The sequence below is a fragment of the Osmerus eperlanus genome, chromosome 3 (assembly GCF_963692335.1).
Source record: "Osmerus eperlanus chromosome 3, fOsmEpe2.1, whole genome shotgun sequence".
NCBI classification, from domain to species: domain Eukaryota; kingdom Metazoa; phylum Chordata; class Actinopteri; order Osmeriformes; family Osmeridae; genus Osmerus; species Osmerus eperlanus.
The window spans coordinates 13,248,286-13,320,374 of record NC_085020.1 but is presented as its reverse complement, the minus strand read 5'-3'; the positions used below and the strand labels follow the sequence as shown (position 1 = coordinate 13,320,374).

The window sequence follows — 72,089 nt, the reverse complement described above, 5'->3', positions numbered from 1 at the left end:
CTCCTAAATATACAAAATAGTATACAATATATTAGACCTCTAATACAGATAATGACCTATACTAACCTTAGACCTATACTAACCTAAGACAAGTGGGGTACAGTTAGTGTAATATTGCAACCAGTAGCTGAAAGTGACAGTGTGTAAAGTGACTAGTGAGAAATGCATCAATGTAAGGTGGCTAGTGAGAAAAGTCCATGTAAATGTTCATTCAGAAGCCTGCTGGCCCTTGGATAGAAACTGTTGTTCAGAAGGCAGCGGGGTAGAGACTGAAAGATGGGTGGTAGCAGTCTTTTAGGATCCTGCCCGCTTTCCTGAGGCATCGTGTGTGGTAGGTGTCCTGTAGGGCTGGGAACTTCCTGTCGATGATAAACTCAACAGACCTGACCACACTACGTAGGACCTTGCGTTTTTTTGGTCACGCCTCTCCAGACATCGCCCCACAGTCTTTCAATACGTTGATTATGAGTGCTCCCTCGGGTTGATCCTCGGAAGACATCCATGAAGAGACAAATGGCGTTGTTTTTCCCTCCATAGTCACATCTGACTCTGGATGGGACACCAAACTGGGCGACTGCTTCTGAAAACAGGTCCATTACAATGTCACTTCTGTTGTTGTTAGAAGCCTTCAGGAAAACCACCAGTCGGCTGAACCCATCGATTCCTCCATGGATTACAATCCTCCACCTAAGAGATGAAAATAAAAGATTTCACTTGCACATCTTAACAAAAAATATATAAATGGCTTGAATGCAGCTAAAATGATTTGTATACATTTCTGTGCAACATGTTTAATAGAAAGAAAAGTCCTAACCTCTATTGCATTCATGTGAAGCAGAACATCTCATTTTCAATTCAAAACTCATAAAATAATCAGCTTGTCATTGGCTAGGGACACAGTTAAGGGAAATGAACGAATCACAGTAAAATAAGTCACCTACTTACTGAGCTTGTGGTTGCCATCAAGATGCCACAGCGAAATTGACTGCCACTGTAATGGTGGAAATTCAAGCGGCACTGTGTAGATTTGAATAGTCAAGAGATGGCGGTTACAATACATTTATTTTGCTTATACAGATCATGATTTAACAAAGTACTTTGTGATCATTCATAACGAAGGAGGTGCTAGCCACAGGTCGTTCGCCAGAGTGATACAGAACAACCCCAAAACCCTGCCTTATATAAACTTTAGATCAAATGGTTTTTCTGAACTCTGTGATTGGTCAGCACTGCTCAGTGACAGTTAAGACAATATAACCCCCCAGGTCAAGTGACCAAAGTCTTTTGATGTCACGGCTCTTTCTCTAAATGAGGACAGTAAAGATACCCTTAATGAAACACAAACAGGACACAGGACACAATCTCCTTGGCCAAAAGGTCAGGGCTGCTAGATCAACTGAATCCATCTATCCATCTCCCTTTAGGCCACAGAACTCAAACATCCCCCAACCTCTGTGCCCCTAGCTTCTCAATCAGGCATCATAAACCAATACCATAAATACCTTAAGACCAACTGCAACATCCATTTGTTTAAACACAACCTCAGTCTATTAAAAATACATTCTTAGTAACTATATCAAAAAATGCCATTACACCACTCGATATGTTCTCCTCCGAAGGCTGGGGGACATACTCCGAATAGCAGCACCTTCAGATCAAGAGCATCATCTGTTAGATCTGTGTAGCGACCTCTAAAAGATAAATTTGTACTGTCTATGGAAGACAATGTATACATATTAGAACTTAGATACATTTTTTACATTCATCCCTAGTAGTAACTCTAAACAAAACAATGCGTTTAAGGAACAGTGACAAGGCAGCTACGTGGTACATGCGCATGACTTTTTTCTCCAAAGATATGGGATATGAAAGAGTTCTATCACAGTATATCGATTTTTTTATGATATGTATAGAAAGGTGTTGTGGAAATTTTGGAATACAGTTATAATGTGTGTGTTTTATATATGAGGAATGTGTTTAAAGTTGATTAAGAAGAATCAACTCCATTTGGTAAACATGCCATTTGCAGTTTATGACACCTGGGGAGGATGAGACGGCTGGTCTGGAGACAATGTGGATTCAACTGTATCGTTATTGTGATCTGCTGCTATGACCCTTCCTGTTGCATTGGGTGGGGTTAATCAAATACTTGTTTGATGTTGCCCACACAAAGGACAGTTGACCATTTGACTGGTGAACTCCTGTGGTTTTACCATCTACTGGTTTGGGGAGAGAGGCCACATTAAAGAACTGTGGGAACTTGATATGAAGTCAAACTGTCACTGAGCAGTGCTGACCAATCAACAGAGTTCAGAGGAATCATTTGATCTAAAGTTTATATAAGGCAGGGGTTTATGATTGTTCTTCATCACTCTGGCGAACGACCTGTGGTTAGCACCTCCTTCGTTATGACTGATCACAAAGTACTTTGTTAATTCATAATCTGTATAAGCAAAATAAATTTATTGTAACCGCCATCTCTTGACTATTCAAATCTACACAGTGCCGCTAGAATTTTTCCATAACAAAGGGTAATTCTGCAGTGTTTTTGTCTTTGTAAAGAAAAACAATTGTGTATGGCTCAGTGAGAAAGGGGTTACATTATTCAGATCTCTCCTGAACTAGTCCTTCAATTGACACATACCGTAACCGTCGGTTCACTGTTCTTCTTGAGACACCCAAGATCTCCGCAATCTGTTTAGCAGAGAAGTTAAAGGACAACAACATCTGCAACTGCTCTTGGGCGATTTGGTAAACCGGCCTTCCTCCAGTCTGTCCTCCCATTCGAGGTACGGTGAAACCAGGAGCAACTGCAGTTCAAGAGAAAAATGTTTCAGAGGCATCGTGTTTTGAATCTTGCTTCTTCAGATCATGTTTAAATATGACGAGTACATTACCAGGTTGTTGTTGCTGATCGTTGGCTTCCCGAATTAACTCGCTAATGAGCAAAAGCATTTCATCAACCACTTCAGATTGAAGCAGTCGCCCTCTGCTCCAGCGAACGCTCGTCGCCATGATCTCTAACCTGTTAGCATGACAAAATATATTAGTGGTAGCTCTAGGCTAACTACAACAACTACAACTTGTTAAACAACTCTTTGAGATTGCTGGCTTCAGTAACATAACCGCATTCAGTAACGCAATATTCAAAGCCTTATAAGGTCTAGTTTAGCGGCGTTAATTTGAGCTTGCTCGTTGGGTGTGCTTTGCCTTCGGCAAGGGCACAACCTTTGTTCTCTCACCTATATGTATTAGTGTGTTTAATGCAAGCAAAAACACTATTGTTATTCTGCATACTTATTATTGTTGGAATGCTGCTTCAGCATTTTTTTTTCAAATCCTCTCAATCCTCTTAAACCTCTTCAACTTTCAAATCCTTCTTACTCAATCCTTCAGCTACAGCCACCATTTAAACTTTAACATGTTGACAAAACCCTAAACAATTTTTTTTTCAATTCAGCTTTTTGATATCTATTCAACTTTTTTCAATATCACTGATTATGTTTCATGACTTTTTCAAGCCGTTTCTGAGATTTACAGTTATGTCCATAAATATTTGGACATTGACACCATTTTCATCATTTTGGCTCTGTATACCACCACAATGGATTTGAAATGAAACAATCAAGATGTGCTTTAAGTGCAGACTTTCAGCTTTAATTTCAGGGTATTTACATCCAAATCAGGTGAACGGTGTAGGAATTACAACACATTTTATATGTACCCCCCCTTTTTAAGGGACCAAAAATAATTGGACAAACTAACATAATCATAAATCTAATTGTCACTTTTAATACTTGGTTGCAAATCCTTTGCAGTCAATGACAGCCTGAAGTCTAGAACCCATAGACATCACCAGACGCTGGGTTTCATCCCTGGTGATGCTCTGCCAGGCCTCTACTGCAACTGTCTTCAGTTCCTGCTTGTTCTTGGGGCATTTTCCCTTCAGTTTTGTCTTTAGCAAGTGAAATGCATGCTCAATTGGATTTAGGTCAGGTGATTGACTTGGCCATTGCAGAACATTCCACTTCTTTGCCTTAAAAAACTCTTTGGTTGCTTTCGCAGTATGCTTCGGGTCATTGTCCATCTGCATTGTGAAGCGCCGTCCTATGAGTTCTGAAGCATTTGGCTGAATCTGAGCAGATAATATTGCCAGAAACACTTCAGAATTCATCCTACTGCTTTTGTCAGCAGTCACATCATCGATAAATACAAGGGAACCAGTTCCATTGGCAGCCATACATGCCCGCGCCATAACACTACCTCCACCATGCTTCACTGATGAGGTGGTATGCTTTGGATCATGAGCAGTTCCTTCCCTTCTCCATACTCTTCTCTTCCCATCATTCTGGTACAAGTTGATCTCGGTCTCATCTGTCCATAGGATGTTGTTCCAGAACTGTACAGGGTCTTTTAGATGTTTTTTGGCAAACTCTAATCTGGTCTTCCTGTTTTTGAGACTCACCAATGGTTTACATCTTGTGGTGAACCCTCTGTATTTACTCTGGTGAAGTCTTCTCTTAATTTTTGACTTTAACACAAATACGCCTACCTCCTGGAGAGTGTTCTTGATCTGGCCAACTGTTGTGAAGGGGTTTTTCTTCACCAGGGAAAGAATTATTCTGTCATCCACCACAGTTGTTTTCTGTGGTCTTCCGGGTCTTTTGGTGTTGCTGAGCTCACCAGTGCGTTCTTTCTTTTTAAGAATGTACCAAACAGTTGATTTGGCCACACCTAATGTTTTTGCTATCTCTCTGATAGGTTTGTTTTGATTTTTCAGCCTAACGATGGCTTGCTTCACTGATGGTGACAGCTCTTTGGACTTCATATTGAGAGTTGACAGCAACAGATTCCAAACACAAATACCATACTTGAAATTAACTCTAGACCTTTTATCTGCTCCTTGTCAATGAAATAACGAACTCCCATGAGGGAATAACATACACCTGGCCATGGAACAGCTGAGCAGCCAATTGTCCAATTACTTTTGGTCCCTTAAAAAGGGGGGGGCCACATATAAAATGTATTGTAATTCCTACACCGTTCACCTGATTTGGATGTAAATACCCTGAAATTAAAGCTGAAAGTCTGCACTTAAAGCACATCTTGATTGTTTCATTTCAAATCCATTGTGGTGGTATACAGAGCCAAAATGATGAAAATTGTTTCATTTCAAATCCATTGTGGTGGTATACAGAGCCAAAATGATGAAAATTGTGTCAATGTCCAAATATTTATGGACCTAACTGTACATGGGTGTGTACGTGAAACCCTAGAGTGCAGACTGAAACGCTTAGTGGAAGCCTGAGCTTCGGATGTCGTTGAAAAAATATTTCTAGTTTGCCAGCATTGCCACAATTTTCTCTCTTCATGCTTCATTTTGGATCAATAGATAGCTAATTTTGTGCTGGTCGTAGACAGTTGTCTGTTGAATCCAACAGACGTACACATTTGTTCAGAGCCCCACGAAAGCGAGACAAAGTCCAACTCTCGCCCCATAGAGACCAATGCAAATCTGGTGACAAAATCGTCAGAGAAAGCAAAAAGAACAAGATTTTGAAACTGCCGGTAGAGTCGTATTTCTGACCACACAGACATATAAAGGACATCTCTCGTTTCGGCAGAGTCTTGGGTCACGGAAAATATCATTATTTTTTGTATTGGACGTACAGTTTTGCGTCTAGGTTAACACCTCAAACAAGTTATTTACCTAGCATCCACACCGTGTGGATGCTAGGTAAATTGGTCGACCATTGACGCGTGGTCTGTTGTCTTGACATGTCATCTGGCATTTATTCATACACTTACATTACACAATGAAACGAAACAACATTCTTCCAGGACCTAGACATAACCTAAACAACTACAACAACTAAGTAGAATTAGGTAAATAAAATTGGTCCAACAAGACGAGATGAAATTTGTGACAAATTCCCCAAGACACAAAGAGGATGGGATACTTCAAGTTCAAGTGTTTTATTGTCAGGTGCACAGAACACCACAAGGTCAGACTGGGCACTGAAATTGGGCACTGAAGACAAGACAACGCAAGACAACCTGGCATAACATATAAGTACACAGAACATAGATTACATCTATGATAAGCTAAAATATAGGGAACCTCCTAAATATACAGATAATATACAATATGTGAATGTAAACATAATATACTAATACCATATGTGAACATCAGTTATTGAGGTAGCATCCATATGCAAAAATATTGATGATGTACAGGTGCATGTGGGGTGCATGGGTTTGTCCACAATGCGTGTGGCTTTGCGGATGCACCGTTAAGTATGTTTGTGAGGGAGGGAAGAGAGACCCCGACTATCTTCTTGGCTGTCCTGACTATCCTCTGCAGAATTGCGGTTCGAAGCGGTGCAGCTCCCAAACCAGGCTGTGATGCAGCTCCTCGGGATGCTCTCTATAGTCCCTCTATGCAGTGTGGTGAAGATGTGGGATGGGAGATGGGCTTTTAGCCACTGCTGGTACACCAAGGAATTAGGTGCTCAACGGTTTAGTTGATGTTCAGCAGGGATGGGTTGCTTTGTGCTGACCTTACTTGCTCTGCACACCTGAGAGATGGCAATGTAGTACTATACATGGACAATTTGTACAGCAGTGCAACCCTCTTTAAACATTTTCTGTGTCTTGGAACGGGGCCTGTGTGGGCCAACATTGACCTGTAAAATTAGAAAGGGAGATGTTCAATATATAGAAAACGGTCAACAGCAGGCAGTCAAGTGGTATGACAAGAGGTGTGTTCATAACCCTATGAAACATTAGTCATACATTACTGTCTTGTCATTTCAATAAGTTGTTATTTTGAATAAGCATAAAGTCTGGTTTATTCTATGTCTTCCATCAAGTAGCTCTAGCCTAGATTTTCCAAACAAATTACACTTGCCTCATTTTTGCAATACTTGAACTGTGGCCTGACAATAAATGAGGAATAATAAATGTTCCAACAACACGGAAATGAATGGCAGTAGATGGTAGCAAGAGATCACAAAACCTAGCCATCAATTTAGAATGGATGTCTGCATTATTGTGTTTGCTCTAATTAGACTAAACATAGCAAGTTACAAGCTAGCTAGCAAAAACATCAGATCGTGCAAAACAACAAGTCATGCTTTCATCTCAATATCATGCCACAGGTATGTGTATGTAATTTGTGGTTATAAATAATCTACTCACCAGAAAGGTTTTCCCAGAAAAGTAGAAGCCAACCAAAAAGGTTTGAAGGTATCCAAGCTGCATGAGCTTGCTTGATCGCCTTTCGTCAAGGGGTCTGGGAATCATTCTACAGTCTCGCCTATGGCTCACATGGTTGACAATCAGCAGTTGTTGCTAATTTACTAGGCTATGTTACGTTGTTTTGTGTGGTCGGATTATAATGAGTACAAAATAATGCAGGTGCATCCAGTCAGACTAATGTGCTATGATTGTAATGCATCGTTTAATTTTTGTTTTGCTGGTTTCCAGTAACTTATTTTGAGAACACGGTCTGGTTGCCAACTCCGTAGGTTTACGAGATGGAAGAGAGAACACAATTATGTATAGCAATCAAGTTAGACTGACTGGGTGTATCTGAATTATGTTGTATTCGTTATAATCCGACCACACAAACAACGTAACATAGCCTAGGAAATTAGCAACAGCTAACTTGTTGATTGACACTTCACTACACTACGAGCTAGCTAGTTTGGCAAAAACATCACCTTGTGAAATACAACAGTTGCTTTCATCTCAGTATCGTGCAAAATATATGGGTGGTATAATTAGAATTATACAAGTACTTCTGGCATCAGAATCATAGCCAAAACTTTGAAGGTCTCGCCAATCCCCTGAAGCGGAAGAAATACGTAACGAGAAGGTCGGATAAACAAAATAACCAATGTAGTCGTCACTAATACGGGGTGCAAACTAGGTCACTTTCAAATGCGAATCGAGAAATTGTGAAATTGTATAGAAATTCGATTTTAATGCGTCATAATCAATTTCTGGAACGTTGAGACTCACGCGCAAAAAGAACTCACTCTGGGGGGACAGTCGAGAAATTTAGAACGTACTCCTCAAAGGGTTAATCATTTAGCTCCAGGTCCTCTCTAAAATACATTTCAGACCTTTTGAAACCTGAGCAAATGACTTTCTACTAAATTTTCAAATTCTTCTGAATTATTTCTCTTTTCTGTAGTTTTATGCCTTCATCCAGCTCCTGCCCCTTTCAAAAAATACCTTTCGGTCGCTTTGAAGCTTCAGCTTATAACTTTCTACTAAATTTTCACTATTTTCAGCTTTTTTAGCATGGTCAGCTATCCCCATTCAGGTTTTCAGCATTCTCACTGCTGTTTCGCAGGAACAGCTTTTTCTAGTTGTGAGAATGCATTCTCACAATTGTTTTTCAACTTCTTAGTTCTTCCGCCGTTTTTTGGCCTTTAACTAGGTCTGCATACTTTAACCGATTCCTACAACTTTTGTATCAAAACGTTCAGCTCCTTCAGGAGATGATGGCTATGACTTTTGGTATTTCTCACTTTTATACTTTTTAAGACATTAAGGTTTTTGTGCAAATTATTCTCCCATTAAAAGTAATGGTAAATCCTTTCAAATCATTAAAAAGCTTCCTCCTCTTTCAAACGTAACTACTTCAGCTTACTTTCAGCTAGAGACACCATTCAACCTTTAAAATGTTCACAAGACATTCAGCTATTCCCAAATGATTCAGCTTTTTCAAATGTTCAGCCAATTTTGAATTATGACAGTTTGAAATACATTAAAATGTTTGCTCCTTCTTGATTTTTATGAATGAGCAGCAAGCAGAGTCTGCTTGCTGCTCTTTTTCTGATATTCTTTTTCTGATATTTAACTAATTTGTCAAACAAATTCCTCTAACGTTCATATAGTTTAACTTACAGAAACAAGTTATACCTTAAAATGTAGGAAAAATTGTCCTCTTTCAGCCAATGTAACTACTAAAGAGCTCACATTTACAGATTTTCAGCTATGAGCCTTGAAGCGAGAGCAGCCTTTCAAATTCTCTCACTAACTTCAATGGAGAGGTGAGTAAAATCAGTCAGAGAAAGCAAGAAGGAACAAGATTTTGAAACTGCCGATAGAGTCGTATTTCTGACCGCACAGACATATAAAGGACATCTCTGGTTTCGGCAGAGTCTTGGGTCTCGGAAAATATCCTTATATTTTGGATTGGACGTATAGTTTTGCGTCTAGGTCAACTTGTTTGAGGTGTGGATGCTAGGTAAATGTTCGTTTTTCTCTCTGCCTAGCTCGTTAGCTATCACAGCTGCGCCATCACCGTGGCAACCAAACAAACAAGCGCCAGGAAAGCAAAAGGAACACGTTTTTGAAACTGCAGGTAGAGTTGTATTTCTGACTGCACAGACATATAAAGAATATCTCTGGTTTCGGCAGAGTCTTGGGTCTCGGAAAATATCCTTATATTTTGGATTGGACGTACAGTTGCGTCTAGGTTATCTTGTTTGAGGTGTGGATTCTAGCTACATTTCTCTTATTCTCTGCCCTCAGCGCGTTAGCAATCATAGCTGCACCATCACCGTAACGACAGACACGCACCACTCAGTCTCTCACACAGGTGATTGGTACGTTTACTTGACCATGAGAAACACGATTACTAGCGATTGTCGGTTTATGCCAATAATACGATTACTCCGTTTACATGTGTAATTAGTTATGCGATTACTCAATAAACGCGTCTACATGATTCTTTTTTATTAATCGTTGTATGCTCCAAGGACAAAACTTGCACCATCATCCTTCTGCAACAAAGTGTCGCCGTGTCTTCCTGTATCGGCTCTACTGCTGTATGTTTCATTCCATCAACACATTGAATCCTACTAAGAAAGCCGAGTAAACGCACTCAATGGTAGGCTACATCTGCTACTGCTATTACTATCCCAACTATAATTTCAGCTGTTAAAACGATAATATTCTTGTTCCGACTAGCTAGCCTACTTCTTCTGTTTAACAGTTCAGCTTTCAGCTTCTTCCGCATTGTAGGCTATTTTAGCTCTTAGCTTTGTTAAGATGATGCAGATGATGCAGTTCAGCTTCCACACTGCCTCTTTTGTGTCACTCACACATTTTTGAAATTCATTTCAGCTTGCGGGTATTTTCTCATTTCTCACTTTTATACTTTTTAAAATATTAAGGTTTTTGTGCAAATTGTTCTCCCTTTAAAAGTAATGGTAAATCCTTTCAAATCATTGTTGGAATGCTGCTCCAGCCCCTTTCAAAAATACCTTTCGGTTGCTTTGAAGCTTCAGCTTATAACTTTCTACTAAATTTTCACTTTTCAGCTTTTTTAGCATGGTCAGCTATCCCCATTCAGGTTTTCAGCATTCTCACTGCTGTTTCGCAGGAACAGCCGTTTCTAGTTTATTATTATTGTTTATATTCGCCCCCCTAAGGATCAGTCAATATTTGGACTACATACACAACGGGGGTGTCAAAAGGTTCGTCTTGGTAGCGATTGCGTTGGTTGTATTTTTATTTACGTTCCGTTGGATGGTTTAAGTTCAAATTACGTTCATTACAAATTACATTTTGTGGCGAAAAGTGAAGCTAACGGTGGCTAACTTGCTAGCCACAGTCACTGACGTTACTTACGTCACTAACGTCACGAAAACACGCGTGACTACCTGTAGCAGAACATTCGTTTCGCATCTGTTAACTTGGGGGATAGCTAGGCTAACTATAGCTTTACTGCAAGGCAGCTGCAGAAACGCCACAAGCAAAGAGGCCAGGGTGATAACTATTTACTCATTTTACTTTGTGATGTGAAACACAATTGTGAAATGTAATGTACAATATTAGCTGATATTATTAAGGAAGTAGGCCCACATCTACTTTCGGAAACGGTAGTCTACTATTTCACTGAAGCATTAGCATGACATTAGCCTCTGTTGCCCGGGCAACACATACTACAGTGGTCTATGATGCATCTGTTTTCAATCGTTAAAATAAACATTCCTCACAAATACATTTTCGTTGTAGGATTTATTATGACATTACATTACAAGTAAACGATTTGTGGGTGAAATGATCATTACCTGTGGTTTCAAACCAGTGTTGCTCACTGCAACGCTGTAGCCTACGCGAGACACTACAAAAACATCTACACAGCTGTAGGAAGTCAAACGGCGACAGAACATGTTCGGCACTCCCCTTACTTAAATCACTCAATCTGTTCATGAAAATAATTAATTTCAGCCTAAACCGTACAACGGAACGTTAAATCCAATTCAACCAACGCAATCGCTACCAAGACGAACACAGCAGTACTGTAGTCTAGTACTGTACTGTAGTAGTAGAATTTACCGGGGCAGCTTCTCCACACAGGGCTATATCACACTTTGCGTTGTTACTGACAATGATCGCTACCAGTGAGCTTTTTATGAAAGCGATTTCCCACTAAATAAATGTCAAGTTTATTTACGTTTTTGGGGGCATATTTTCAGTTAGCAGATGGTACTGTTTGAATCGCGATTCCATCTTCTACTGGCGGTAACGTCGTAGAATAATCTTCAAAGGGGCTTCTTTATTAATGAATGAATGCAATATGAGTAGGCTAAATGCCTGAAAATATCACGAGAAGGGAAAAACTTAAGGACGTTTAAGTCATAGAGATTAGGTCAATTTTTACACCGGTCTGCCAAAGGTATTCGTTTTGATTCAACTATGAGGCTGCCTCTTGCAGGGGAAATGAGAAGACATCTATTTCATTCTACACTTCACTCGTATTTTGAGTTGTAAATGAGCAGCAAAAAAATATGCTTTTAAATATATGTAATCTTTATAAATAATAAGTATGCATTTTTATATAAAATATACAGAAATATCAGTTGTAAAAATGTCATTTCCCAGCACATTTGCAATGTAATGCAATGCAGATGTGCACACCGCCCCCTACCGAACAAGATGGATAGCTCGGTCAGCAGGGAGCTGAAGAAGAGCGGCTACTGACGTCACTCTGCTGCGCCGCTCAGAATGCTTTTTGTTTAATTTTGCATTTCTGCAAATGCATTTGAATTTGAATTGTGGTCACGATTTTGCAGCCACATTCTTAAAATGAAAATGCATTTCTGGAAATGCATTTGAATTTGAATTGTGGTCAGGATTTTGCAGCCACGTTCTTGAAAATGAAAATGCATTTCTGGAAATGCATTTTAATTTGAATTGTGGTCAGGATTTTGCAGCCACGTTCTTAAAATGAAAATGCATTTCTGGAAATTAATTTTCAAATTTTACATTTCAAATTGAATTTTGGTATCTATTTGCTGGGGCATGTTTTGAAAATTAAATCTCAAATGTCTATCTCTTTTTCATTTTAATTAAGTGAAAGATTGAGCACTCTTGAAGAAAATTAAAATGCAAATAGGATGATTGATTACTAATTTCATTTATGAGTCAAATAATGCAGCCACATTCTTAAAATGCAAATGCATTTCTGGAAATGCATTTGCATTTGAATTTTGGTAACGATTTGCTTCCATATTGCAGGGGAAATAAGACATTTCATTCTACACTTCACTCTATTTTGAGTTGTAAATGAGCAGCAAAAAAAAAGATGATTTTAAATCTATGTAATCTTTATAAATAATAAGTAGGCCCTATGCATTTTTATATAAAATATACAGAAATATCAGTTGTAAAAATGTCATTAAAAACGGACCCCTGTGCAAACGACGCAAGCAAGCACACCCTACAATTTCCCCAGAAATTGTACCCTCTCTAGTTATTAAAGAGTTAGCACTACAGGTGTGATGACGAGAAGTCAGGAGCCCAGGAGGACAGGACTAGCCAAACAGCTATACAAAACAAGTGACTTGGCTTAATCAGAATCAAAATCAGAATGGGTTTTATTCGCCATGAAAGTTTGCACAGACAAGGTATTTGCTTTGGTAGGAAGGGGCATACATTAAACATATAGGAATCTTAAATTTAAACATGAGGACAAACTATACTAAGGGTACATAACTAGCAATACTAAGTGGAATTAGAATTAAAGTAAAATATACAATAAAATATAAGTTGCCGTAATTTACAATATAAAACGTTGCTAATTGATAGCTTACCTGGTTCGAATCTGTATAGAATCCTGGTCATCTGAAGACAAAAGTCGGGTACATTCTGCAAAAGTCTGGGCAGAAAGTTTGTGGTCTCATTTTCTGCTATTTGCCTCCACCAGAATTCGAAATCACACACAACGTGTTCGTCTTCTTCTTTGGTTCTTTTAATGGCGGTTAGCAAACAAGGTATAGGTGCATCATCGCCACCTACTGGACTGGAGTGTGATACAGGATAAACCGCACAAGTTGTTCTTCCCCACACAAATGGACTGTCCCAAATACTAAATGATAGCTACGTAAGAGCCCACATGATCACAGCAGGACTACGTACAGCCTAGCGCATACACTAGGTCAAAATGGGGGGTGGCTATGTTGGTCCCAACCAATAGCATGCAAGCATAGATGGTCCAAACGTGTACAGACGTTAAAAACGGCCGTGTACAGACGTCAAAACGTGTACAGACGTCAAAAATTTGACGTCTGTACGTTTTTTGGCGTTTTTTGGCGTTTTTTATCTTAGCCTGAAAATTAGCTCGCTAAACCGCTTAGCGAGCTACGACGAATGACTGACGCTTAACTAAGCAGTGTGTGTTTGTTTATCTAATGTCAGTCTTACATTTAAATATGAATATCCTGATCCAGAATATGTCTCATGGATTGGTACAATGACACGGCAAGCCATATACAATAGCTCCACTTGATTGAGTAAAAACAATGAAAAAACTGCTGTTGTTTCGAAGAGCCTTTTATTCACTTGAACACTTGAATCCTTGAATCAACATTTAGATTTTTTGGAAGCAACTGAGAAACATTTCTTGAGACCACCATCATTGCTGTAGTGTTACCTGTACTGAAGTTGTTTATCCAAGTCGAAAAGTGATACAACATAAAAGTGAATTTAATAGACGGGTTGATTCATTGTTATTTATTTGGATTTGTTAATCTACAGGTGAGCCTTAGAGGAGATATTTCCCCTAACCATTTTCCTCTCCCCTACATAGCCGTTACTTCCTGTGTTATTTTCCGGATCCCGAAACTATCCCATGTTGCTACAGTGGACTGATTCTCTCATCTATTCTGGTAAATCATAGTGGCACGTCACAGTTAAGGTGGCAGCAGTTCCTGAACTCCGTTCCTGGCTCCAATAATTCCCTTGTCCAGCAGAGCTTCCGGAGTGTCCTCTCAGGGGGTCAGGCGCTTGGGGTCACGGGGGAACATGGAAGTCTGACGTACGTTGTGCAGCCCAAGGTACAGCATGCACACTCTTTCCAAACCTGGGGGCAGCACACATCACATAGGTTAGCGCTGCGCCATGGCAAGACAAAGGGTGTGTTCGACATTGGCTGCGGCTGGATGGACCGATCGACGAGAGTTGCTGCTTGCAATCGGCAGAGGAGTTGAAAACGGAGCTGTCAAGTCAGACGTTTTCTGCTTCCTGTGGTGTGCTGCATTTACGTCAGTCATTTAAGATTAACTGTCATATATAATGTATTTAAATGATTTAATGTCCTTGGAATCAATTGATCAAGCGCTTGTACTTTTTTAAATGAATTGATTTGTGTTTTGTATCAATCAATATAAGATGCATTGTTTTTTAGGGTGACTTGTCATCTGTCAAGGGTTTACAGATGAAAAATAGCTATTTTGGACACATTTACAGTCATGTTCATTAATGTGCACTGCCCCTATAAATAAATACAATTCAAATTCATCATGGACGATCAACTGTTTGGTCCGGATTTGAGCATTAGCAAATCTGAAGGGGTCAGAATAAACACAAAACACACGTCGTGCAGGGCTCGACAATAACGATGGCCCGGGGCCAGTAAAAAAGTAACGACAGTTAAACTAGCAACTCACTGGCCCGATCGGGCCACTGCAAATTATTGATTGGAAAAAATTTTCGCATTGTAAAAGTTAACATCCTTCATATGTTTTGCTAAATGCATAAATAACTCCAGCTCGTGGGGCGCACAGTTGGCAAATCAAGAGTTGAGTAGTGAGTGACGAGTGGTTGTCAAATTTTAATTCTCTAATCTCTACATTTTTTTAACAACTGGCGCCAGACAATAAAGTGAAGATGGCAGCAAAGTAGACACACGAGCTCAAACGGAAGCAATTTTTTTTATGGAACGAAGATGCACTGTGTCGTCTGTCGTATGTTCCCGTCTAAAGCAGACAAAAGTGGATCTTTTGGCACAGGCACCGACAACTTTCGAAAACAATCCCTGACCAGCCATGCTAGCAGACAGCACCTGGTTTGCGTGACAGCTAAGCGGATGGTTGACAATCCATCTTCCAGGCCGTTGACCATGCTGGTCAGGAATTTAACTGAGATGCCCATCAAGTTATTGCACGACTTATAACAACGGCATATCACGTAATTAAGACGGGCCAGCCGTTCCCCCAGGCTATTGAACTGCAGCCGAAGAATGGTGTCGACTTGGGTACTTAGTATCATACTGATGAAATGCTATGGAAGCTTTTATATATTAGCATTGAGGGACCAGAGGTTTCAGTTTCAGCCTGACAGAGTTGTGCAGAGATGGCTGTCAGCAGGGAAGAGAGCACGTCATGTTTGAGGTTAAAAGTCAGTTGTTTTGCTGACTATTACCTTTTTATTTTTTATCACTAGAAACGTGATTTCATTTTTGTTCTTTTTATATCCATGATGTGTTTAATAAATGGTTAAACATGTTAACAGAATAACACAACTTATAAGTCTTTGGTTTTGTTGTAACAATTATAAATTACAACTTTTAGAGGGGGGGGCCAGTAAATATTGTCTTGGGCCCAGTAAGTTTCAAACCCACTAGCCCGGTGGGGCCAGTGCCAAAAAATAATAATGTTGAGTCCTGCACGTCAAGGTTGACGTGTGAGTCTGGCCAATAGTGAAATAATTGTGTTGTCATCAAAGCTTGTGCAGTTGCTCTGGAGAAGATGCACTGGCTGACCCAGCCAGCTGCTCTCGAATCACTCTTGTGGTAGGGGGTTAGGGAGTCAGGTGGCTGAGCGGTGAGGGAATCGGGCTGGTAATCCGAAGGTTGCCAGTTCGATTCCTGGTCGTGCCAACTGACGTCACCCTGTACGTCACCCTACTTGCCTCGGGGGAATGTCCCTGTACTTACTGTAAGTCGCTCTGGATAAGAGCGTCTGCTAAATGTAAATGGTACTTTGATGACATATGTCACAGTGACGTAGTGATTGCGCCGTCTCAAGTCAGACAAAAATTCTAACCGGCATGCACTGCTTCAAGTCAGCCACCTATCAGCACTGCCGGTACTGCATGAAGTCGAACACACCTAAAAAGTACAACGTCCGTTTGAAAGTTTCTCGCTTTTGCAGACATGCACTTTTCAGTACTGTGATGCAGGGCTCTAGAGTGCGACCAAAATGTGTACGGGTGCGACTAAATTTTTTCCTAGGTCGCACCGGTGCACCTAACCTCCTCGCATCCGCTGTCTCTCCACAAACGAAGCGTTTGTTATCGTAAGACGGAACTGACACTCATGGTTGGATCATATCGTGGTCTAAACCAATCAGAGACAGAGATGGGGCGGGTCTTTGCCTCTGATTGGCTGTGGTCCAGATATTCCTGTAGCTCCGTGCTGTTTGATTGAAATTACGACCTGAGCACCAGAGAGTCAGTTTAGCAGACCGGCCAGTCTGTCTCAATCCGGCCCGCGTGAGGTAAATCAAAAATTTAAAATAAATAAATGTGTTGAGCGGTAGTAAATATGTAGTCCTGAAAGACTACAGTGATCAGGCGATTTACATATGTGCGCTTGCGCAACCTCACCGACAGGAGAGTTAGCTGTTGGTTAGCCCTCGAAAATGAAAAACTTTGCCACTGATGAACTTTTAACAAGACATGGACTTCTAAGTATCTGTTTACTGAGGTCAAAGTGAAAGCTGTGAAGAAAAAAAACTAACGCCGACATAATAAGAACTTGACTGATTCAGTGGGCGCGGGCTTGCTAGTTGAACTGCAGACCCTGATCATTACCTGTCAGCTGTCCTTCGCATATCCACCTCAGACATTCAGACAGATTTCGATGCACTTGTTCAAGCCCACTGGATTTCTCTCACAGAAGAAAATGAACTGAAAAAACGTATTGCTTTTTGTATAAAGTTGATCAATTCCACATCTTTAACATACTGCAAAACAACTTTTCAGTGTTTGTGAAGATTAACTGGTTACAAATAAAATGAAACACTGTTGTTGCTGTTTATACTGTTTATTACTTCTATAATCTTTCCTATTTGACCTACACCAAAATCTAAAATATTTATATAAATATTTACAGAATATCCTTATTCTTCTGATAACCAGTAGCAGCTAATCAAAATATATACTTTACTGCTTTTTACAATGGGAGAAAATGAATAGTGAGCAAATTGATGAGGCCCTCCAACACATTTCAGGTTTCTCATGTGGCCCCTTGTAAAAATGAATTGCGGACCCCTGAGTTACGAAGCTGGGCCATGGAGCTAACCCATGGAGCTAGGATTTTGATGCTAGGGAGAGTGTGGAAAGATGATTTAGCCAAGGCCATAGGGCAAGAAGGCCAAATTACAGGTGTTGGCCATCTGAAGGGCATGCGACAGCAAGGTGGGACCTGCTATAAGACTTTGAGCCATGAAATGTTAGGTCTCAGTTCAGGGAAGCACTTTTAAACAGTAGCACTTTCTATTTTGAAATGTTTTATTTTGCTTAAAATGTTTTAGTTTGGTAGCTCAGTGAAGCACTTAAAATATTTATATATATATATATATATATATATATATATATATATATATATATATATATAGGCTACAGTATGATTGTGCTTCAAATAAAAAATAGGCCTATATTTACCTACACCTTATTCTTGTTTAAGATCATTTACATTATATATGAATGTATATGGAGCGTGATAAAAAGGTGACCTTGAAATTGTGGCGACGCAAGGAAAAATTTGGGTGCACCTAAATTTTGTGCTGGTGCACCTAAATAAAAAAGTTAGGCGCACCAGTGCAACCAAGGCAACAAGTTAGTCTGGAGCCCTGTGATGTCATAATGCTAAGACCAAATCTGCTTCAGTACTGTGAGGTCATATCGATAAGACCACATCTGCTTCAGTACTGTCAGGTCAATTTGGTGAGACCACATCTGCTTCAGTACTGTGAGGTAATAATCGTGAGACCACATCTGCTTCAGCACTGTGTGGTCATATTGGTGAGACTACATCTGCTTCAGTACTAATGATGTCATTATGCTGAGACCACATCAGAGGAATGGGTGTGGTTTCCTACCAATGCCACCTCCTGCATGCGGGGGAGCGCCGTAGCGGAACGAGTCAATGTACGCCTTAATCTTCTCCAGATCTGCAAGATACAATGGAAAAAAAACTATTAATGAGAAGTAATTTAAAAAAAAAGTATCACAGTCTCTCCACAGCAGGTTTGTGCGTGTGTGTGTGGGAGGAGGTTGTGATTTGTGGGATTTGGTTTGTATGTATGGGTGGGGTTGTCTGCATGTCGGTGATGGAGTGAGTGGGTGAGAGAGAGAGAGGGGGTGTGTGTGTGTGCTGGTATGTGGTTACCAATGCTGTGGTGCGTAGCTCTCTCAGTGAGCAGAGAAGCGTCGTGGATTCTTTGAGCGCCAGATAGGATCTCTTCTCCTCTCATGAACATGTCGTAAGAGTTGGAGTATTTCTGGAGGACGAAAAAACGGTCATGTCACTGCAGTCAAACACTAGTGGGTATGTCTGAAAGAGTAAGTTTGCGTGAGTGAAAGAGTTTGAGTCAGTGAATGTGTGTGTGTGAGTGAATGCGTGAGTGAGTAGGTGTGAGTGAGTGAATCAGTGTGCGTGTTGACTTACACTGTCACTGGGGTCAGGCATGGTGTAGAAGGGCCTCACAGCCAGGGGGTACTTGTCCAGGACATAGAAGTCAGTGTCATACTAACAGAGGAGAGAGAGAGGACAGTCATATCTCTGTATCCCTGATGCTCCCATCCGCAGCCCTGGTCCCGACTGACTGAGACACACACAGGGCTGTAAAACACATAGAAAGGAGGAAGGACGTGTGGAAGGTCTACCTTCTCCTTAACCAGACGGCCCAACAACTTCTCATTGGGGGTGCTGTGGAGCAATAGACAAACAGAGGACAGAAGTCAGTCAGAGACCACATCACAGTTAACAGGTTCAGGTGCTTCACTAGCACCCGAAGAATGGTTCTGCTCCTCTAGAGGTTGTATATGGTGGGCTTGTTATGAGGAGGTTAGTGCCATCTGACCTGAGGTCCTCTTCGTCACCCATCTCCACACCAGCCTCCCTCAGCATGGCTAGCCCCTCCCTGTACTCCAGCTTCAGAGTGGGCTCCAGGAACCTGAAGGGCTCGCTGGGGTACTGCCTGTTCACCGTCTGGATCTCCGTCTGGAAGCTGACACACACGCATAGATGCGCACACACACGTATACAGACACACACACACAAAAGGTATTGGTTGGGCTGCAAGTAGCTCACTCCCAAGTAGATGTTGCTGGGGAAGCACGGAACACTTTGAGAGACATAATACCCAGCATTTTTCCACCTACAGACTCGTCCATACGATGTATACACGATACAAAACAATGCCCCTGTCACAAAAGTAATCTTACTTGTCTCTCAAGCCTTTGAAGATCTGAACCATGGTGTTGGTTATGGACTCAATCACCTCATGGTAGTGGTAGTTGAAGGCCATCTCAATATCCAGACCCACAAACTCCGTCAGGTGACGGTGTGTATTAGAGTCTTCTGCTCTGAACACTGGGAAACACAACAACCACCATTAAATTCAAAAGAACAACTGGAAAATGTTAGTTACTTTTGGTAGACATTTTCTTTCTATAACTGGATCAGACCACACAGTGGCGATGTGGAGCTGCTTGATCAGTAAGAAATTATGTAACTTCAACCATAGCCCACATTTTGGTCAATATCTGCAACTGTCATGTGAAAACATTCAGTGTTGACATCTGGGTCTGTCAACCAGGCCCAGTTCTACCTCATTTTTAGTAGGGGGGGGGCAATGATAATTTCTGCAGTTTTAGCAGTTTAAAGCTTCAATTTGGTGCAATATCAGAGAAACTTTGTTTCGCTAAAACCAGCAAGGTGCTGCAGCTGTGTGCGTTAGCCAGATGATACAGAAGCAAATTGCTCCTCACGTGCCACAGCCTACAATCCAACAACACTAACCACCCTCTCCTAAAAGCAAAACAAAAACACTAAAACAAATGTAGGAATGCAAATACATTTGAAAACTAAAAATGTCAATGTCACAAAGGTGAGAAAGTTCTGAGTATTTCCCTCCACGATCTGAAGCAGTTGATCCCAGACGCCTGGGCTGCTAACCAACACAGTTCTCTGTGCTGGTCAGGGACATCAGCAGGCTCAGGGCGTGGCTTGAACAAAACACAGTAGGTTTCCAAGGTCCTGCCCTGGTCTTTGACACCTCACCTCAGCACTCACTGAATGGATGGAACATTTGGGGAAGGGTGGTGGTGGTGGTGGTGGTGGTGGGGGGGGGGGGGGGGGGGGGAGTCCTCCAGCGGCATCATACCTGGGCCCACACAGAAGACCTTGTCAAAGTCAGCACAGATGCACATCTGCTTGTAGAGCTGGGGGGACTGGGCCAGGTAGGCGCTGGTCTTGAAGTAGGACACAGTAAACACGTTGGCCCCGCCCTCACTGGCCGCTGGAAGGGACACACACACACCTGTTAATGCCACCGTCTCAGGAGAAGAAGACACGTATAAACACACACACATAATCTCACTCACACACACCTGTTTTGGCACCGTTTCAGGAGCACAAGACACACAACAAATTTACAAATAATTTCACACACACACTTGCACTTTAATACCACACACACACAAACACCACCAGTATTTGGCAAGTGACTGATAAGTTACTTTTTACTATATAATATTCATATTTCTTTACTTATTACTTGGAATCTAAAGTAAATACTTACGTTACTGGTTTAGCCAGAGTGCATGCATCACTGGTTGCACAGGCTTTCCTGTCAGCACAGTGATTTTTATGGTTGAAAGCATTTTTCTGCTCTCACAAAGTTTACAACAAATTAAAGTGTTCCCTGCATCTTTGGCTGAGACAAACTCCATACTGGGAGAGAGGCATACTTCCAGCTGCTGAAAGTATGCCTCTATTCCTCTTCCTCCATCCTTGGTTTAGCTGTTTGGGTGGTAGTGTGTACATGTGAACATGTTGTTCTCTTCAAATGTCTCACACTGACACCTCTGACTGAGGTCTGGGTGGATCCTCTGATAAGTTAAGGGGTTACGTGAGGACGGGCACAGAGGACCACATGTACAGAACACATGAGCTGGGCGTAGGCAGGGTGAAACGTGGTTCTCAGAAGTGAGAACCATGTTGACTCACAGCTCCGGATGCAACAGCGCAACGTGGTTCAAAAGGCGGCATTTTCAAACTGACAACATGCTGGGCCACCTTGTCATTGGCTCCTGGCTGTAAAGAGGAAGTGAGACAGACACTCCTGCAACCACCGACATTGGAGGCTGGGGGGGTGCTGGAGGAGAGGCTTGAGTCGTTGGGCTTATGAAAAGGCTGGGGGAGAGGCTGGGGGTAGCTGGGGGGTGAGGCTGGGATATGTCTGGCAGCTCAGACAACCACATACTTGTAGAGGTATACTAATAGTGGTTGAGTGGTTTCTAGATAGACGATAGAAGAAAAGGTTCTTTATTCATCCCCTTGGGGAAACTGCAGAATTCTAATGAACTAGTTCTGATTGTAGCATGTCTGTGTATAGAACTATGCATTTAGCATGTCTTTGTGTAGAACTATGCATGTAATATGTAAACGTATGCGTGTGTAGAACTACAGTATGCATGTTGCACGAATATGTGAGTGTAGAATCCGTCCGTCACAGTTACAGACAGAACCTTGCTTGACCTTCAGGACTCTTCCTCATCTAATAACCCAGAGAAAATATGTGTTTATGTCTGCAAAAGTACAACAGTTAACTATTACAGGCTTAGCTTCATGTCAATGCCTCACTGTCTGGAGAGATTCATTTGGTGATTAGGGTGGCAGACACACCCAGCAAGTTAGAACCGTCACACTTTCAGTCAGTTTTTTGTGTTGTGTTTTTGTGTTGTTTTCTGCAAAACTTTGCAGTTTTGCACAACAGCTACTTAGGAGCTGATTCACCACGGTGGATCAACCTACTTGTCACCCAGTGTGGTAGTAGCACTATAACAACACCAAATGATGGTGCTTCTACACTGCATCTCATTTACATGGACTCACTTAGCAGATAATTTTATCCAAAGCGACTTCCAAATATCACATATAGTCAAGGACTAGAAGAGCACAGTTCGACTTTGGGTATAGCTCAGTGATTAGAGCATTTGAGAGTGACGGCGAATACCTGATATGATTTTGGGGGTCTGGATCTCCACAAAGCCCTTGGTGGTCAGAGTATCTCTGAAGAGCTTGCACACTCCTGACTGCAGGCGGAACACAGCCTGGCTGGTTGTGGTCTGTGGAGGGACAACACACACACACACATTAAAGAGTATTCATGCACAAACACATTAAGACACACAAAAGCACACACACAAAAGCACACACACAACCATGCATGGTGTGCACAAGGAAAGCCAAGGGTTTGATCTATCATCACAAGATCACTGGTGCTACACAAGCATTAGCAGAAATAGACAACCAAACTGCTGATAAAGGATTTCAGCACACGGGAGATAAATGCAACTCTCATTGGTTGGCAAATGTGTGGGTAGGATGCAATCTCACTTTAATGCCACGGTACATAAACTCCTTAGCCTTGAACTAGTGTGACTGATGCCTAGAGATGGAGCAGAGACCAGACAGCTCCTCTTTTACAGGACAGTTGGCTGGCTTCAACACGTGTGTGAGGGGACCAGCCCAAATCCTTCTACACACACACACATTTTTATACATACAGAAAAGTCCATCACCAATACACACAACCCCATCCACACACACAAAGCAAGAAAAGAAGCCATCAGCCTGTTATGAATAAAGGCTGATATATCTGTCTACCTTCACACAATGGACCTTCACTGACAAACTTTTGTTAATTTGAGTTTGGCACGTGTGTGTGTTTGTGTGTGTGTTGAGGGGGTTGTGATAAAGAACAATACTATCCCAATCTATGACTTGGTTTCCTCCAGTCGGATGGTAGCTTAGCCAGACCCACGCTCATTAAACACAATATCACGGGGACTCATTGACAGCATGAAAATGTTGCCTTTCTATTTGAAGTTGACAAATAGAAGGTCAGGCAGAGCCAGAATATTCTTTAAAATCTCCTCAAGACTCCATTTAAATTCTTAATGTGAAAGTGAAGGTAACAGGAGCAGGGAATGTCTTCTGGCTCCATGCAGGCTGGGCAGACACACTCTGCTGGTATCTAACTGTCCGGTCTGGACGACACACGAGAACCGTGGCAAGAAAACACCCAGGGTGCCAAGAAAACTGCCATGGCAGGGACAGTGGAGGAGCTTCACTCAACGTGTGATGCATATCTAGAGACGTTCCGGTTCAAAACACACTGGCCTCGTTTGTGTGTGTGAGTACTCATTTGTGCATATGATAGTGTGTGTATGCATGTGAGAGACAGCTGTCCTTGTTTGACTAACCTTAGTTAAATTGAGGGTGTGCTACGTGTGAGTGTGTGTGGAGGGGGTTATAATCCAGAACAATACTATCCCAGTCTACAGACAGTGACTTGGTTTCCTCCAGTTGGGCGGTATCTTAACCAGAGCCAAGCTAAAACCAACATCAGAGGGACCGAAAGCATGAAAACATTGAAAATAAAAGTGAGATGGAGTTTGGTTCTGTAAGGACCATGTTTTGTCTTAGGGTCTTTATAGTTATCTGACCCCCTGCCTGTCTGTCCCCCCTATCTGCCTGCCACATCGGGGTTTTGAACCCGTTCAACTATCAAGGTTTAGAACCTGCTCCAGATATAAAACAGGGTTTTGAACCTGCTCTTGATATCAAACATGGTTTTGAACTCATTCTAGCTATCAAACAGGGGCTGGAACCTGCCCAGCAGGGTTTAGAACCTGTCAGTCTATTCAGCATAGTCAATCAAACTGAACCAACCAATACACAACATCACACAATGGCAGTATTTTAATAACGGGGGATGTAGGAACCTACTCTGAGGTCAATGACTCTGTTGTCCAGCTTGGTGTCCTGGTTGACCGTCGCTCTCCCATCCTGAGGAAAGAGAATAAACACAACTGAAACATTAACCAGCTTATTCACCTGTGTGGATGTGAAGGGTTAATGGCTGAGAGACCTGTAAACCATGATCTTCCACATATATTCAATGTGACAACACAGGACTGTGATGGGCTCTGATAGTAGGGCTGTCCCTGACTAAGATTTTCTTTGGTCGACCAAGACTCGACTAAACACTTCTGAACATCGACTAATCTAAATTTGAAAAGGTTTTCTATAAATATTATATTTCTATACATTTCTATAAATGTCATAATGTTTTTCATCAAACCATTTTGTGTGATGTTTTACCTCACTGTTTTAAAAGATAATCTGAAAGAAATACATACGTAAGAAGGGAGATTGACAACTAGACAAACATAGGAAATGTACAAACATTTTCCCGATCTGACTCAATGTAGCTGCTGGACATTCCAGATATTCAGCCCCTATCAAATTTACTTTAAGGCTAATAATAAGCCTCGTGTCACCAGTCCTGATGTTATGAATGCCGATATCATAAAAAATGCCTGATTGTAAGAGATAATAAATATAACCAATGTACCACATAATAAAAATATTGTTAGTTTAACATGCAAATCATCAGAGCACATGGATCACTGCCTGAAAGAGCAGCATGCAAATTTACGTAGAAGACGAGTGGGGAACAGACCATAGACTTATATATTAATAGACACAGCTAGATTTTTCTTCCAAGATGGCGTCCCCATTCATTCCTATGAAAAGTGCTCAGTGGCGCAGTGAGGCAAGCGAGAGCGCGAAATGGACCGCGCCATCTTTCCAGACCAACTCGTCCGGTCTTGCGCAGAAGCTTGTTCCTAGCTCCGGAACTCGTGCATGCTTGCAACTAGCTGCACACGTCATATTTTGCGACAACCAGTCGCAAGCTTGTGTCAGAATAGAATGTGGTAGGCCTACAAGTCCGATCAAGAAGCAGATACATGTGAACTTTACGAAATTCAATACTATTAGTACTGTAGTATTATACGTGCTGGGCCTATACGTTGTTCTTTTTGCTTCGTGTTTTTAGTTTGACTGATTAAGTATTGTGTCGGATTAAAGAAACTGTAAACTTGAATATCTGGCTCTGTCGTTGTTCTAGCTCGGCAAAGCAAGCTTAATTAAGCCTATAGGCTACCTATGTTACTATTATAATGATGACGGTTCGACACGTGATCGTTCTACACCAATAAGGTAGCTGCTTTTTGTTAACATGGATGTATATGGTTGGCAAATAGAGGATGGGACCTTGCACGTCACCTGGATGACCAGAAATTCGTCCCCTGACAGGGTTTTGCATGTGATACACTGCGGCTGCAAAAGTGCATGTGAGACAGGCTGATGTTCCTGTTTTTCGCTAGGACTGTGTTGCACAGTCCATATCCATGTTGACAAAAAGCAGCTACCTTATTGGTGTAGAACGATCACGTGTCAAACCGTGCCATCAAAATCCTATTACGCTCTGAAGAAACTAGTTCTGCATAAAACATAGACGCATCGACAATCGACTGGAATTTTAGCGACAAACTTTTTTTTTGGTAGCTAAGCACGACTCGTTCTTTTTTATGAGCTAAAGATTGTGTAGATGCCAGACTGTGGAGCAGGATGAAATGATAACAGGGTTCACCTTACGGCCTATTTTGTGCTCGTCCCCTGTTCGTATCCGCGAGCACTTTTCCAGGCAACTTTTCTTGACGTAAGAAAATAAATGGGGTGCTAGTTTACCCATTTCGGATTGGTTTCAAACTTAAAATAATTTTTCCTGATTTTTGCTATGAAAAAGCTAGTAGTATGAGCCAGGTTCGAGAATCGAACATAAATTATCGAGGGAGATAGTTTTAGATATGTTGACTGGAGTTAATAGTATAAAAACGACCGGACAAGTCGGGTAGCAAATCGGAAATGCAATACCACCTACATCCACCGGGGACGTTGCCTCAAGCCGAGGGGTGGGGGACTGTTTAGGACCAGGCTAGGCCGGACCTAGTACAGAAGCAAAATGAAAATTGAGCGCAAGTACGTAGGAGGGCAGAGCCAGCCTAGTGAAACAGTGCAACAGAGAAAGATTTTGTTGATGGACAAGATCATTTCATTCGATTTGGCTGTGATATCTTTAACCTACATTATTCAAATTGTAAACTTCAATTTAGGGAATAAACCTGCCATCTTGCTTCATGTCTTTGAGTATACACATGTAACCTATATACAGAACTAACTATTTGACTAGTAACAAGAGTGTAACAATTTAGCACATCCAAAGCCAACATAATTGTTGAAAGCGTGCGGGTCTCTCAAATCGAAAACTAGGCTGCTTCAAAATAAAATGTAGATGGTTAGACCTACAGTAGCACAGCGCAGACATAGCCTAAAACTTTAGTTCCCAAAACATAAAAATCCTAGGCCTGGCTAGCCTATATGCTACACACTGTAAAATAATGATCTGATGGCCAACTTTTCAAGTGGTAGGCTACATCATATTCAACGTCGAACTATGGATTATAAACCTAGTTGGCAGAGTGCATTCCCTGTACCGTGGCATTGTGGTATGCTTCCATACCACAGATTTCTTTGCCATTTTGCCTAAAGGATTAATAACACCAATTGTAGAAAAAAGTATGGTACAGTTTGGGCTAACAGCTACAATTGTGCTCGTGCCATATGCAAAAAAACAAAAACAAAACGCAGATTAACGAAAGGGAAAACGGTAACACCGGCAGGAGCATATCGATCAAACAATCAACTAGTCGACTGAGTGGGGACAGCCCTATCTAATAGCCTGAGAACAGCTTCCGTATCCTGCACCAGGGCCTCACATGAGGATGGACAGACAGACACACACACACACACACACACACACACAGCTGCAGCCCAGAGAGAGACAGACAGACATCCTGCTGGAACTGTCCGACTGTGTGCTAACCAGTCAGCAAGCCGGACAGAGACCTCCTGGGCTGGCTAGTTCCAGAGATAACCTATCAGTACAAACACAGTTTTCAACTGTCTCTGGAGCCAACTGGAGAGGGATGACCTGGACACACACTGCCTAGCAGGCTCTCTCTGGACCCACATGGACACAAATTAGACAGAATTATGATGAATGAAGGAAGAAATTATCAGGTGTCAGACAGGCCCCCCGGGAGGGTTGGGGGGGCCATCATGCACTCATCCACCGCAAGTACTCGTTCTCACCTCATCCCCATCTCCGTCAGGCCTGACAGCATCATCCAGCTGCAGGGGTAGACGGGGCTCCGCCTGGCTGATCACGAAAATCTGACAGAGAGCAAGGACAGGTGTGTGTGAAGTAGGGAGAGGCACAGACAGACAGAGGAAGAAATGAGAAGAAATGAGTGATGAAACAGAAAGGAGCAGAGGAGAGAACAGAGAAAGAAAGGAAAAGTGTGAGAGATCAAACAAGCTGTTAGATTAACAAACCTACCGTACTTTCCACAGCTCAACTGTTAGCTGTACGGAAAGTACCAAATATCCAAACACAGACAATACTTTGCTGACAACAGTCTAACTTTCATAAGGGGGATAATATTGTTGTATTGTAATAAAACCGATTGTAAAAGGCCATCTAGATCTGGAACATAAGGCCTACCCCTCTAATGTAGAGCTATGATCGTAACCTGAGGCCTACCCTCTCAACAAAGAGCTCCACATCCTGTTGAGAGCAGCTCTCAATCTTCTGATCCACCTTCTTCACCAGGGCCTCCACGTCTACAATGCTCTCCTTACTGATGCTGGGGATGGAGAGGATGAGGGAAGACGCGAAGTCAGGAGAGGAGGAAAGAGGGAAGAGGAGAGAAAGGGCAGGAAAGAGGAAGCAGAAGACAAATAAGGAGAGTAGAGGAGAAAAAGAGAGGGGATAAGAAGAGGAAACCGAAGAGAGGAAAGGAGATTTGTGTAACATTCAAAACCACACACACCTGGCGTGGGAGATGCAACTGAGAACTGTAGAAGTTTCCATTAAAAACCTGATTGATGTTTACAAAAAGCATACTTACAGCAGGGGAAGTAACTGGCATAGTTGCTAACCACATAGACAAGAGTCTTTCAAACCTCAGCAAAATACCAAACCTGACACTGAAATGCTGGCTTCATTTGTCATAAGACCTGAAGATTCTGTGAAACCTGCATTATTGCCATCTCCTCTGCCTGACCAAAACATGATTCCTCTTTTATTCTGATTCAATCAGCTGATTACAACAACATTGAAAGAAAACAACAAATCATATTACCTCACTGCAGTGTTTTAGGAGGAACCAACTGTTGCAGAACTAAACATAACTAAACAGTCTCTAGAGTCCCTCATGTTTAAATGTTGGCTGGAACACTGAGTCTCCAAAATAGGGTAAACACAGTACTGTACATGTAACCAAAACGCCTCACTTCAAACACTGTAATTGTAAAAAATTAAAAATAAAGGATAGATTTATTCCTGGAGGGTTGGCACAGTCAGGCTGAGGCTACACTACTGTCATGGCCAGGCCTAAAAACAACAAAATCAACTGTCACCAAGCCTCGCCGTGGGCAGATGGAGCCCACCTGCTGTAATCCTTCACCTTCTCTCATTAAGAAGCTGTAATGAGAGAGAGGGGGGGGCTGAAGTCTCAGTCCCCAGACAGCTGCTGGGAAGGCTGCTGGCAATGGTGAGATCAGCAACACAAATAAATCCTCCCATTAATAACCTCTTCAGCTCTGGGATCCAGGGACCAAAAGGGGGGCATCACCGCCACAATGCACACAGCTAGCTAATTAACTCCTAAAAACCATGCTAACAAAGCCACTCAAGAGACCAGCGTGGAAAAACTTTCACCATGTTGTGGAGCATATGTTGAAGGATGAGACTAGGACTGGAAAGCGAACGGCGATCACTGAGGGCAGACTCCCACACGCTGGAGAGAAATACCAGCCAACATGCAGTCTTCCACAACAATGCTGCCACTGGCCTGGGTCCAGCCTCACATGAGGAAGTGAAGACCAGCTAGGGGTGTCAGGACTCAGCTTTCACACATGGTAAACACAAGAACACAAGCGTAGCCCTCCCGATGATTAAGAAAGGCTTGCTGGTCATACTGGAGTTAAAGGGCTTTCATATGGGTTTTACTAAAAGCAGGATGTTTCAAGCATGATGGAAGTTAATATGTGTGGTGAAGCCTCAACATGATGACACACCTATCTGAAAACTGTTTAGATGACAACACTATCCTCAGGTAAAATGTATCCGTTGCTGAGTGTAATAAATGCAATACAACCAACTGCCATTTCAAACCACCGGGCATTGTGAAAGAGTGGTGAGTCAATGTGTTGTTGGGCGGAGAAATTGGCAACTTTCTTGATCATACAACAAGTCTGATGTGAGTTTAAAAGTGTATCTTATATCTTGCATGTGATTATCCACATCTTCTGACAAAGGAGATCATTCCTTAAAACTACGGATTAAACCTTATGGTTTAGGTGCGGTTCTGTCTTTGCTGGGAGGGTTCAGGAATATCTTCAGTACAACACCGTGTATAATTAGGCAGATGAACCAACAGCCCTCATCTCTAGAACACAGACCTGAGGCAACCCTGGGAGGAAACACATTGAGGTCAAACTGCTCTTCAGGTCAGAGGGTCTGGTCACAGAGGTCAAAATGGATGACACTGACCTTGGACCATCCTCAGACGAGCAGTCAGACCTCTGCTTTGGGTCACCTTCCTGTTACACTGGTCAACTTCCTGTTACACTGGCCTATCACGTCTGTGCTTCTCTTGAATCAATACTTCTCCAGTGTTAATGGCTGTACTCATCCCGTCTGTACTCATACCCAGGCTGTACTAGTTGAGTTCCAGCTAAGAACCCAACAGGATTTCATGCTATTGTAATCAAAGCATCAAGATATGATTTGCCAAACAATAAAAAAAATAAATAAAAAAAAAATCCAAAATATCAGACAGTCAATTTATAAGTAGTGTATTTGGCCAATAATCGATTCAGTTCACGCAAATCAGTTATTCATAAGTGTACCATTTCTGCCATGTAACATTTGATAGATTAAAAAATATCTAAAAAAAATATATCTATACATATATCGAGATCGACAGGCGGATCAGTGCGGCGTCCGCAGTGATGCGGGCTCTGCATCGGTCCGTCGTGGTGAAGAAGGAGCTGAGTCAAAAGGCGAAGCTCTCTATTTACCAGTTGATCTACGTTCCTACCCTCACCTATGGTCACGAACTGTGGGTAGTGACCGAAAGAACGAGATCGCGAATACAAGCGGCCAAAATGAGTTTTCTCCGCAGGGTGTCCGGGCTTTCCCTTAGAGATAGGGTGAGAAGCTCGGTCATCCGGGAGGGGCTCAGAGTAGAACCGCTGCTCCTCCACGTCGAGAGGTGCCAGTTGAGGTGGCTCGGGCATCTGATAAGGATGCCTCCTGGACGCCGCCCTCTTGAGGTGTTCTGGGCACGTCCCACTGGGAAGACCCAGGACACGCTAGAGGGACTATGTCTCTCGGCTGGCCTGGGAACGCCTCAGGGTCCCCCAGGAAGAGCTGGTGGAAGTGGCCGGGGAGAGGGAAGTCTGGGCCTCCCTGCTTAGGTTGCTGCCCCCACGACCCGACCCCCGGACAAGCGGCAGATGACGAAGACGACGATATACATCTTGAATGCTTGGCATGAGATCACGTAGTGATTAAGCATTCCTAAGTGGGTGGATATCTGTTGTTATTCCCTCATAATACTTTCAATAATGGACTTGGCTATGACCTCTTAATGATTAATGACAGAATAACCTTTAAGTATGCCTGTCTGCTGTGATCTTCAGTCCTGTGCAACCCTAACAGGAACATACCCATTAAAAACACCCTTAAAAAAAAAAAAAAAAAATACAATTTCCCTCAACAAAATGTGTGAAAAAGGATTGAACGCATTGGGTCGGACCAAACAACCGTTCCCACCATTGTTTGCCTTGCCCGCGGTTGACAGGAAATGCTGCACTTGTACTCACTTGGCGGCAAACTTGACCATCTGCTTGCTGGCACGATCTCCCACGGCGACCAGCGCCTGAACGTTGAACTGCTGCTGACGCAGAACCAAGAAACACTGCTTCCCTGAAACAACATAAACAACAATTGTCACATCTGGGTTGTTAAAAAAACTAAAACAACATGCCAACATGACTACTGTGACGTGTCACAATAGGAACCATCGCCCTGTCGCTCATTCTGTTCACATGTCAGGTCATCCTTCCCCTTAAAGAAGGTGTTTAATTCCTTCTCTCATCCAGGTAGCTGTAAATTGTATGTGAAGCAACCTCCTTTTGACTGAGATTTCTAACCACACACCTTGAGACTGCGTAAACCAAATGTATTCAACTGTCACCTGGCCAGCATCTGAGCCACAGACCACCCAAGTGCTTTGATGTAGTTTCCCTCCTAGAAGTGGTGATGGGAGGGAAGGAGGGTGAAGGAACTGCAGCAATTAGACAAACAGAGACTCGACTCCAGTGTAAACCAGGATGTTATTCTGCTCTTAAGGACATCCTACACTGCCCTCGCCAACGGATGAAAAGAGGAGAGGAGGAATAGGACACTTGTTTAAAAGTCACCCTGGAAGGAAGCTTCCGTAATACAGTGGCGGCTGGTGCATTTATTTCCAGGGGGGGCTATATTGTGCTCCAAGATCCTAGCCTTGCTCGGGGGGTCCAGGGGCATGCCCCCCCGGGAAAAAAAAAAAGCTATCTCAACACCAGAAAGCAGTATTTTGGTGCATTCCTAAATGTATTTACTAATTTGTAAATTGTAGTGCTGAAATTGCACATACTGTGTAAATGATAGTGTGTCTGACCACGCTCCTCATGTCAAACATTACAGGAATAATACACAATGTAACAGTTTTAAATAAAGTGAAAAGGGCTTTATTCTGTACAATTCTGTTGTGAAACACCACAATGTAAGTGTCTAGATAATTGTGAATGAAATCTGACAACACAAAACCCTGAGACAATAAACCTATGAACTTGAAATTATGAACACAGTAAAGCAAAATAGAAAACTATTTTAGAAATTAAATATATACAAATTTAAATGTTATGTAATCTGACTCACACCCATATGACAGCCAACTCATCTTGCTATAGCAGGTCCTTGAAAACGACCTAGTGTATTGTCTTCCCCTGTCATTCGACTGTTGCTGAATTAATATGTCAGGCCGATCAGGTCCAAGCTCCTTGACTTTGAGCTTCTCTTGAAAATTTCTTTTTTCAAAGGGCGTATTTTTTAGCGACTTGACTGAATTGCAAGTTTCCATCATGACGTTAGCTAGCTAGCTAGCTTTATAACGTTAGAGCTAGATCGGTAGCTACAAATTTCAGTTCTGAGAGAACACCATGACAACGTAAATAAACAACTTCTTAAATGTGTTGAGTGATGTGATTGGATGTGACAGACATAACAGGCCCTATCATAATGTATTTGACAGGCTCTCTAGTAAATCAGCAGTTTGGGGCGCAGGTGTTCTGCGCCCCGGCTAAGTCCTATCTCTTGCATTGAGAGGAGCGAACTACACATGTACAACTTATAACGACAGTCAATGGGGCTCCTTGCCGGCTGGGCGCAAGTTACTTGCACCCAGCCGGAAATACGTGGCCTATCAGCCAACTTTAGACAACGTAGATTTTTTTTCTTCCACATTTTATTGCAGATTCAACATTCTATTAGCTATATAATATTGACTTTACTCATTAGACATGTTTTTATTTCTTTTTAAGTCTTATTCAATTAAGTTTCAGGTCGGAATGTGATGCAGCAGTGGTGGGGCGGCGCCCTAGCGCCCTCTATGAGCCGGCCGCTGCTGCCGTAATATTGTCCATGATAGCACAGGGTTTTTGTAATTGGGTGTGCTCACGCCTTTGGCGAGCACAACCATTGTTCTCTCACATATATATTTATTATTTATTTTTATTGTTTATTTTCTCCCCCATAAGGATCAGTCAATATTTGGACTACATAGACAACGCCTGTGTCAAAATGTTCGTCTTGGTCTCGATTGCGTTGCTTGTATTTTTATTTACATTCCGTTGCACGGTTTAGGAGGTTACAACGTTCTTGTGGCAAAAAGTTCCTTTAGTCAACGAAGGGTACTCAGTGCTAGCTACGTCACCACGTCAGCACACGTTAGCAACGACGCATAGATTGATGTGCAGTTGCACAGCGAGTATCGTGCTGTGGTGTACTAGCAGCACATGTACATTTAAGCAAATCAATACTTGCATGTAAAGTAAGTAATGTCACATTAAACTAGAGAGGGTACAATTTCTGGGGAAATTGTAGGGTGTGCTTTCTTGCGTCAGTCGCACAGGGGTCCGTTTTTTAATGACATTTTTACAACTAATATTTCTGTATATTTTATATAAAAATGCATAGGGCCTACTTATTATTTATAAATATTACATAGATTTAAAAGCATCTTTTTTTTGCTGCTCATTTACAACTCAAAATACGAGTTAAGTGTAGAATGAAATATGACGTCTTCTCATTTCCCCTGCAAGAGGCAGCCTCATAGCTGAATCAACGAATACATTTGGCAGACCGGTGTAAAAATTGACCTAATCTCTATGATTTAAACGTCCTTTTAAGTTTTCCCTTCTCGTGATATTTTCAGGCATTTAGCCTACTCATATTGCATTCATTCATTAATAAAGAACCCCCTTTGAAGATTATTCTACGACGTTACCGGCAGTAGAAGATGGAATCGCGATTCAAACATTACCATCTGCTAACTGAAAAATGCCCACAAAAACGTAAATAAGCTTGACATTTATTTAGTGGAAAATCGCTCATTCATAAAAAGCTCACTGGTAGCAATCATTGTCAGTAACAACGCAAAATGCGATATAGCCCTGTGTGGAGAAGCTGCCCTGGTAAATTCTACTACGGTACAGTACTAGACTACTGCTGTGTTGGTCTTGGTAGCGATTGCGTTGGTTGAATTCGATGTAACGTTCCGTTGTACGGTTTAGGCTGAAATTTATTATTTTCATGAACAGATTGACAAAGTTTAGGCTGTGGCAATGAAGTTCAGGTTAGTAGTCAGATAGTTTCACCTATTGAAAGACTTTTGATTTAAGTAAGGGGAGTGCCGAACATGTTCTGTCGCCGTTTGACTTCCTAAACAGCTGTGTAGATGTTTTTGTAGTGTGTCTCGTGTAAGCTACAGCGTTGCAGTGAGCAACACTGGTTTGAAACCACAGGTAATGATAATTTCACCAACAAATCGTTTACTTGTAATGTAATGTCATAATAAATCCTACAACTAAAATGTATTTGTGAGGAATGTTTATTTTAACGATTGAAAACAGATGCATCATAGACCACTGTAGTATGTGTTGCCCGGGCAACAGAGGCTAATGTCATGATGCTAATGCTTCAGTGAAATAGTAGACTACCGTTTCCGAAAGTAGATGTGGGCCTACTTCCTTAATAATATCAGCTAATATTGTACATTACATTTCACAATTGTGTTTCACATCAAAAAGTAAAATGAGTAAATAGTTATCACCCTGGCCTCTTTGCTTGTGGCGTTTCTGCAGCTGCCTTGCAGTAAAGCTATAGTTAGCCTAGCTAACCCCCAAGTTAACAGATGCGAAACGAATGTTCTGCTACAGGTATTCACGCGTGTTTTCGTGACGTTAGTGACGTAGTGACGTTAGTAACGTCAGTGACTGTGGCTAGCAAATTAGCCACCGTTAGCTTCACTTTTCGCCACAAAAACTTAACTTCAGCCTAAACCATGCAACGGAACGTAAATAAAAATACAAGCAACTCAATCGCTACCAAGACGAAACTTTTGACACCTAGGTTGTCTATGTAGGCCAAATATTGACAAAGATTTAGGGGGACAAAAATAAATAATAATAATAAATATATATGTGAGAGAACAAAGGTTGTGCTCTCACCGAAGGCTTGAGCACACCCAAATATATATGTGAGAGAACAAAGGTTGTGCCCTTGCCGAAGGCAAAGCACACCCAATAATGTATTTAAACTCAAGCTTGTGTGGTGCATCGCTGTCTTCAATGCCACAGCCTAAACTTTATGTAAAAAAACTATTCTAATTTCTGGCACTTTCAAACAATCCCCTCAGTGACGTTTGGCTAGCAACAGCAGCTAGCTTGCTCGTAGCAAACTTCTTTGGAATTAGCCATTTCCCCCTAAATTAATGTCAAACTTGTTTACGTTTTTGGAGGCATATTTTCAGTTAGCAGACGGTACTGTTTGAATCGCGATTCCATCTGAAATACTGCCGGTGACAACGTTGTTACAGTAGCTTGTTTCAAAGGGGGTTCTTGAGTAGGCTAAATGCTTGAAAATATCACTAGATGGGAAAAACTTCAGGGGACGGACCCACCTGCAACTAGGGTGACCAGACGTCTGGATTTCGTCCGGACAGTCCGGTTTTCCAGTCCTTTGTCCGGACCGCTGTTGCATGTCCTCCTTTTCACCCTTTTGATCTTTCCTGCCCATTGCGCAATTTACCACCCACGTGGGATTCAGTGCCAAAAAGAAAGACCTCCTTCAAACCTACGTGGAGTTCAGGACTCCACTTTGCCACAAAGAGCAGCACAGATCAATATCATGCCTTCTGTAAGCTCTGTCGCATTGATATAGATGTGAGTAGTAGGGGGAAAGGGGCTTTCAAGCGGCATGCTGCTACAGAATGGCACAAGGATAATGCTAGTTCTGCCGGCCACTCTCCCTTAACATCATTTTTTGCTCCAAACACAACAACAGTGGACAATAAAACAACCGCTGCTGAGGTGACAAAATTATTTCATGCTCTGAAACATCACCACTCTTACAGGAGTTTAGACTGCAGTTTAGACTGTTGACTTCCTAAAATGACTAATGTTATTGTCTTAATTTCATACTAAAGGCCCCCATTCCCTAGCCTGGTCCTAACCAGACCCTCGTACATTTCATTTGTACAGAGGGTCTGGGATCGCTCCATTGACAAGCGTTAACTTCCTTGAAGGCGGGTACTCTGTTGAAGTTTAAAACTATTGGATCTGCCCAGAGCCACTCTGATCTGCCATAACCAATCGCTAGCGTTCGCCTTAGCCAACTCCTTCACCACGGAGCTAGCTGCTGTAGCTGGAAAATAAAAATGTTCCCGAACCCTGTGGGGAGGAGGGCCACAACATCATAACCACCAACAAAGCTCAGCAAGGATTGTTCTTGCTCCGGCTTTAACTTATGGATATTCGGCAGCTTTGCCATAACCGCAGAATAGCTTCGCTCGCATCTTTCTACGCCGCCATTACTGAACTACAACTCAAACTAGTGCACAACATCAAAGTCATCGTTCTCAGCCACTCCCTCTGTTCGCTGATTGGACCTACAATAAATGTGTTTCTGAAAACCGACTGATGCACTGAAATCCCAGATCTAGTACAGAAGCAAAATCCAAATTGAGTGGAAGTACGTAGGAGGGCAGAGCCAGGCTACCCATTCCCCCGGCCAACAACTTTTTGGGATAGTCCTCCTTTTGGACCCTTTGTCCTACTTTTTGACCCTTTGTCCTCCTTTTTGGACCCAAGTGTCCTCCTTTTCAGGGTCATGCTTCTGGTCACCCTACCTGCAACCGACGCAAGCGAGCACACCCTACAATTTCCCCAGAAATTGTACCCTATCTAGTTGGGTGTGCTTTGCCTTCGGCAAGGGCACAACGTTTGTTCTCTCACATATATATTATTGTGAGAATGCATTCTCACAATCACTATTGTTTTTCAACTTCTTAGTTCTTCCGCTGGTTTTTTGTCCTTTAAAGATCCTGTAAAGTAAATTCCATGTTTTTCTTCTAAGTACATTATATACGTGTGAAATGAGTTCCTGAAAGCATGTGCAAAGCGCTAAAACTTTGTCACACTGAAATGTGGAGTTAAACCGAAGAACAGTTTCTCTTCCGTTTTCAGATCAGGTTTTAATGGGCGGAGCCAAAAAATGCTCTATCTACGTCATTTCGCCATATCTACGTCAGATCACTGAATGGCTCCTCCTGCTGTACTGTTATTGTAGCCTACATCAGCTAGCTGGCAAGCTTCAGGATGTCTCCCACCACCCGCAACTGCATCTTCCCTGATGCAAGAACTCCAGCTGCGCTGCAACGCCATTTAAGTTCCCTATTGATAATGAAAGGAAAAATAGGTGATAGATTTTGTGAAGAGTCACGCTCATGGAAAGCTTTGGATAAACTCCAACAGCCGCCTTTGCACTGACCATTTCACGGCGGACAGTTTTAACATGGACCAGAGACAGACGGGGTTCACCAACACATGGCTTCTCTTGCAGCGCGGAGCCGTACCGAGCATCGCCCCCCCGGCCGTTCATCCTCCGGTCGCACCTGGACCATCCACCGCCACCAGCAGTTCATCACTCAGTTCTGTGTGCTTGTTATAATTATACTAGATAACTTTTCCAGAGGTATCTCTGCTATGAGTTAGTGCAAACCGCTAAATTGATATTAGGCTATTCGGTGTAGAATTATATTTTGGTGAAATGGTAGCTAATGTGTTAGAAGTAGCCTAGTTGGAGAGCTCACTGTCTGCTGTCTCTGGTGTCCATTTTTACTGTTACAGCTCAGGGGAACATTTCATGTATATGCATCTGTATGTTTCACTCATTGAACAAATAAATTCTAATTCTATACGGTTTTGTTCGGCTTGACATAGCGTCCATTATCTGGGTCGGAGGTAGGCACTAGGCAGCGAGGGGCGGAGCTTCAGCTCCTTCAGGCGACACGCCCCCCCTGTCTCAAGCAGAGAAGACTGCTGATTTTTTCACGATTTCAAAGCCTAATTTAACATACTTGTCGGTGTTATTTTTTCATTCGAATTTGGATGGGTAGTTAATAACACATTATTCTTTGGTGTGGCGAACTTAAAACTCGTTTCCAGGTCCACTTTACAGGATCTTTAACTAGTCCTGCATACTTTCACCGATTCCTACAATTTTGCAATCAAAACGTTCAGCTCCTTCAGGAGATGTGTGCTATGTCTTTTGGTATTTCTCACTTTTATACTTTTTAAGACATTAAGGTTTTTGTGCAAATTATTCTCCCATTAAAAGTAATGGTAAATCCTTTCAAATCATTAAAAAGCTTCCTCCACTTTCAAACGTAACTACTTCAGCATACGTTCAGCTAGAGACACCATTCAACCTTTAAAATGTTCACAAGACATTCAGCTATTCCCAAATGATTCAGCTTTTTCAAATATTCAGCCAATTTTGAATTATGACAGTTTGAAATACATTAAAATGTTTGCTCCTTCTTGATTTTTATGAATGAGCAGCAAGCAGAGTGGCACACTGCTGGCTCTTCTTTTTCTGATATTCAACTAAATTGTCAAACAAATTCCTCTAACGTTCATATAGTTTAACTTACAGAAACAAGTTATACCTTAAAATGTAGGAAGAATTGTCCTCTATCAGCCAATGTAACTACTAAAGAGCTCACATTTACAGATGTTCAGCTATGAGCCTTGAAGCGAGAGCAGCCTTTCAAATTCTCTCACTAACTTCAATGGAGAGGTGGGTAAAATTCGTCAGAGAAAGTGAAAGAACCAAGATTTTGAAACTGCCGGTAGAGTTGTATTTCTGACCGCACAGACATATAAAGGACATCTCTGGTTTCGGATTGGACGTATAGTTTTGCGTCGAGGTTAACTTGTTTGAGGTGTGGATTCTAGCTACATTAGTTATTCTCTCTGCCCAGCTCGTTAGCGATCACAGCTGCTCCATCGCCGTGGCAACCAAACAAACACGCACCAGGAAAGCAGAAGGAACACGTTTTTGAAACTGCAGGTAGTCGTATTTCTGACCGCACATATAAAGAATATCGCTGGTTTCGGCAGAGTCTTGGGTCTCGGAAAATATCCTTATTTTTTGGTTTGGATGTACAGTTCTGCGTCTAGGTTAACTTGTTTGAGGTGTGGATTCTAGCTACATTTCTGTTATTCTCTGCCCTCAGCGCGTTAGCAATCATAACTGCACCATCACCGTGGCAACGACGGACACGCACCACTCAGTCTCTCACACAGGTGATTGGTGCGTTTACTTGACCATGAAAAACCCGATTACTAGCAATTGTAAGTTTATGCCAATAATACGATTACTCCGTTTATATGTGTAATTGGGTGTGCTTTGCCTTTGGCAAGGGCACAACCTTTGTTCTCTCACATATATATTATTATTTTTATTATTTTTATTTCTTTTTGCCCCCCTAAATCTTCGTCAATATTTGGCCTACATAGACAACCTAGGTGTCAAAAGTTTCGTCTTGGTAGCGATTGAGTTGCTTGTATTTTTATTTATGTTCCGTTGCATGGTTTAGGCTCAAGTTAAGTTTTTGTGGCGAAAAGTGAAGCTAACGGTGGCTAATTTGCTAGCCACAGTCACTGACGTTACATTGACATTAGCCTCTGTTGCCCGGGCAACACATACTACAGTGGTCTATGATGCATCTGTTTTCAATCGTTAAAATAAACATTCCTCACAAATACATTTTCGTTGTAGGATTTATTATGACATTACATTACAAGTAAACAATTTGTTGGTGAAATTATCATTACCTGTGGTTTCAAACCAGTGTTGCTCACTGCAACGCTGTAGCTTACGCGAGACACACTACAAAAACATCTAGTTACAGTACACAGCTGTTTAGGAAGTCAAACGGCGACAGAACATGTTCGGCACTCCCCTTACTTAAATCAAAAGTCTTTCAATAGGTGAAACTATCGGACTACTAACCTGAACTTCATTGCCACAGCCTAAACTTTGTCAATCTGTTCATGAAAATAATTAATTTCAGCCTAAACCGTACAACGGAACGTTAAATCGAATTCAACCAACGCAATCGCTACCAAGACGAACACAGCAGTAGTCTAGTACTGTACTGTAGTAGAACTTACCGGGGCAGCTTCTCCACACAGGGCTATATCGCATTTTGCGTTGTTACTGACAATGATCGCTACCAGTGAGCTTTTTATGAATGAGCGATTTTCCACTAAATAAATGTCAAGCTTATTTATGTTTTTGGGGGCATATTTTCAGTTAGCAGATGGTACTGTTTGAATCGCGATTCCATCTTCTACTGCCGGTAACGTCGTAGAATAATCTTCAAAGGGGGTTCTTTATTAATGAATGAATGCAATATGAGTAGGCTAAATGCCTGAAAATATCACGAGAAGGGAAACTTAAAAGGACGTTTAAGTCATAGAGATTAGGTCAATTTTTACACCGGTCTGCCAAATGTATTCGTTGATTCAGCTATGAGGCTGCCTCTTGCAGGGGAAATGAGAAGACATATTTCATTCTACACTTAACTCGTATTTTGAGTTGTAAATGAGCAGCAAAAAAAAGATGCTTTTAAATCTAGGCTATGTAATATTTATAAATAATAAGTAGGCCCTATGCATTTTTATATAAAATATACAGAAATATCAGTTGTAAAAATGTCATTAAAAAACAGACCCCTATGCAACCGACGCAAGCAAGCACACCCTACAATTTCCCCAGAAATTGTACCCTCTCTAGTTAGTTATGCGATTACTCAATAAACGCGTCTACATGATTCTTTTTTATTAATCGTTGTATGCTCCACGGACAAAACTTGGCATCCTTCTGCAACAAAGTGTCGCTGTGTCTTCCTGTATCGGCCCTACTGCTGTATGTTTCATTACATCAACACATTGAATCCTACTAAGAAAGCCGAGTAAACACACTCAATGGTAGGCTACATCTGCTACTGCTATTACTATCCCAACTATAATTTCAGCTGTTAAAACGATAATATTCTTGTTACAACTAGCTAGCCTACTTCTTCTTCTGTTTAACAGTTCAGCTTTCAGCTTCTCCCGCATTGTAGGCTATTTTAGCTCTTAGCTTTGTTAGATGATGCAGTTCAGCTTCCACACTCCCTCTTGTGTGACTCACACATTTTTGAAATTCATTTCAGCTTTCAGCTTGCGGGTATTTTCTCATTTCTCACTTTTATACTTTTTAAAATATTAAGGTTTTTGTGCAAATTATTCTCCCTTTAAAAGTAATGGTAAATCCTTTCAAATCATTGTTGGAATGCTGCAGCCCCTTTCAAAAATACCTTTCGGTTGCTTTGAAGCTTCAGCTTATAACTTTCTACTAAATTTTCACTATTTTCAGCTTTTTTAGCATGGTTAGCTATCCCCATCAGGGCTCTAGAGTGCGACCAATTTGGTCGCACAATGCGACCAAAATGTGTACGGGTGCGACTACATTTTTTCCTAGGTCGCACCGGTGCACCTAACCTCCTCGCATCCGCTGTCTCTCCACAAACGAAGCGTTTGTTATCCTAAGACGGAACTGACACTCATGGTTGGATCATATCGTGGTCTAAACCAATCAGAGACAGAGATGGGACGGGTCTTTGCCTCTGATTGGCTGTGGTCCAGATATTCCTGTAGCTCCGTGCTGTGTGATTGAAATTACGACCTGAGCACCAGAGTCAGTTTAGCAGACCTGGGCATTGTATGGCCCGCGGGCCATAACCAGCCACAGGCTGTCTCAATCCGGCCAGCGTGAGGTAAATCAAAAATTTAAAATAAATAAATGTGTTGAGCGGTAGTAAATATGTAGTCCTGAAAGACTACAGTGATCAAGCGATTTACATATGTGCGCTTGCGCAACCTCACCGACAGGAGAGTTAGCTGTTGGTTAGCCCTCGAAAATGAAAAACTTTGCCACTGATTAACTTTTAACAAGACATGGACTTCTAAGTATCTGTTTACTGAGGTCAAAGTGAAAGCTGTGAAGAAAAAAAACTAACGCGGACATAATAAGAACTTGACTGATTCAGTGGGCGCGGGCTGATGGTTTGCTAGTTGAACTGCAGACCCTGATCATTACCTGTCAGCTGTCCTTCGCATATCCACCTCAGACATTCAGACAGATTTCGATGCACTTGAACAGAACAAAATGAACTGAAAAAACGTATTGCTTTTTGTATAAAGTTGATCAATTCCACATCTTTAACATTCTGCAAAACAACTTTTCAGTGTTTGTGAAGATTAACTGGTTACAAATAAAATGAAACACTGTTGTTGCTGTTTATACTGTTTATTACTTCTATAATCTTTCCTATTTGACCTACACCAAAATCTAAAATATTTATATAAATATTTACAGAATATCCTTATTCTTCTGATAACCAGTAGCAGCTAATCAAAATATATACTTTACTGCTTTTTACAATGGGAGAAAATGAATAGTGAGCAAATTGATGAGGCCCTCCAACACATTTCAGGTTTCTCATGTGGCCCCTTGTAAAAATGAATTGCGGACCCCTGAGTTACGAAGCTGGGCCAGGAGCTAACCCATGGAGCTAGGATTTTGATGCTAGGGAGAGTGTGGAAAGATGATTTAGCCAAGGCCATAGGGCAAGAAGGCCAAATTACAGGTGTTGGCCATCTGAAGGGCATGCGACAGCAAGGTGGGACCCGCTATAAGACTTTGAGCCATGAAATGTTAGGTCTCACTTTTAAACAGTAGCACTTTCTATTTTGAAATGTTTTATTTTGCTTAAAATGTTTTAGTTTGGTAGCTCAGTGAAGCACTTAAAATATTTTTTTATATATATACAGTATGATTGTGCTTCAAATAAAAAATATATTTACCTACACCTTATTCTTGTTTAAGATCATTTACATAATATATATGAATGTATATGGAGCGTGATAAAAAGGTGACCTTGAAATTGTGGCGATGCAAGGAAAAATTTGGGTGCACCTAAATTTTGTGCTGGTGCACCTAAATAAAAAAGTTAGGCGCACCAGTGCAACCAAGGCAACAAGTTAGTCTGGAGCCCTGCCCATTCAGGTTTTCAGCATTCTCACTGCTGTTTCGCAGGAACAGCCTTTTCTAGTTAATATTCTTTTTGCCCCCCTAAAACTCAGTCAATATTTGGCCTACATAGACAACCTAGGTGTCAAAAGTTTTGTCTTGGTAGCGATTGAGTTGCTTGTATTTTTATTTACGTTCCGTTACACGGTTTAAGTAGAAATTAAGTTTTTGTGGCGAAAAGTGAAGCTAACGGTGGCTAACTTGCTAGCCACAGTCAATGACGCTACTTACGTTACTAACGTCACGAAAACTCGCGTGACTACCTCTAGCAGAACATTAGTTTAGCAGCTCGTTAACTTCTGGGAGATAGCTAGGCTAACTGCTTTACTGCAAGGCAGCTGCAGAAACGCCACAAGCAAAGAGGCCAGGGTGATAACTATTTACTCATTTTACTTTGTGATATGACACACAATTGTGATGTGTAATGTACAATATAAGCTGATATTATTAAGGAAGTACATCTACTTTCGGGAAACAGTAGTCTACTATTTCACTGAAGCATTAGCATGACATTAGCCTCTGTTGCCCGGGCAACACATACTACTGGAGCCGAGTGCACCAGCTGGGCGTACGCCTGGGTGTAACGCTACGTCCGACGTAGAACTGAAAGTTACGACTAACTTAAAGTTACGACTAGTGCACCAGTTAGACTTAAGCCCTTTATGTGCTGCACCTGGGTGTACATTTTACGCCTAGTGGGGAGCAGGCGTAAGTTGGAAAATCGGACTAATATCCATGGTAATTATAATGTACAACAGTTTGATCTCACATGCAGCGCGTCTTGTTTATAGGCAACATATGGAAAGGACATTAAGGCGAGAAAAAGTTTTCCGTGATCGCACAAATCGATTTCCAAGCTGATTGTTTCTGTTTGTTTGTGTTGATATTATTACATTTCCCCGTGAGCACGCTTCTATTCTGAGTAAACAACTCTAGAAGTTTTCTAATTTCTCTATCAGTAAAATGTATTTTCCTTTTCTTTCTTTTTTAAATCCATGGCTTGTTTTGAAGGGAGATAGGCTAGCTAAGTGCACTTTGGATAGGCTCTTAAATGTGTTGCTTGGCAATGATCGACGCATTCGCATTTTCACAAGGACGCGCATCTTAAAACCAGGCGTAGCTACGACCGTGGCCTGTCAAGCTTGGTGCACTCGGTGTAAATTCAAATCACAATGTCGGACGTAACTAAGACCGACGTAGGAGTTAAGACCAACTTTTTTACGCCCAGCTGGTGCACTCGGCTCCAGCGGTCTATGATGCATCTGTTTTAAATAAAATCAATCGTTAAAATAAACATTCCTCACAAATACATTTTCGTTGTAGGATTTATTATGACATTACATTACAAGTAAACGATTTGTTGGTTTAAATTATCATTACTACTATCTGTGGTTTCAAACCAGTGTAGCTCACTGCAACGCTGTAGCCTACGCGAGACACACTAGTAGCTAACAAAAACATCTCCACAGCTGTTTAAGAAGTCAAACGGCGACAGAACATGTTCGGCACTCCCCATACTTAAATCAAGTCTTTCAATAGTTGAAACTATCTGACTGCTAACCTGAACTTCATTGCCACAGCAATAAGCCTAAACCGTACAACGGAACGTTAAATCAAATTCAACCAACGCAATCGCTACCAAGACGAACACAGCAGTAGTCTACTAGTACTCTACCGTAGTAGTACAATTTACCGGGGGAGCTTCTCCACACAGGGCTATATCGCATTTTGCGTTGTTACTGACAATGATCGCTACCAGTGAGCTTTTTATGAATGAGGGATTTTCCCCTTAATAAATGTCAAGCTTATTTACGTTTTTGGGGGCATATTTTCAGTTAGCAGATGGGGCGCGGCGTCGGCTTCCAATTCATTTTCAATGAAACCAGGCGTTGACGCTCGCGTAGAGCATTGTGGGAAGGCGAGCGGAGCGGAGCGTTGCAAGTTGGATTTTCTCAACTTTATGTAAATGAGGAGCGTGAAAACACTAGCATTGGCCAATTGGATTGGTTTCTTGTTTCTTGTAACGTAGCAACCGTTGGTCATGATAAACATTTCTAGGTTTCACAATTTCAAGATGGAGGAGAAACTTTTCGTATGTGTCTGCACACCCAGTTCTGTTCAGAACAAAGTTACTAATGTGACGAGCCTGAATTTAAAGATTACATTAAACTAATAATGCATGGTGCATGGTTGCCGATGTCGTCATTGTTCCTACTGTGTTTTTATAGCCTACTTTTAAATTCAGTCTCGTCACATTACGTGACTGTTCTGTGCCACTGCTAGCTCGCTAGCCCAGCCTACAAACGACTGGTTGAGTGACCGGTGGCGTAACATGTATTCTACTGTAATCTTGCACTAGTAAAATCTTGCACTTACATAAATGTTGTGTAAAAGTGGTATTTTGATCGATATTATGAATACATGAACCCAAATCTGCACGCTTGGCCATGACTACAACAGTGACCTTAGAGAACTCCAACTCTGTATTAACTTGTCTAACACGCCCCCGTGCGTGGTGTACTGTGGGAAGGCAAGCGATGCAGAGCGTTAAAAAACGCTGCAGTGTGAACGCAGCGTTAGGCTTTGAGGAAACTGTCAGTAGGCTATTTAATTCATGTTAAATAGCCTACTGTTTCATCAAAATATAAGTTATGTTGTGCTGCACTTGAGAGCCTATACGATTTGTATGTCGTGCTACTCGTAAAATCCGAATGATTGTCTCAAGAAAATAGACGTACTTTGGAGCTGCACTTGAAAAACGATGTTGATGTCGATGTTGTGCTACACTGTCCTATTATCGGAATGAAAAAAAGAAAGAAAGTGATCATTTAAATAAGAGTTTTAACAAGTTTGAGGCTTGATCATGAAAACAGGTCAGGGATGTTTACGGCAGGCAGCACAGACATGTTCCTCTCAGTTGGATTTTAGCACAACAGTGATGGAACCTTCTGAGGCAGCTGTCACGGCCAACCTGAGATTTTGGATAAACATTAAGATTAATTTGTGGAATGATAATGAATGATCAAACATTAGGAATGGCAAAAACTGTCACTGTCACCTATAATAACATTACCACTTATACAAAGAAATACCAATGCTTCATTATAAATGTGTCTAGTAGTGAAAAAAGTATTGTATTCAATACCAGTTGACAAGCTATTACCCAGTTAGTGTCGCCATCCAGATTGTCCACATCCCCGCATAGTTGGGGTGTGTCAGGGGGGGGAGGATTTAGGCAGGTATGAAAAACAGTGTTGCCAAAATCCTACTCCCCTTCTAACTTTTACATTTTTGAAACTAGTATCAAAAGCTTTTTATGGCACACTCTATGGGGCATGAAGAGCCACCAAATTATTTTTGGGGGGGTGTCAGATCTTACAGTCCCAAGATATGAGGGGGGGGAGGATTTCAGCAGGTATGATGTTCAGGTGTTGCCAAAATCCTACTCCACCAGTAAGTCAAAAAGAAATACTGAATTGCTGCATCATTAAATAGTTGATTCAAGTAGCAGTTGGTTTTTAGGATTTGTTAACCCTTGTGTTATCTTCGGGTCAGAATGACCCATCAGTCATTGTGACCCACCGTCGTATTGCGACAACTTTACCGCATACAAAAACAAAGTGAAGCATTTTCTTTTAACCGTTGGGCTGTCTCAGACCCCCCACATTGCGAAGGTTAAAAGAAAATTATTTTTATTTGTTTTTGTATTGGGTAAAATTGGGTAAACACAACGATGGTTCGTTATGAACCTTTGGGTCATGTGACCCGAAGGCAGCACGAGGGTTAACTGGTGAGGTAGTTTGCGAGATAAAGAGAACTCATACACTGTAGCCTACTGCAATACATACATGGTGAAAATAATTTAGGCATTTAGTTGAATTAAACATAGATAAACACAGCTCTATTTGAACATTTCAGGGATGTAGGAGGTGGAAGAAAATACATTTCCTATGTGCCTATGCTGATCACAATAGCCATTTCCTTATCAACTGTTCATATAGCCTACACTGTTTTTCATACCTGCCGAAATCCTCCCCCCTCATATCTTGAGGCTGTAAGATCTGACACACCCCAAATTTATTTTGGTGGCTCCTCATGCACTCTAAAGTGTTCCAGAAAAAGCTTTTAATAATAGTTGCATAACTGTAAAAGTTTCAAGGGGAGTAGGATTTTGGCAACACTTTTTTAAACCTGCCGAAATCCTCCCCCCCTCATATCTTGGGACTATAAGATCTGACACCCCCCCAAATTATTTTGGTGACTCCTCATGCCCTGTAGTGTGCCATAAAAAGCTTTTGATACTAGTTGCATAAATGTAAAAGTTAGAAGGGGAGTAGGATTTTGGCAACACTGTTTTTCATACCTGCCGAAATCCTCCCCCCCCCCCCCCCCCCCCCATATCTTGGGGCTATAAGATCTGACACACCCCAACTATGCGGGGATGTGGACAATCTGGATGGCGACACTAACTGGGTAATAGCTTGTCAACTGGTATTGAATACAATACTTTTTTCACTACTAGACACATTTATAATGAAGCATTGGTATTTATTTGTATAAGTGGTAATGTTATTATAGGTGACAGTGACAGTTTTTGCCATTCCTAATGTTTGATCATTCATCATCATTCCACAAATTAATCTTAATGTTTATCCAAAATCTCAGGTTGGCCGTGACAGCTGCCTCAGAAGGTTCCATCACTGTTGTGCTAAACTCCAACTGAGGAATATGTCTGTGCTGCCTGCCGTAAACATCCCTGACCTGTTTTCATGATCAAGCCTCAAACTTGTTAAAACTCTTATTTAAATGATCACTTTCTTTCTTTTTTTCTACCTTTTGTTAAATATATCATTATAGTTTTTTGTTTAAAATAAATGTGATGGAACCAATCAAAATGTCATCATTTATTAGATGTTTTTCACTAGCCATTCACAAAGAGAAGGTCCAGGCTTGGCTTATCAGGTACTAAAACCAAGCACTGTACATTGCAAGTTAGAAGACACAAACTAGGCTGTGGGAAGCAGGATCTATAAAATGGATATGATTGTAAACACAAAACAGTTGTGTGGCAAGTAGTTTACTGAAAGGGAAATAGAAGTTGAATTCTGGTAGGAGGGACCTGTGAGCAGGGGCCTTTTTATATACATTTGTAAAATAATGTAGCTATACTCATGTACCAGACGATTATATTACAATTGGCATATAGTGCATTTAGTAAGTAGCCTATAACAGCAAGTACAACGTAATCAAGAATCAGAAGTGAATAGTTCTACTAAAAGTGATTAGTACAAATTAATACAAAGGATGCTCGCTTTTACCAGACAGTGACATAACAGCAACTACAACATAATTCACATTTTACCCTCATTCCGATAATAGGACAGTGTAGCACAACATCGACATCAACATCGTTTTTCAAGTGCAGCTCCAAAGTACGTCTATTTTCTTGAGACAATCATTCGGATTTTACGAGTAGCACGACATACAAATCGTATAGGCTCTCAAGTGCAGCACAACATAACTTATATTTTGATGAAACATGAATTAAATAGCCTACTGACAGTTTCCTCAAAGCCTAAGACGAGGGAACCTAGGCTTGTAAAAATCGCCTCGGTTCATCAAACTACAACTAGCAATACGCTAGGAAGGCAGTGCGCGTTCACGCGTAGGGGAGTGGGATTCTGCGGGGGAGTGAGAATTCGGTCCAACACCTGTTACTTCGTAGAATAATCTTCAAAGGGGGTTCTTTATTAATGAATGAATGCAATATGAGTAGGCTAAATGCCTGAAAATATCACGAGAAGGGAAAAACTTAAAAGGACGTTTAAGTCATAGAGATTAGGTCCATTTTTACACCGGTCTGCCAAATGTATTCTTTTTGATTCAACTATGAGGCTGCCTCTTGCAGGGGAAATGAGAAGACATCTATTTCATTGTACACTTCACTCGTATTTTGAGTTGTAAATGAGCAGCAAAAAAAAGATGCTTTTAAATCTAAGTAATCTTTATAAATAATAAGTACGCATATAAAATATACAGAAATATCAGTTGTAAAAATGTCATTAAAAAACGGACCCCTGTGCAACCGACGCAAGCAAGCACACCCTACAATTTCCCCAGAAATTGTACCCTCTCTAGTTTTAATTCTAATTCCACTTAAAAATTGCTAGTTATGTACCCTTAGTATTAGGGGTGGAACGGTACATGTATTTGTACCGAACCGTACGGTACGGGCGTCAAGGTTCGGTGCATGAAATTACATGGAGAATACACGGTATAAAAATAAATAAAACTTGCGTGCAAATTAATTAATGTAATGCTGAACTACTGTTAGATACTCGTGTACTTTAGGGAGATCTAATCTGTAGCTCTGAAGCTCTGATTGGCACCGCGGTGAGTCAGAGATAGGATAGCTAGCAGCACTAAGGACAAGTATGGCGAGTGGTGGCGACCCGCGAGAGATAGAGGACCCGCCGGCATTTTTAAGATTGCAAGTTTAGGAAAACTTCGGCACTGCCTACCCTGCCAAAATTCAAATGTAAACATTTTTATTATATAATTTTATTGAATAAATTTGTATTTTTACTGTTTATTCTTGTGATTTATATATGCAATATGTGTGTTATTCCAATTGTTTAGATGTTACGATGACGAATGTACCAGTTACGCATAATCAAATACAAAAAACATTGTAGAATAAGCTGTGCTTTTACTGTCCGTTCACTGCGGACGACAAGCGAAAATCTCACTTGCGCACTTCGATCCTGTATTCTTCAACATGTACAGTACCAGTCAAAAGTTTGGACACATTTTCCCATTCATTCCTAGCCTCTTACTGACATCACCGCACGTCACTGGTTGTGGGGTATGTGAGTGGAAATACAACATGCTAACGCATATAACGCATCTGGCGTGTGCTAGCTAAATGACTAAAAATATCCGACGCCATCACATACAAATAGGGCCCAAAAAATTAATGACACAATCGGAATTTACATGTCATCTTCAATGCGCCGTATTCACTCGTAGAGGAACCTGGTTTGTTTTGCTTTTCCCTCCGTTGTACCAAACTCGTACCGAACCGTGATGTCTGAACCGCGGTATGAACCGAACCGTGACTTCAGTGTACCGTTCCACCCCTACTTAGTATAGTTAGTCCTCATATTTACATTTTAGATTCCTATATGTTTAATGTTTGCACCTTCCTGCCAAAGCAAATTCCTTGTCTGTGCAAACTTTCATGGCGAATAAAACCCATTTTGATTCTGATTCTGAAACACACTCTCACTCACGAGCCATGCTGAGGTTCCTCATCATGGAGTCTGTGCAGTCATTATACCAGGCTAGACTGTGTAACAATGTAATGGAGTGTTGAACGGACTTGTTTGACTTGAAAAAAACAGACCAGCAGGGTTCTGGATGACACCTGAGCTGAGCTATAAATGCTGAAAGAAACACACACACACACACTCACATCCCCAACCAACATCATCCTCCCCTGTTCCATCCCTTATATTATCCCTCACTTGCCAATAAGACAGAAAACAATGTCTGCTACACTGCAGTTTGCTGGCTTTTCCATGATTTCTCCAGATTTTACACAACTCCTTCAGTGGCTGCAACCTTTTGTTATTTACCAAACTGAGGGGAGACAAAAACTGACAACTGGCATTCTGGCATTCCCCTCTCCATAGGAATGGCCTGAAGGACAGTGGGCTGGGATCAGACACATCTCATCTGGCCTGGGAGTGATGGTGGAGGGGGAAGGTTTCCCAGTAAACCAGGGGGGTGAGTGATGGGGAGCTGGACAAAGGAACAGGAGATTGTCTCACCTTTAGCTCTGCTGGTGTGGATTCTGGCACGCAGCCAGATCAGCTGGTCAGCCATATCAGGTATCAGGTCCTGGACGCGCACCAATGCCCTGTCTGGCTCACGCACACACAAACACACACACACACACACACACAAAAGAACAGTCACTTTCAGGCCTTAATTTCAAAGCCTGGAGTCCCACCATACCTTCTGCTAAGTGTGTTCACGTGCACACACAAGCAAACATCTAACATCTACACAAACAAACGTGACCTTTCACTGCTGATGCTTCGCCATCCGCACAAACATATATACACACACACACCCACACACCCTTTTGAGGCTCCATCTCTCATATTACAAGGAGAACAGTGGTAATCAATATGTAAGAGTATGCGCTGCCCGGTGAATAGACCTTTCTCCCAGCCTTGTTACAAATGCACTCCAGTTTCACCTGTGTCACTCTGAGGCATAGTTAACCTCATTAAGGGCTTCTGGTTAAACAATAAAGCAAAAAAGGCTCGTCAGGCCTGGACCTGCCTGCCTCAGCCACATGAAAGCACCCCTCTACCTCCCCTGGCCCTGCATTGAAGTGGGGCAGTGGGCGGGGGTGCATGCAGGTGGGGGAGACAGCTACTTTGTTCTCTTCCATCCAGGCAGAAAGTGCAGCCAGACAGATGGACGTCTCCACCGCCTCTTATGTTCATCTGATAGAGTGGAGTTAGCGCAGGCTATATTAGTCACCTCTGTTATCTCCGCCATCAAGGCCTGGTCTGATGCTGCTAAACAACAAGCTAGCTAGTAGGCTAGCTCACTGCGCTAGCCTAGTTCTTCTGGAGCCGTTCTGCTGTCACACGGTGTACATGATGAAGTGAGGACCACGGCTAAAGCTAAAGTGTTGTTTAGTTGTGGGAGACTCCTTTAAATGTGGGACTGTGTGAAATTGTGGTCTGACAATACCCTGTGAGAACCACCACAGTGTAATTACACACTCTTACAATACAGGACTATTCACCATGGTGGGTAATTAGATAACTACATACTATAAAAAGGTTGATATCCTCTGTTTGTGTTATAAAAGGCAGAGTCGCCTACTTACCCAGTTTCTGTTGGGACTGGACCATGGGAGGGACGCCGTAGCGGTCTTTAGCAAAGTCCTGAGGAAACAAGCCAGTCAAACTTATCACAGAGATTCATACACGAGCATTGTTGAATACAATTCTTTAAAAAAAAATCTTTATCAGTGCAGTAAGCAGACCCATTTTCCCTATTGCGGTTCAAAATCGGTTACTTCAATGAACTGACCCTTATCACTCACTAACAGAGCACTGTAAAACTAAAACTCTAGGAAGGGGGGAAAACAGCAGTATATTTGCATACAAACCGGTGGGTGGGATGGTGAGAAAGCGCTAGTATCTCTACGTAAACGGGACATGCAGAGAATAGATCATAAAACCACAGCTTACTTACATCCTCTTCTGTAGTTTGCTGCTCAGCAGCCTGAAAACAAGACAGAGCACTTTTGTGGTTAGCATCAACTCAAGACATAAACCCAGAACTGTACAATACTAGGCTACTTCACAATCCTAAACCCTACCCAAGACACACAGCAGTGTTGTGGCTAGTGTCGCCCCAGAACTGTACAGTACTTTCCATTCAATACAGGTTATTTGAATCTCATGTAAATCTATGCCAACAACGGCAGGCAGAATTAGTCATAACTGGAGACGACTGACATGTTTATCACGACAGCCGTCCTGGGATGAGTAGGGACACCCCTGAATGGGACACATACACACTCATTCCACATATCCATGACAGACATCTTGGTAGCCTTGATGCAAATAACCACATCCAGTTAGAGTCAAACCCTTTCGTTTCCATAGCAAATAGGTATGAAATAGGATGTCTATGGGAGTAGTTCAGGGAGAGACTACATGGCTTGGTCTAATGAAAGACTGGGCTGCTTTGCGTGTTATCAACAAAACAATCAAGTTTATTGTTACATCCAGTTGTACTGGTACACTACAAATTAAGTAAAGAAAAAAATGATATATATATATATATCTACATTTCTTAAACTGCATTTTCTGATGGAACAGTCTTTTGTTGGGATGGTAAGGGTCACTAATGATTCTTTGGGCCCTCCTTTCATTAGTTTGAGACTGGCAAGGAGACATTCATCTGGACTATAATAATGAAGCATGCTATCTGAGCTGAATGGCCTGCTTGGTGTATGTGGGTCATGAGGCAAAATGCTTCTGAGTATTCAAGACACAATAGTGAGCTCACCCCTCATGCATCCCACTCACGGACTACAGCTATCGTCATACAAACAACCATTTTAACAGAAAAATAACTGTTTGGGTGGACAAAAACAAAGCAACAAGGACAGGAATCCTGAAACAATGGATATCCACATCCCCCCCAGCCCCGCCCCCAGATGGCGTCCCGCACCGCAGCATGTCACACCACCAGCTGGGACCTGGGTGGTGCGGCCTGCTGTACACCCAGACCCACTCACCAGTGGGGCCTGTTCCCCAGTCTCCAGACCCATTCACCAATGTGGCCTGTTCCCCAACCTCCAGCCTCCAGACCCCCTTCACCAGTGTGTCCTGTTGCCCAGCTTCCAGACCCACTCACCAGCTTGGCCTGTTTCTCAGCCTTCTTGGCTGTTTTCTCCGCTTCCTTCTGTTGTTTCTTCAGGCCTTTCTTAGACTGTGCCTGCTCCTCCTCGCCCGCCCTTAGACAGGAAGACAAGCACAACACAAACACACAAGTTAGCTTCCAGGTCTACGTGTCCGGCTTCCTGGAGGAAGTTTTTGAGCGGGTGGGAAAATGTATTCTAGCCATCATCACCTCTGCATGCCCTCCCCACCCCCTCCCTCCACCCCTGCACTCTCTCCGCAGCAGGGCTTTTAAAGTCAGGCCTACTCTTTAATCCTATTGTTTTCACATACTTCTAAAAACAGCTGTAGCTTGAGAACTGAGGAAAGGGAGTTTTGAAAGCAGCTATAAAGTGTTTACATACTGTCATGAGAGCATGATTACCGTAGATGGATAAATGCAAAAAGCTAGTCTGAGATGTAGAGTTAGAAACACTGCTTTTTTTCCCTGCTCTAATCCACATATAGTGTCAAACTAACAATGCATGAACCATAAACTCTCATTACCTTATTATGATATAGCATTATGGGAATTGGTAAAGGGACTTTTCTTTGCTTTTCTTTGAGTCTTACTGCCATTCAGAATAATTACTTCAGGGGAACAGGATCATGTGGAATTTACATTTACATTACATTTATATTTAGTCATTTAGCAGGCGCTCTTATCCAGAGCGACTTACAGTAAGTAAAGGGACATTCCCCCGAGGCAAGTAGGGTGAAGTGCCTTGCCCAAGGACACAACGTCATTTTGCACGGCAGGGAATCGAACCAGCAACCTTCTGATTAATAGCCCGATTCCCTAACCAATTAGAATTTAAAGACAGCATGAACAGCAGGCAAACTTGCCTGTTCTAAAACAAAATAACTACACTGAGATCGCTACAAGACTGCTATGGATATAACCTAAGTTGAAAATGCTGAGGATCGCATTCTGGGTCAAAAGATCTGGAGAAACAACTTTGCGGTTGTAAAGCTGCATGTAGTGCTGCAGGTCTTATCGGAGGTTTGCTGGTACAAATGTTTTTTTTGTTTTTTTTTATCAACAAACCACACTAAGAAAAACACATTTTCACCTTGTACAGGTAGTTTAAGAAAAGTTCATTCTGACTTCATCCATGAGAGACTGGCTCACATTGAGTCATTCTCCCCAGCGACATGTTGGATCTACAGGAAGTAGCTCAGACCAAAGGGCACATAAAAATAGCAAAACAAACAAAAACGACAACAAAAACCTGATTCTGATTCTGTACTTCACTTCAAAAGACACCTCCTGACGCACCTGGCAGTGTTTATTTTCCTTTCTCCCAATTTTGAACAATGAAACTGACCATAGCAGTGTTTCCCCTAGGTTTACAGCTTGGGGGGGGGGGGGCGGCGGCGGCGGCGGCGGCGGGCGACCATGTAGATACAGAGATGGGAGTCAGGTGGCTGAGCAGTTAGGGAATCGGGCTAGTAATCTGAAGGTTGCCAGTTCCATTCCCGGCCGTGCCAAATTACGTGTCCTTGGGCAAGGCACTACACCCTACTTGCCTCGGGGGGAATGTCCCTGTACCTACTGTAAGTCGCTCTGGATAAGAGCGTCTGCTAAATTACTAAATGTTAATGTAAATGACACGCCGTTGTGTAAATAAGATAAATAACATAAGGCCATTTAGTTTGTTTAATAAAAGAGCAAGCTATAGACCTGTTTTATAGGAAAGGTGACCTTAAATGACTTATTTTGTGATCGGGCGTTATATATAAAAAAATAAATAAAAAAGATTTTTTTAAATTTTATTTTTTATTATTAACTTGACCTTCCACGGGGGGGGGTGCCGTTGGGGGGGCAGGTGGTGCTGTTGGGGGGACGGGGCGCCCCCCTAATATAATAGTAGGGGAAACACTGCATAGTATGCTGTCTTTCATGACAAATTCAAAGCATATTCATGTCCAATGGTATACCTAGCACAGTTCCTGACTAATGCTAAAGTAAAATTTACTCTCAGATTCAGAGTTACAGTTCAGAATAGTAGACGACAGCATTTACCCAAAACTGTGAAAATAATAAATGTCCTTAAAAAGAAAGTTAGAAAAATCAAATATTGCTCTGTAGAAGAGGTAAAAAAAATGTGGGGTGTCAAATTTGATACTGAATACTCCATCCCCCTCCCTCCCTCAAGCCAAACTCCTGGAGCGTGAAAACAACCAATGGATCCACAAAAACATGATGAGGTTAAAACCAAGCACCTTCACACCTAACCTCTATCACCTCCCATTAGAAATCAATGCCGAGGGGAGGAAAGTAGAACGACCCCCGACCTGTCTGCCAGTCAGTTTACTGCATCTACCTTTACGCTTGAAAGACTTTACTGCCCTACACCTAATGACAATACAATGAGTGACAATGACAGATTGAGAAACTTTGGCAGAGTGAGACATGGGAAAGCTATTTTTCTGGAATGTTAAATTGTGTTTTTTTTGTTTTGTTTTCATTGGTTGTGATGGAAATCTGGAAGCAAAGTAGACGGCTCATAGGCAGGGCTAAGGACATTTGAGAAGAGCACTGATGTCAGCACAGCTGAATTCATAATATGACAGGTGACAAGAATATCCTCTTTTAAAAGCGATAAAAAATAGTGAACAATATACACTCACCACTTTATTAGGTACACCTCTTCAATTGATTGTTAACACAAATAGCTAATCAGCCACTCACATGGCAGCAACTCAATGCATTTAGGCATGTGGGACATGGCCAAGACAACTTGCTGAAGTTCAAAACGAGCATCAGAATGGGGAAGAAAGGGGATTTAAGTTACTTTGAATGTGGCATGGTTGTTGGTGCCAGACGGGCTGGTCTGAGTTTTTCAGAAACTGCTGATCTACTGGGATTTTCACGCACAACCATCTCTAGGGTTTACAGAGAATGGTCCGAAAAGGGGAAAATATCCAGTGAGCGGCAGTTGTGTGGACGAAAATGCCTTGTTGATGTCAGAGGTCAGAGGAGAATGGGCAGACTGGTTTGAGATGATAGAAAGGCAACAGTAACTCAAATAACCACTTGTTACAACCAAGGTATGCAGAATACCATCTCTGAACACACAACACGTCAAATCTTGAAGCAGATGGGCTACAGCAGCAGAAGACCACACCGGGTGCCACTCCTGTCAACTAAGAACAGGAAACTGAGGCTACAATTCACACAGGCTCACCAAAATTGGACAATAGAAGATAGGAAAAACGTTGCCTGGACTGATGCGTCTTGATTTCAGCTGCAACATTCAGATGGTAGGGTCAGAATTTGGTGTAAACAACATGAAAGCATGGATCCATCCTCACTTGTATCAACGGTTCAGGCTGGTGGTGGTGGTGTCATGGTGTGGGGGATATTTTCTTGGCACACTTTGTGCCCCTTAGTACCAATTGAGCATTGTTTAAACCAACCCAGTCTCATCCCAACTCGTCAAATATTGACGCTTGGGCAGACCCCTTTGGCGTCACTATACTGACGCCGGGGGGCACCTTTTCCGTCGTTTTTGGACACCTAGGGTTGCACAATGACTTCCACGTTAATATGTTCGTCCTTTCCCGTAGACAATTCTGAAATATGGCATCACGTTTTACATTTGTGGATCGCGTTTTACATTTGTGGATCGTCATACGCATTCGCAATACTTTTGGCCCCGTTTTGACTAGCGTCAAATCGGTGCCAAAAGTCACGTGCGTCAAATCGGTGTCAAAAGTCACATGATCTAAGTTCAGCTTTTTATGGCCCTATTTGCGAAGCTTTATGGCACCAATTTTACGCAATCCCCTTGAAAATGTCTTGCAAATATGTCGTTAGAAAAAAACTCAAAAGGCAAATCAAAATGTGATTGTGGACAGTTAATCACATTTGTGGATCTTGATTTACATTTGTGGAAAGCAATTTACATTTGCGGAACATGTTTTACATTTGTGGAACACGTTTTACATTTGCGGAACACGTTTTACATTTGTGGAACACGTTTTACATTTGTGGATCGTTCTATACGCATTTGCAATACTTTTGGCCCCGTTTTGAGCCCATAGGTTAACTAAGCAGCTAACTACACTACCTCAGTACCTACTGAGACAGTTACTGAGGGGCGGCTGTGGCTCAGGGGGTAGAGAGGGTTGTCTGTTAATTGCAAGGTTGGCGGTTCGATCCCTTGGCGGTTCGATCCCCGACTCTGTCATGTGCCGAAGTATCCTTGAGCAAGACTCTGACCCCAAGTTTCTCCCGATGGGCAGGCCGGCGCCTTGCATGGTAGCTCGCTGCCGTCGGTATGTGTGAGTATGAATGGGTGAATGAGAGGCAAACATTGTAAAGCGCTTTGAGTGCCGCTAAGGTAGAAAAGCGCTATGTACTGTATTTCTTCGAATAAACGCCGCAGCGTTTATTAAATAACGCTCATTTTTGGTGCGCCGTTTATTCGAGGGCGGCGTTTAATTAGTAAGAGAGATTTCGTGAATTGTAGCTGCATTGCAGCCATAGACAACTTCGTTGCTGGCATTGTGACAAATGAATCATGCAGCTAAAAATGCACTCCCTAACCGCTCAGCCATCTGACCCTCCCGAGACCCTCCATCTGACCCTCCCAAACTTTGAGCTAGTGAAATTGCAATGTTCATGTAATTAACTTACCACAGATTGTTACATGCAGTTATTTGCACTTTGACAGTAGGTTGCATTTAGCTTGCTAACATGTCACTTATGTAATTTTATGGGGGATCTGTAAGGTCCAGATGATGCAATAAGAAGCAAGTTTGGCTGTCTTGGTAGCTACTTGGTAGCTAGTACTAGCGCAACTTTCGGGCTAGCCACTGCGAAACGTTAAGAAATTAATTATGGATTACTATAACAAATTCTTCTTACCCTTGAACTCCGTCTTTAGTCATGACAACGTATGTCCTTCTCAGAGGTTGATGTAGAAACAGAAAACAGGTTTATCTAGCAAAGACAGTTTCTAAGAATCACATCAGCTGTTACTAAGCTTGCATGCGAGAAAGGGAAGGAAATACCGATTTTCCTGCTACACAGGAAAAGGAATACGAAGGGGATCCGAGTCGAAACGTGTTCCGAGACCAAGGTTCCGCTCTTTACAGTTTTGACAGAAAACAACAAAACTGTTTATGCATTCATAAGCACTACACGTTTATGGTATTGTAAAATTGAGATAGTATTATCCGAGCACTTATGTTCACTTATTTTGGTAGAAGAATGGTGTTGGGGGGGAAAAAGAAATAAAGTGAATTGGTGTTCCATTGATGTGTAGTTTGTCTTGGTATTTAAATAAGGGCCCTTTACCAACAATGTAACATCTTCATTGAACATGGTATCCATTGTGGTTTGCTTCCTATGTTTTTCCAACTTGAGCATTGCTCTTTTATCATTCAACTGAATTTCAAAATACCGTCATAATACTTTCTTTCTACTTTTATGCCCATTGCCACTCAACGACTCCTCTGTAAAAGCACTTTAAATGCAACGTATGGCCTTTTGACCAAACTCAGTGGGGTTGAATATAGTCAGGGGCATTAAGTAGTTTCACAGGTGGTTGACCACAGGAGCTCTTGATGCAGGAAGCAGTCATCCTGCTGCCCACTTCCCAACCAAAACAATGTCACCGTTAATAACAGGCTGATGCCTTGGAGAAACCATGCCATTTATTTGACCTTAACCTACTTTTCAAAATATATCCTTACAAGTTAAGTTTATAAATGTGATATATAATTTAACAAGACCTTTTATCCACAGTAATTCTCACAGGAAAACTTATATTTATATATCTGTTTTCTATTGAAACTTCTCAGATTGCGAATGCACATTTTCGATAAACCCCAGGTTAAGACTATTTCCTGTCCATCAACAGCTTTGGCCTTTATCCTGTCCAATTGAATGAGTTAGAGGACATAAACAATGACAAATACATGTAAAACTATTGAAGCAAAACTGTTTAAAAGTAATTGTTTTGAGAGCAAAACAAATACTGACATTTTAAATAGAACAGAATATATAATAATTTCATTATTTACATGTGAATAGTGTTTGCTAGATAGAAAACAGGTATAAAATATATTCAATGTTGGAGGCTTTCTATGCGATTCTATCCTGCTATTGCACCACCTTACAAACATACACGTAGGTATACAGTACCTACACACCTCTATGTGATCAGATAAAATTCCCTCTCACACCCCCAACACTTAGATAGATTTCAAAACAGTTATCTTTGATCTTTAGTGACAACTGTTTTGACCGTGGCAGTGGTGATGGAGTGTCTTGAAATGTTTCTTACCATCAGAACGATTTCAAGTGGCAGTTAAAGAAGAAGAAAGTGGAGGGTTCAGCCGAACTCAGTGGCGTGTAAATGGCACAGCTCTGCTTATGCTGAACATGCATCTGAGTTCTCATGCTAATAGCTGAACCATTCCACAACATTTCCAACTGAAAAAGCACCTCTCATTTCTTCCTGTTTTATTGGAAGCAAGCTGTGAAACCAGGACCAGGAGAAAATGACCATTAACTTCTAGCACTTAGCACCTTTTAACATGAAAAGAAATGGAAATTGTTCCTTGAATTCTGTTGGAGTGAAGTGAAGTCATCATGACATCTTTGTTGCTGCTCTGGCTTCCTCACTGCTCCAACATGAGTGCGGCTCTTTCATCATCTGATGGGATTACCATATGTATCACAGATAAAACAGCCACAACACGAGAATAAGTAATATGTCTGTTTTCAACAACTCATCACTCTTTAAGACCAAACATCATGCATCAAAGAGAAATGTGTATGAAGAAGAATTCCAATGCATTGTCAGACCTTCTACAGCACACAAAAAGTATTTTCAAACCCTTAAAATTAGTTTGAGTTTGAGAACATAACCTATTTCTTTAACATGGTTAAACATTTTTTACAAATGGTCAATATTAAAATAAGGGTCTGAACAAAATTTGAGAGTGGATTTAATCAACTCAAGATGTTTCTGAGATGGTTTGTGAACCCATTATACAACACACTATATGACACGGATTACGTAATAGGGGCCGTCTAGTGTCAAGAAAATAGTTGCAAACTAAACCTGCATAATTTTCTTTGTCAAGAGGCCATATGGATACTCAAGTCAAACTCAACCTTTGAGCTTTAGTGTCATGGCTGCTTAAGATGTAAAAGTGCACAGATGTTCTTGCAATTACAGTGCCTCAGTGGTAAGTCTTCTCTCTCTTCAACCCTAGTCAGATAAGGTGGAGGCATTTGTGTTTTGAGCCACAATGACACACCTCCTCCACCATCTCAGACCATCCCCCACCCCTGAGGACACTCAGTCAGAAAGATTAAAATAATTAAAATAAATTAGAATAAAATGTTGTAGAGAAGTGAACACCACACATGTATTTCAAAGTGATATTCAAGAAGAATTTATTTCAAAACAACATAGAAACAACTTTAAAAAGAAACGCAACATAAAAAAATGTAATTACAATACTTAGAAAATGGTTCAGTGTGAGCTACAGCAATAAATAATAACTTTCAATAATCACACAACTTAAGTGCGAGCACAAACAACTATTTACAGTTTGTAAATAGTTAAACAGCTAAGCTCCCATCCTTGTAAAGAAACTAAGAAGTATTGCATGCCCCACCTCAATGAAACAGTGCAACCGTTATCATCTGCAGCAGAAAATGGTGTGTCTATGCTATGTACAGTATACGCTCTGGATAAGAGCGTCTGCTAAATAAATGACTAAATGTATACAGTTGACCAGTCAATGCACTTTAAATGGACCTCGGGCACTGCCCAAACATTCAATCTGCTTTAGAACACAAGAGGGCTTTTAAACAACACAAAAAAAGCTCAAAAGACTCACTCAAGTATAAATGTATATAAAACAATACAAAAATGTATAAAAAGTGTAGAAAATGTAGTTTACAAATAAAGCTTTTTTTATCCTGAGAAGTGACCCCAGGCACAGTGAGAGACTGCCCATTAACTGTAGTGGACACTGGAGGACTCTGACTCAGTAGATACAGAAGAGATCGGTCCACGTTTTTTAGTCAGCATCTTATGGCTGGATCTGCTGCTAATACTCAGTGCGTTCCTCGCAGATTTCTTGAATTTGACACCGAGGAAAGCGTAGAGAATGGGGTTGAGACAGCAGTGAAAGTAAGCCAGAACCTCTGTGATGGAAATCCACTTCATGACCCCCTGCTCCAGGGCACAGCTGTGGGGGATCTCCTCCAGGTTCATGAGGGTGTCCACGAAGATGCCAGCACAGTACGGCAGCCAGCAGCAGAAGAAGCATAGGATCAGGATTACGGTGGTCTTCAGGGCCTTCCTCTTCAACGCCTGGCCCTTGGAGCCCTGGGACAGCTTGGAAATGATGATGCAGTAGCAGGTGAGAATAACTAGGCCAGGCAGGACGAAGCCCACCAGAATGTGCTGAAAGCGGAACGCGGCCACCCAGATGTGATTATTCTCCAGTGGGTAAATGCGCAGGCAGCTCAGTCTGGAGCCTCCCATGTCCAGCTCAACTTGGAAGCTACTTGCAAACACCAGATCTGGCACTGTGAGTATAGCAGCAGGGAGCCAAACACAGACATATATCACCTTGCCTGCCAGGAGCTTTCTCGTTGCCTGGCTGTTGGTGGCCGTGGCGCGCACTACTGCCAGGTATCGATCCAGACTGATGAAGGCCAGTATCAGCACGCTACTGTACAGGTTGACAGTGTAGATCATGTGCACGGCTTTGCAGAGAAAACCGCCGAAGTACCAACTGCTGGCCGCATCCACCGCCCAAAAGGGTAGCGTGAGGACGAACATGAGGTCGGCTACGGAAAGATGAAGCCTGTACTTGTCCGTCATCGAAGTTTTGCATTTTTTCTGGAAGCCCATTACGATGACAACTAGTCCATTGCCGAAAATTCCCAAAATGAAGATAATTCCATAAACTGTTGGTAGGAAGATCTTGTGAAAATCGTGGTTAGGCGCTCTTTCACACGGCCCCTGAAAGTCAACATCAAAATCCCCGGACTCCTCAGAGCTGTTGTCTGAATCGAAAATAATGCTCTGGCAGAATATAAGAAGTAGAAAATAATTAGATTAGTTATTAACACAAGTTTCCATTTGTGAAACTTCAGCCTGTTGCTCATACATAGCCTAGGTAAACATTATCCATTGCAAATCATGGAAAATATCATGAAACTGAGATGTAAGAATACTATGTAGAAATGCCTAGTCTGTACGTTATTATAATTGCCCATGGATCCTACATTAGCCTACGTGATGGAAATAAATCCCTATTTTACATTGACACTCACCCCTTCGTAGTATGCCATTTTGATCACCGAAGTGTTTGTCTTTGCTGACGTCTGTGAGCTATAGTCTTCTTGTAAACTCAGTTACCACCAAAGAGCACGAGACTTTTTAAACCGTGTCTGTCCAGACCCCTCCCTCTCGAAGGAGGAGTCGCCGTTGTTGCGTGTGACACCATGCTCCAAAATGTTCCAAAAGGGTAGGCTATAAAAGAAAAGCAGGGGACCATGTCGTTGTCTTGTGACAAGCAGAAAAGCATGTGACACTTCAGCGATATAACAGTTTGAATGTTTCAGTTGTCAAGCTACCCGTCTTGTAAGAACCTACTTTTACGCATGGCGCAATGAGGGGTGGCTTGATAGGTCTCTTGGGTCTCCCGTGTGCATTACTCTCTCTGTGTAATGGTAAACGGTTATTCATACCTTTTAAACTGGGGGTGGTCATTGGGGAACACCCCAGCCTAACCTCAAATCTCTCCACAACCTGTCACTTTTCTAAGTACTGTTATGTCTACCCTCTCAAGAGTGCTAACTGACCCCACTCCCTCGTGTTCGCTCTCTCATCTCTGTATCCCTCTCTACTTCACTTGAATAGCCTCTCAACCCCCACCTCACTCTCCGTCAAACACGCTGTTCTCATCATCCCAGATCCAAGTTATACCCTGTAAGGTTTATGGGCGATGACAAGAGTAGGTCACACACAACTCTCCACCCTCTTTACTGTGATTCTAAGAGAGAAAATAAGGGTTACTCTGTAACTAAATAGCTATGGTGTGGCTACAGTGGTTGTTGTTTTACTCCTTTGAAATATGAGAAACAATTGATTGAGTAAATCAATTCACATCACCAGTTCACTTATGTACAGAAAGGGATTTCAAAGCACAGACCAACCAATTAGATTATTTGTCTTAACCAGAGCAGATGGCATTGAAGCCAGCTTTCATGACAACACATGCTAATCTTTCACAAAACATGCCAAGGATAATGATAAACATCAGAAAAATAGTTGTCTTATTATCTGCATACAATCATCCAGCATTGATAAAATAAAATAAATGTGATTAGTCCTTATCAATGAAAGTGGTTACTCAGAAGTAAGCCTCTAATCTCTCATTGTCTCGGTTATGTATCTGCTGAGGTCTGGACTCCTGGGGAGAAGCTGGAGGAGGCCTGTGTGGAGGGAGAATACCCACTGTATGGGAATAGGTGGATGTGTGGTCCTTCTGCTGACTGGGCTATGTCTCTGATATCACTCAGTGCTTTAATGTCTTTGATGTGTGAAGCTGTGAGTTGATCACCTGAAAGAAGGCTCTCACCCCTGAACACAAGCATTTTCTCAACTCTGGAGACTCTTACAACCCTATTCTGAGTCACGTCTGTGGGAGGTTTATGTTACAACAGCCACGGCTGTCTGACACTGGTCGAATACCTCCTCTACTGGGTATGGGCCAAAATGACGTTCAAATACTTTTTTATGTTCGTACTTCAGACATCTTGAATGATTGTGAAAAATAACGTGAGTAGGTCTAGACCCTCCCAGCTCCTTCTCTGCAAGTTTCAACATATTTTTCTGTCTTCATTCGGTTAACTCTGTCCTGAGCAGATTCCTCCAGCGCCTTGTCCTTTGTTACAATCAAGCCTGTGGTTCTGGCTTATTTGCTAATGGGAGTCAGATGGCTGAGCGGTGAGGGAGTCGGGCTAGTAATCTGAAGGTTGCCAGTTCGATTCCCAGCCGTGCAAAATGACGTTGTGTCCTTGGGCAAGGCACTTCACCCTACTTGCTTCGGGGGGAATGTCCCTGTACTTACTGTAAGTCGCTCTGGATAAGAGCGTCTGCTAAATGACTAAATGTAAATGTAATGGTTTTACAGAAGCTAACAAGCCATTGGGACACAGCGGAAGAGGCCACTGTATCTACAATGATAATCTGTGCATTTCAGCCTATCAGTTGTTTACACAATTAACTTGAAATCCAGTATCATCTTTATTGTTCTCATCCATAAACAGTACTTCTGGGAACATATGTCCATTATGTTGACTTATACTTGTTTTGCTTCGTCAGTAGGTCACTTGAGGACAGCTTTGCAAGACTGAAAGGAGCAAACGGAACACAAAAGGTCTGTGCAGCCACTTACAATACAGATCGGATGTGTGAACTCTCGTAAGAGGGCTCTTCAGTCAAGAATGGGTATTAAAATGAAGTTGACAATGCCTGTGAAATGAGGGGAAGAATGTACTGAGCATTTTAGTACTCAGTCATTCCATTCCATTTGACATTTTATCATTTAGATACTTTAGAGCTTACATACAAATAGTGCATGTTGACAGTAGAGCAGAATATCTAGGACCAGAAGTGCAGAGTTCTGGCAGTATTTCAGAGGTTAGTGCTAAGGAATAGTTTGTGTTTTTATCAGTCGACAATGCCAGGCTTCCAGTCCCAACTCATCTATGGCCCACAGCAAGTCAGCATAGGAGCATTTTCATAATTATTCATGCACTCAAATATCACCGTAACTTTTTTTTATAACCCTTATTTATTTATATATTTTTGATGACTCTTGGGTCTTCCCCCCTTCTTACACAAATATAGGGTTTTAGGAAGCTCATCCTATAGGGCTTTAATCTCCTTCTTGTGAACAAGGATTGCCAGGTAATTATATAACTTTTTATAATCAAGATGTATAATTATATACTCTGTTCAAAAAGGAATGCGTGCTCAAGTCCAAAATCTATTATGAACCATATGTTCTCAACGACTAAATGAATATTTGTGAAATGTCTTCCAATTTTCCTTAAAAATTAGTCTTCCTTTTGTCTGGCAGGATGATTTAGCAAAGCCTAACACCCGATCCTTAGATCTGAGTTACGTAATAGATTGTTTTTGTTCACTCTGATGCGTATCCAAATTTTCACTGTCATAATCAAACCAGGAGATGCCTATAAATCTCAGTAATTCCACCAATCCTCATCTCTGCCACCATGTAATTTAAGATCACAACCCCTTGGAGGCCTGTAGCAAATATTCAACAGTATAACTTTTTGAGTGCATATTTCTAACATGATTAATAAAGATCAGAATCTGTTTGTTCCAACATGTTTATGGTGTGCTGATATTGCCAGAGTTCACACTAGAAAATGTTGTTTTGACATCAGAGCGATCAGTGAGGAGGACTATCTTGGTTCTTCTATTCTCCATCTCTATATGGTCTTTAAAGTCTTTGGAAGCATTGGTGTCCGTGTGTGGTTGTGTGTGAGTGTGTGTGTGTGTGTGTGTGTGAGAGTGTATGCATATGTGTGGTGTGTGTGTGAGGGGGGGCAACAGGCTGGGAAACTGCTAGGTTGAGAGACTGAGAAACCCTTGTGCTTGTTATGGCCTGGTCCTGTTCAGGTCTTTTGTGTAAAGTGTGTCTTGCGTGAAGAGAAGAGGTACATCAGGGTTAAATCTATAGAACAAGATACTGTACATAGCGAGAGAAAGAGAGAAGAGAGAGATGAAGATAGAAATAAAAAGACAGAGATCTACTGATTTCTGTCTTTCACAATGTGAACAGTTGTGATAAATGAAATCAATCATAAAAACATTCACGTTATCCATTCCTTATAATTTGTGTTTTTCAGTGTTAAAATATAACCCCTCATGAAAGTGGCATGCTGAAATGTCATAATGACCATCCATCCTACAAACATACATTTTTAGAAAGAAGCTTCCGAAATACGTGTTTAAATGTGTTTTTAGTGTTTAAAGAAAGCTTTTAGGACAAAGGTTTGTTTCTTATCTAGGCACAGCACCTTCAGAAACTTCCTACCCAGTAGAAGGACGAACATCTTGTCTTCATGAAAGCTCTACCCCTGACCTGGCTCCACACCATCCAGTGATCAGCTTTTTATGATAGACCACGTGACTTCAGTGTCTTAATCACTAACAGTGACTATGTCTTACAGTTTGAAGACTTTGCAGTGTTGAGCTTAGACTCAAGATGGCTTTGCAAATAAACAAGAACTGCCACAGGTGTGGTATCTGATATACTCTAATGTATATGGGATCCATGTTATGTCTAGCTCCCTGAAGCTAATGTGGAAAAGTGTTTTACAACTATAAATGTTGAAAGACAATATATATATATTTTATGTGCTTCTAAATATACGTAAATGGCTAGACTTGAGTTCTATTTCACAGCAACAACAAAGGCTGAGCTTCATCGGGACTGCATTGTGGACATCAGCTTATTTGTGTCAGGTTTCTGTGGAGAGGAATGCCACCCAAACTTGTCGGAACAAAAAAAGCAGTTTTGGTTTCACCACCTGTTCTTGGAGTTGACTATGAGGCTCTAGCTCTGTGTATCTCAGGCCTGGCAGGCGTGTGGAGACATACTTGATGGAGAGAACGATGTTTGTAGTGTGCCGTGTGATTCAATATCAAATCTGTACTTACAGTTCCCCAATGGATTTTTTCTCAGTTGGAATCCACCTGCTAACATTCAGATAAGCCCTTAGTTTAGTAATATAGAGTATTCATATTGTTGTGATATTACTCAAATTGCAGCCCCCTCGCAAGTACTAGTTGTTATTCCTGTAAACACACCTTTCTATAGTTTATGTACATAATGCTTACACACTGTAATAGGGCAGTCGAGCAGATGGCCAATACGTTCCCAAAGGAACACAAACACAGGTGTATACTGTGAGCACCGACGACTTTCTACTGTAGGTGAAAACAGGAAGTGGGTGGTTTTAAACAGCTCTTTGTTGATGACACCAGTGCTGCTGTCGCGTGTCCTGATACAGGTTCACCCTATCAAATTTTTAAAAGCGAATGAGCCAATGACAACGAAATAGGTGACATAGCCCGCAGTCTTTTTGTTTTGTGTGCATATGTGTGTGTGCTCGCATCTGTTTGCATGTGGGTCTGTTTGCACAAGTGTGTCTATGTCTATGGGTGTATATGTGAGTCTGCATGTGTGTGCGTGTGTGTAATTGTGTGTACGTATGCGTTTGGATGTGGGTCTCTTTGCCTGTGTGCGTGGTCATGTGTGTGTGGGTCCATTTGTGTGTGTGAGTGGGTCCATTTGTGTGTGTGTGTACTTGTGTGTGTGTGTGTGGAAGGAGGCAACTTATATAAAATTGGCTTTGATCCAGAGAAAGCCACACAAGGGTTGGTAAACGTGGGGTAGTGTTGTGTAGGAAGGGTGTTTCTTTGCGTCCATGATAAATGCAACTCCGGTTCCCTTTCCTATGTCTCTAACGTCTAAATTGTGGTTTTTACTGCAACAGCCCCAGCACACATTCAGAAAAAAGCGCCAAGAACTCCTTTTGTGAAAACTTCCTTTTATTGAAGTCAACTGCACACAGTTGAACTCAAACATGCATGCAATCTTTGGGTTGATAAAACAGCTGATAGTCAGTCTTTTTTGTGTTGCATAAAAATCCCAACATTTTGTATCAATGTATCAAACCTGTCTCAATTCAGAACACCTCCACCCTTTAACCCCACACTCCCACCCTACTCCTCCTTCTCATCCACCCTCTAACCTCACACCCCCACACTACCCCCACTCCTCACTCCATACCCTGCAAATTTCCCCTTGAGTGGCCATTCTCTCTGGGCAGCAGGAGATCTCTTTGCAGTACCTATATGCGGCAGAAGGCCATGAAAGAGATCACCACAAGCCCCCTTTCAAGCCTGTGCTGGTTGCAGGGGCCCCATCTGGCCAAAGGAGGAGAAGGAAGACAAGTAAGAGAAGGAAGGCCCCAGCAGACACACTGACTGCCTTCTCGGAGATGATCGTACCTGATAAGAAGTACAATGGTTCAGATGACAGGAGATAAGGTTTACAGACTGGCTCAGCGCTGGGTGTTTTTTTGGGGTGGGGGTTGGAAAGGCTGGGTGGAGTGTGTGTGTGTGTGTGTGTGGGGGGGGGGGGTTTAAGGCTGACCTAAAGGGTGATGGTCATGAAATCCACACTACCTGTTGGTTTGAAGAAGCACATGACCACATTAACTGCACCACATTAACTGCATGCTCTTATGGTTCTTCCCTTTGGCACTTATTTGTTTGTTCACAATGTATGCTTCATGTTTTGGCTGCTCGCAATGTTGGGGCTATCTCGTTGTTATGATCAGTGACCTATGCACTTTTGTAAAGCTCTCTCATGGAAGTCGCTTTGGATAATAGCGTCTGCTAAATGCATAAATGTAAATGTAAGTGAAAGTTGCGTTTTCTATTTGAAATTTTCACTTGTATGTGTCAGTGAATCTAAGTCTTCTATATCGAGTTGATGGATTAATGAACACAATTCGACATGAATGTTTATACATGTATACATACATTTTATATATACAGTGTATATATATATACACAGTCCATATATATGTATAAATTATATACAGTAGGTACTAGAGATGGTTTCTGACTACACGTTTATAACAGTGTAAGAAAAGGCTTAGATCATATCACAACGATCCAGGTACAGAGCCATTAGTCTTTGTGTTTAGCTACATGCTGACCAGAGAAGAGACCCTTCCACACATAAAGATTGGTGACTTCTTGCACTTAATCTTTTAGGACTAATCGACAGCACCACTCAATACAGTCAGACTATTGATCTGATGTTAGGGGGAGGTTGAAGGGCAGGGGGCAGAGAGCATTCAATGGATAGGATCGGAGTAAGGGCACATGGCCGGTAGTGCAGTAGAGTTTAAACGGAAGCTTAAGGAGATACGTGGAGATGTAGCCTATAATTCTTTTCTGACCATTTGACACACACACTTCTTCATCAGTACTGGATGTAAAAACAGTACAGTTTCAGGAAATCGTCTTTCAGAACACATTTCTTCAGCCTCCACCACTATTTGGCGTATATGTAGGGCAGGTACCCTTACTGCAAAGAGAACAAAGTCCTGGAGAATTAATGTAGGCAATGCCACATGGAGAATGTGGTGTCTTGAAGTCTGAAAGGCAACACCAGCACGGGGCCCTGCCTGCAGCCAGTTTAAAACAAATAGTTGTTTTAGTTTCTCTTTCCTGGAGCCCCTTTGATAGAGCCACAGAAAGTAAAAACAGAAATTATAATGGCTTGTTTTTCTTTGCTCTCCATTTTCTTTCTCCCTGTTTCTCTCCGTCTTTATCTTTCTCTCTCTGTCTCTCTGTGTTTCTCTCTCTCTCTGTCTCTCTTTCTCTCCATCTCTCTTTTTCTTTGTCTATCAGGCAGTAAGTTGTAATTTATAGCTCCTCCAGGTGAAACCGTGCAACGGTGTTCCTAATTATAGTGCTGTCTCTCATCGGGTTCCTCTGGTGGGGCAACAGGAATGATGACTTGTTTACTTGTTTGAGTTGGAACAACAACCATCATTACTTACATACATCATGTTTTGCCTTACAGATTCAACAAAAAAGCTCACCTATTTTTTTGCCGAAGTGTATCAGATGAGTCAGGGAGTCAGATGGTTGAGCGGTTAGGGAATCGGGCTATTTATCAGATCAATTAATAAGGTTGCCGGTTTGATTCCTGGCAGTGCAAAATTATGTTGTGTCCTTGTGCAAAGCACTTCACCCTACTTGCCTCAGGGGAATGTCCCTGTACTTACTGTAAGTCGCTCTAGATAAGAGCATCTGCTAAATGACAAAATGTAATGTAAATGTGTATGAATGATGGTTGAAAAGACTGGTGGTAAAACTACATTTATATTCTCTGTTCTGACGATCATATCCTACAGCGTCTCTGTGGCCCTCAGCCTCAGACCTTTGTTTTCTACTGACTTTATTTTCCCAGAGTTCGAGGCACAATTGCATTCTCTTCTTTTCTAAAGGCCATTAGGAGATCCCTCTCACTGACATGACATATTGCCTGTTTCAAAGCCTGCAGCCATTACATGGCGAGGATTGTGTCTTTAAATACACAAAGGCCTGGGTGTAAATAATATATAGTTTTACTGCTCCTTGACCAGTGTCTTGCACACAACCTTCTTGATTATTTATCAGGGGACCATGGTTTTCCAACAGGAAGTAGATAGGTTAGGTTGCTGGATCAATGTACCAGTACCATTATGCTTTACTGGTGGATTGCTCTGAGGAACTATTATTGTCAAGAACCATCTAGATACAACACTTTCCAGATCACAAAGAATCCTCGTCGTCGTCGTCATCTGCCGCTTGTCCGGGGGTCGGGTCGTGGGGGCAGCAACCTAAGCAGGGAGGCCCAGACTTCCCTCTCCCCGGCCACTTCCACCAGCTCTTCCTGGGGGACCCCGAGGCGTTCCCAGGCCAGCCGAGAGACATAGTCCCCCCAGCGTGTCCTGGGTCTTCCCCGGGGCCTCTTCCTAATGATTTCTAAAACTGTATCTGTAATAGAGTACTGTATAAAAGCCAAGTTCTACACAAAAGTGTTGACAAAAAAGTATCACAAAAAACAGACTTTTACCATTAACCATACTACCATTTCTGTGGAAGTTTCAGAATCATTAAAATGTATTCTATACAGCACTCTTTTTCCAGTGTACCTTTTTGTTTGTTTATGCAGTGTTTATGAGTAGTGTAATGAGTCACAATGAGTCACACAGCATCACGTTTCAATCTGGCTACCAGTGACAATAACCTTCCATTGTGAAATGAGGAAGAATGTCTGAGTTAAGAAAGAAAAACATAGAAAACAGGACTAACTGACGCTTACAGACCATGGGAGCACCATGGACTCACGGTTTGTTGTTTGACATCTGTCATGGAGCGAGGCACTATGAGGTGCTCAGGGCCATATGAGGCCTCTTCAGGAAGAGCCACAGCAATTTGCACAGTGTGTTATTATCAAGAGAGTCAACAAAGACTGCAGGATATCAGGCTCATCAGCATATCTACAAGAGCCTGGTACTTTAGTTATCTTTTCCCTCCTTGAGAACCAGTACTTTACACACTTCAGCTCATATCAAGATAAACTGTCTTTGTCTATTTTATGACATATCTATATGGTATATATGGTAGTG

The 72,089-nt window shown here is 41.8% G+C and overlaps 3 protein-coding genes across 3 annotated transcripts; all 3 read right to left on the bottom strand.

The window, feature by feature from the left end:
* Positions 1–392: 392 nt before the first annotated feature.
* LOC134017000 (uncharacterized) lies at positions 393–3,087 on the bottom strand. The gene is made up of 5 exons (XM_062456248.1): positions 2,898–3,087; positions 2,645–2,810; positions 1,594–1,648; positions 942–985; positions 393–687 (listed from the first exon to the last, which is right to left on the bottom strand). The coding sequence occupies exons 1-5, from the start codon at positions 3,013–3,015 to the stop codon at positions 393–395; spliced, it is 678 nt and encodes a 225-aa protein (XP_062312232.1). The 5' UTR covers positions 3,016–3,087.
* A 10,784-nt stretch (positions 3,088–13,871) lies between these two features.
* Positions 13,872–58,834, bottom strand: dars1 (aspartyl-tRNA synthetase 1). The gene is made up of 18 exons (XM_062457332.1): positions 58,680–58,834; positions 53,781–53,880; positions 52,608–52,637; positions 52,237–52,294; positions 51,158–51,250; positions 31,403–31,505; positions 28,053–28,155; positions 27,602–27,682; positions 24,329–24,388; positions 22,551–22,662; positions 20,697–20,831; positions 19,756–19,903; positions 19,392–19,538; positions 19,195–19,237; positions 18,977–19,057; positions 18,698–18,809; positions 18,408–18,479; positions 13,872–14,386 (listed from the first exon to the last, which is right to left on the bottom strand). Exons 1-18 carry the CDS (start codon positions 58,700–58,702, stop codon positions 14,295–14,297), a joined length of 1,593 nt encoding a protein of 530 aa, XP_062313316.1. The 5' UTR covers positions 58,703–58,834; the 3' UTR covers positions 13,872–14,294.
* Positions 58,835–61,204: 2,370 nt separating this feature from the next.
* cxcr4b (chemokine (C-X-C motif), receptor 4b) lies at positions 61,205–63,247 on the bottom strand. The gene is made up of 2 exons (XM_062457336.1): positions 63,123–63,247; positions 61,205–62,871 (listed from the first exon to the last, which is right to left on the bottom strand). Exons 1-2 carry the CDS (start codon positions 63,138–63,140, stop codon positions 61,792–61,794), a joined length of 1,098 nt encoding a protein of 365 aa, XP_062313320.1. The 5' UTR covers positions 63,141–63,247; the 3' UTR covers positions 61,205–61,791.
* Between the last annotated feature and the right edge of the window lie 8,842 nt (positions 63,248–72,089).

Coding starts and splice junctions, on each gene's coding strand:
- LOC134017000 (XM_062456248.1), bottom strand. CDS start 3,015: ATGGCGACGAGCGTTCGCTGGAGCAGAGGGCGACTGCTTCAATCTGAA. Junction 2,811..2,897: donor CGATCAGCAACAACAACCTG/GTAATGTACTCG, acceptor CTTGAACTGCAG/TTGCTCCTGGTTTCACCGTA. Junction 688..941: donor GGCAACCACAAGCTCAGTAA/GTAGGTGACTTA, acceptor TTCATCTCTTAG/GTGGAGGATTGTAATCCATG.
- dars1 (XM_062457332.1), bottom strand. CDS start 58,702: ATGACTAAAGACGGAGTTCAAGG. Junction 22,663..24,328: donor ACAGAGTCATTGACCTCAGA/GTAGGTTCCTAC, acceptor GTCCCTCCACAG/ACCACAACCAGCCAGGCTGT. Junction 20,832..22,550: donor GACCCCCAAAATCATATCAG/GTATTCGCCGTC, acceptor TGTCCCTTCCAG/CGGCCAGTGAGGGCGGGGCC.